The 60,948-nt window shown below is 53.6% G+C and overlaps 6 protein-coding genes across 18 annotated transcripts; 3 read left to right on the top strand and 3 right to left on the bottom strand.

Moving 5' to 3' along the window:
• Window positions 1-680: 680 nt before the first annotated feature.
• On the bottom strand, window positions 681-3,887 carry LOC311591002 (zinc finger protein 580). 3 transcript variants are annotated; one of them, XM_084770349.1, is made up of 3 exons: window positions 3,544-3,887; window positions 2,764-2,933; window positions 681-1,642 (listed from the first exon to the last, which is right to left on the bottom strand). In XM_084770349.1, exons 1-3 carry the CDS (start codon window positions 3,548-3,550, stop codon window positions 1,112-1,114), a joined length of 708 nt encoding a protein of 235 aa, XP_084626475.1. In that variant the 5' UTR covers window positions 3,551-3,887; the 3' UTR covers window positions 681-1,111. The 3 variants fall into 3 exon arrangements, with proteins under 3 accessions (XP_084626475.1, XP_084626476.1, XP_084626477.1); XM_084770350.1 differs by lacking the exons at window positions 2,764-2,933; window positions 3,544-3,887 and adding an exon at window positions 1,750-2,754; XM_084770351.1 differs by lacking the exons at window positions 2,764-2,933; window positions 3,544-3,887 and adding an exon at window positions 2,537-2,754.
• Window positions 3,888-13,570: 9,683 nt separating this feature from the next.
• Window positions 13,571-19,150, top strand: ZNF784 (zinc finger protein 784). Its single transcript, XM_084770341.1, has 2 exons — window positions 13,571-13,689; window positions 15,802-19,150. Exons 1-2 carry the CDS (start codon window positions 13,612-13,614, stop codon window positions 16,696-16,698), a joined length of 975 nt encoding a protein of 324 aa, XP_084626467.1. The 5' UTR covers window positions 13,571-13,611; the 3' UTR covers window positions 16,699-19,150.
• ZNF865 (zinc finger protein 865) lies at window positions 16,564-31,111 on the bottom strand. Of its 4 annotated transcripts, XR_014777006.1 has the most exons (4): window positions 30,571-31,111; window positions 20,979-23,282; window positions 19,167-19,485; window positions 16,564-16,642 (listed from the first exon to the last, which is right to left on the bottom strand). XR_014777006.1 is itself a non-coding variant. In XM_084770302.1 (3 exons), the coding sequence occupies exon 3, from the start codon at window positions 23,253-23,255 to the stop codon at window positions 20,064-20,066; it is 3,192 nt and encodes a 1,063-aa protein (XP_084626428.1). In that variant the 5' UTR covers window positions 23,256-23,282; window positions 28,431-28,544; window positions 30,571-31,107; the 3' UTR covers window positions 19,643-20,063. The 4 variants fall into 4 exon arrangements, 3 of the variants coding, with proteins under 3 accessions (XP_084626428.1, XP_084626429.1, XP_084626427.1); XM_084770302.1 differs by lacking the exons at window positions 16,564-16,642; window positions 19,167-19,485 and adding an exon at window positions 28,431-28,544 and having other exon boundaries at window positions 19,643-23,282; window positions 30,571-31,107; XM_084770303.1 differs by lacking the exons at window positions 16,564-16,642; window positions 19,167-19,485 and adding an exon at window positions 28,431-28,541 and having other exon boundaries at window positions 19,643-23,282; window positions 30,571-31,107.
• A 1,512-nt stretch (window positions 31,112-32,623) lies between these two features.
• ZNF524 (zinc finger protein 524) lies at window positions 32,624-36,311 on the bottom strand. The gene is made up of 2 exons (XM_084770342.1): window positions 36,135-36,311; window positions 32,624-33,676 (listed from the first exon to the last, which is right to left on the bottom strand). Exon 2 carries the CDS (start codon window positions 33,636-33,638, stop codon window positions 32,673-32,675), a length of 966 nt encoding a protein of 321 aa, XP_084626468.1. The 5' UTR covers window positions 33,639-33,676; window positions 36,135-36,311; the 3' UTR covers window positions 32,624-32,672.
• A 139-nt stretch (window positions 36,312-36,450) lies between these two features.
• FIZ1 (FLT3 interacting zinc finger 1) lies at window positions 36,451-42,780 on the top strand. Of its 8 annotated transcripts, none has more exons than XM_084770328.1 (3): window positions 36,451-36,543; window positions 38,397-38,741; window positions 40,623-42,780. In XM_084770328.1, the coding sequence occupies exons 2-3, from the start codon at window positions 38,430-38,432 to the stop codon at window positions 41,814-41,816; spliced, it is 1,506 nt and encodes a 501-aa protein (XP_084626454.1). In that variant the 5' UTR covers window positions 36,451-36,543; window positions 38,397-38,429; the 3' UTR covers window positions 41,817-42,780. The 8 variants fall into 8 exon arrangements, with proteins under 8 accessions (XP_084626454.1, XP_084626448.1, XP_084626455.1 ...); XM_084770322.1 differs by having other exon boundaries at window positions 36,519-36,643; XM_084770329.1 differs by lacking the exon at window positions 36,451-36,543 and adding an exon at window positions 36,759-36,835.
• A 10,714-nt stretch (window positions 42,781-53,494) lies between these two features.
• ZNF579 (zinc finger protein 579) lies at window positions 53,495-57,935 on the top strand. The gene is made up of 2 exons (XM_084770319.1): window positions 53,495-53,591; window positions 55,864-57,935. Exon 2 carries the CDS (start codon window positions 55,866-55,868, stop codon window positions 57,552-57,554), a length of 1,689 nt encoding a protein of 562 aa, XP_084626445.1. The 5' UTR covers window positions 53,495-53,591; window positions 55,864-55,865; the 3' UTR covers window positions 57,555-57,935.
• Window positions 57,936-60,948: the final 3,013 nt, after the last annotated feature.

Raw genomic sequence — 60,948 nt, 5'->3', positions numbered from 1 at the left:
ACTGAGAGGATGGAACTGGAGAGAGGATCACAGACTCTGTCCTTGGTGTGTGTTCTAGCCAAGGTCCTCTGTGTTCTTCCCATAATGCCCCTGGGGTCCCTACTGTCTTCCTGGCTCCAGTACCCACTGTATTCACGCAGAGTGAATTTCCCTCTGTACGCAATCAAGGCCTCAGTCCCTCCCCCTGTGCCCTTCCGGGTCCCCCAGCAGCTGTCCTTCAGGACACCTTGTGGCTCCCAGGACTCTCCCGCGCTCTGGCCACCACCAGAGTCTAGAAGTGGGGCCATCCGCTATGCTATGTCTTGCTTCTCCCGTTACACGCCCCCCTCCCCCGAAGTTCTTTCTAAGCCAACGGCCCCAGTCTCTGGAGACTTCACAGGCAAGTTCTCCAAAAGCTGCCCACTAGGACACCGCCCTCTCCCCAGCCTCTCGGGGCCAGGCAGCAGAGGGACCGTGGACCTTCAGCTACCTCCAGCACCTGCCAGTACCGCGTTTGGGAAATACAGAACCAGGGAGAGGCGAGGGGCCTTAAAGAGGACAGAGAGGGCCGGTTGCCTAAGCATCAGAAAACAGCTCCGGTAGGAACCGCGCTTCAAACACAAGGTTCCTATGTTGCAGCAGTCCGCACCCAGTCTCCCTTCTCCCAATACGCAACCCACAGGCAAGCAAGAGCAGGAGAATGAAGAACGGAATGTTTATTGGGCAAAGAATGAGGGGTCGTGGGCATTAGAGGGCAGTACAGAGATTATCCAGACCGTGCCAGTGCTTTTGTCATGTGTTGCACGAGGACCTCACCACTTGGAAAGAGTAGAAAACCAAGACTCGGGAGAGGTCGTAGGTAGCGCTTGCAAAGGGTTAGACAGCACAGCCGGACTGAAGCCCAGTTCCAACTGACACCCAGGCCCAGAGGGGCAACAACTTTGGTCTACATCACACAGCTAGACGGGGGGAGGAAAAAAAAAAAGACAAAATGATATTTCTCTTTGGGGATCGGTGGGGAAACTGAGGCCTAGGGTAAGGCAGTAACCTCAGCAACACTGGGGAATGTGTGGGAGTGAGGCTGTGTGGGTCAGACGTGGTGGCCCAGAGAGGGCAGGGCCGAGCTCAGAGCTCAGTGCAGGCGCACGTGCTGCGCCAGCTCCGCGGCGTCCTGGAAGCGGCGTGGACAGAGCGGGCAGGTGTGCGGTGGGCCAGCGCGCGCGCGGTGGGTGGCACGGTGCCGCGACAGGTGGCTGGAGCGCTTGAAGGCTTTGCCACAAGCACCACAAGTAAAGGGCTTGAGGTCCGAGTGCGACACACGGTGGCTCTGCAGCCGCAGAGGGCTAGCAAAGACACGAGCGCACTCTGGGCAGCTGTAGCCCTTGCGAGGACCTGGCTCTCCCGGAGTCGCCTCGCGCTGCGGCGGACCCCGAGGTTCCTCCTCCAGCTGCACCGTGTACGTGTAGGGGACCCCGTTGGCGTCGATGAGCAGGTGTCGGCCCAGCCGCGGTGGCCGCGGCCCCGCCACCGAGGAAGAGGTGGAGGAGGGGCCTTCCGCCTTGGGGAAAGGGGGAGTCTTGGGGGGCGGTGGGTCCATGACCTCCGGAGAGGAGGACCGAGGGTGGGGTGGCCGCGGCGGCAGCAGCAGCATCTGGAGCGGCAGCTGGGAGCGGCGGAGGGAAGAGAAGTTAAGATCCTCTCTTTCAGGAGGGGAAAAAAATCCTAAAAAGGAAGGTGTTCGGATTCTCTGCCCGACTCTGTGCTACTGACCTGCCTCCCTACGAAGTGAAAACTGACTTCAGTCCCCATCTCTGGGACTCTTTGGCAACGCCCCGCTCCACCCGACTCGGGTCAGAACCTTGGGCGCCCTCCGAATTCCCTCCACCCAACCCCCTCACCGACCACCGAAATCTATCTCCAAGTCCATTTCTCTTCTTTTCAGTTTAGGTCCTCTGTAACTTCACATTCCCAGGCCCTAGTGGCCTCCGAGATTTTTCTTCCATCTACCCTTTGCTCTTTCTCAAAGCTCTACTCAAGCCCTGGCTTAGAGCTCTCCCTCAGGTCCCTCAACACCCTGGCGGTAGGGGATCTCCACCCCCACTCGATGCCCGTCAGGGCCTCCCCAAGCTCCACAATTGGCGTAACCTCAAGTTTCCTCCCTAGATGCTTAGCCAGTCCCACTAACCCAATTCCCCACTTTCCACTCGGGGCTCTTTTATGTCACCCTCACACTCTTCACTTAAAGGTCTCGCCATTCTCTTCCCACTCGGGAAACAGCGCCCAGCCTCCTCCTATATGCGCCCCCATCTTGTTACATTCCATCCACCGGCATCCTCAACGCCCCCGCCCCCCCCCAAAGTATCCTGACATCTTCGTTTCTTTCTCCATCGCCGCTAACACCTCGGAGCCTCCTCCCACTCGCAGTCATAGACACGGGACCTTCTGGTTGCCCGTTCCCACACCAGCTCTCCCCGCCTTGGTCCCCTCCTCCCTAGACACTGCTGGCATCTCTTGTCTCTCTTCTCCTCCCCGGGTGAAATGATGCCTGGCCCCTCGCCTAGGGACCTCTAGCAGCCCTGGTCCTTTACACCACCTCGTCCCGTTATATCCCCTAGGACCTTCCCACTCTCCCGGCTTCCGTAAGGTGGCTTGGCCTCCCGACGCCCTCGTTCTTGAGCTCTGGGCGTCGCTTTCCTCGCCTCTCCGTTCCGACCCACACCCAGAGCCCTGCCGGCCTCGCGCCCTGCCCAAGCCAGGCTCCTCCCTCCATCCCGGCCCCCGTACCCGGTGCAGCAGCCTCTCGGGTCCGGGGGGAGAGCGGGGCCGAGGTCCCGGACGGACCCGGGCTTGCCCTGACAAGCGCCGCAGCAGGAGCGAGCTTCCGGGCAGCTCCGGGCCGTCGGCGCCCGGGACGCGGGTCGGGGGGCGCAGGGGCGAGAGGGGCGACGGCGTCCCTGGGAAAGAGCGCCGTTCAGAAACGCCCGCTCCACACACGAAGGTTCCGACGCTGGAGTCGGGCCCTTCTAGTGGGAGCGCCCGGTGGGGGGGAAGGGGGAGGTTGGTGCGTGGCCAACGAAGAAGGGACCTGCAAAAGAGCAGCTCCCAGCTGCGTGCCTCCATCCGTTCCGTTGCTTAGAGCGGCCGGTGAACTGAAGGCTTGCAAACCACCCCTAAAGAACTGCCATGTGCAGTTTGTCATCTTTCCCACCCACCCCGCCTCCCCTCTCGGCTCAAGCAAAGCCACTCAAGGCAGCTGTTTAGAGAAGGGTGTTTCTGTTGCGTGAGTGAGGTCCAGAGGCCAGACCTTTGCTCTGGTTTTGCACGCGCGCAATCCTCACATTCTCATAAAGGAGAAAACCAATGCCCAAAGGCGTTGCCAGATTAGGTAAGGTACAGGTGCTCCGCTGAACATACAGAGGGAAACAGAGGCTAGAGAAGACCACAGAGAGGAAAATGTGGTCGTCCCCCCCCCCCCCAGCATATGGGAAAACTGAAACCTGGAGCTGGCTAGGTACAGGAGTAGGGACAAGGCTGAAGGTATAGCTCAGTCGATAGAGTGCTTACCTAACATGCATCTGGGTTCAATCCTCAGCGCTACATAAAACCAGGTGCGGCAGCTTGAAACAGGAGAATTAGACGTTCAAGGTCATCCTCTGCAGCATAGTGAGTTGGAAGCCATCCTGTGCTCAAAAAACATCTGTGATTCTTGCCGGTGACCAGGTGGGGAACGTAAAGCCCCAGGGGAGGCCAGACATTCCTAGGTAGAGGCATGGGAAGGTTTCTACGTCCTATTGAATACATGGCGAAGCTGAGACTCAGAGAAAGCCAGACATAGCCACATATGCACGCGAGGAATGGAGGGCAGTGCTGTGGAGGGCACCAGCACCCGCTGTCCAGTGTAGCTGGTGCGCCGGGCTCTTCGAGAAGGGCCTGAGCATCCAGTGTTCATGGAGTGACGCTGCAGCTGAGGCCTGGGTCATAGAGGACAATGCATATTTGTAAGGTGCACTCTGGAACCGAGAAGCAATTAGGGGAGCTTGGGAAAAGTCCTAAATCCATGTACTGGAAGTTTGGAGGGGGCAACAACTGGAAATTGCCGAGGGAGAGGAGAGTTAATCTGGCGCCTGGCCCTTGGACCGCCCCCCCCCCAAAGAGTGGGTGAGCCCCGTTGCAGAGTTATCCAACACCTTTCCATCGGTGGCAATAATATACTTTCGGGGAGGTGTGACAAACCCTGGGTGCATGAAGCTTTTAAGCGCTAGTGCTTCTGATGCCCTGACATATAGAACTTATTCATGCCTTAATTTAGATTTACCCTATGGGACAGTTATGAACTTTCTTTTTTCTTTTTGAGACAAGATCTCAAGAAACCTAACCTGGCTTCAAATTTGCGAGGTAGCCTACGATAACCTTGAACTCTCTCTCTCTCTCTCTCTCTCTCTCTCTCTCTCTCTCTCTCTCTAATGTATACAAGTGTTTTGCTTGCATGTATGCATGTGCATCAGTGTGTGCTTGATGCCCTTGGAGGTCAAAAGAGAGCATCAGATTCCCTGGAACTGGAGTTAGGGTGGTTGTGAGCCATCATATGGGTGCTGTAACTTGAATTCAATTCCTCTACCAGAGCAAAAGAGTTCAATCCTGCATGACCCACATAGTGAAAGGAAAAACCCAACTCCAGAAGTAGCCTTCTGAACACCATGTGCATCCATAGGAGCACACATAAATGAATATTTCACATAACGCAGGAAAAGGGGTAGAGGCACAGTAGGAAATATCAGTGGATGAGTGGATTTGATCACTCAATCTAAAAGTCAAGTATTGTATTCTCCTTTTCCTTCAAAAAATACTTGTTTGTTTGATTTTTTTGTTTGTTTGTTTTGTTGTTGTTTGGTTTGTTTTTGTTGTTGGGGGGTTGGTTTTTTGGTTTTTTGTTGTTTTGGTTGGTTGGTTGGTTTTTTTAAGACAGGGTCTCTCTGTGTAGCCTTGGCTGTCCCAGACTCACTTTGTAGACCAGGCTGGCCTTGAACTCACAGCGATCCGCCTGCCTCTGCCTCCCGAGTGCTGGGATTAAAGGCGTGCGCCACCACCGCCCGGCCAAAAGATGAATGAAGCTGGAGCGATGCCTCAGCAGTAAAGAACATGGCTGCTCTCATGAAGGACTCAAGTTCCAATCCCAGCACCCATGTGGTGGCTTACAACTGTTTGTAACTCCAGTCCCAGGGGACCCAGCACCCTCTCTGGCTCCTGCACCAGGCACACACACTGTGCACAAACCTACATGGAGACAAAACACCAATCCACATAAAATAACGTTTTGAAAGATAAAGATAGTGCTGTGTGGTTTCCACTTGCCTAGCATGCCCAAAGCCCCTAGATTTGATTCCTAACCACCCACCCACACTACAAGGGGGGGGGAGTGATACCCTGCCACCTACCCGAGATGTGATCATTATAAAGTCCCACCAGACATCAGCATAAATTTAAATCCTCCGGCGGGGCATGGTGTCACACGCCTTTAATCCCAGCACTAGGGAGGCAGAGGCAGGCGGATCACTGTGAGTTCGAGGCCAGCCTGGTCTACAAAGTAAGTCCGGGACAGTCAAGGCTACACAGAGAAACTCCTTCTCGAAAAAAACAAAACAAAAAAAGAGTCAAAGCCGGGCGGTGGTGGCGCACGCCTTTAATCCCAGCACTTGGGAGGCAGAGGCAGGCGGATCGCTGTGAGTTCGAGGCCAGCCTGGTCTACAAAGTGAGTCTAGAACAGCCAAGGCTACACAGAGAGACCCTGTCTCCAAAAACAAAAACAAAAACAAAAACAAACAAACAAACAAAACAGGTCAAGATAAAAAACGCGGAAACAGCCGCGCAGTTGATGGCGCACACCTTTAATCCCAGCACTCAGGAGGCCCAGGCTGGCAGATCGCTGTGAGTTCGAGGCCAGCCTACAAAGCGAGTCCAGGACAGTCAGGAATACACAGAGAAATCCTGTCTCGAAAAACAGGGGGGCGGGGAGAAAAAAGAAATACACAGAAACTATTTTGCTGAAGTCTGTGCCTTAAGTTATCTGGGCCTGCAACCATCTCCACTGCCTTGACACTAGGTGGCGCTCTGAACCCAGGTTCACAACAATTTTCTTGTAGCCTTTGAGGCATACAATAAGTATGGGTGGGGCCGGGTGTGGTGGCGCACGCCTTTAGTCCTAGCGCTCGGGAGGCAGAGGCAGGCGGATCACTGTGAGTCCGAGGCCAGCCTGGTCTATAAAGCGAGTCCAGGACAGCCAAGGCTACACAGAGAGACCCTGTCTCAAAAAAACAAAACAAAACAAAACAAAAAAGTATGGGTGGGGAAGTGTGACAACTGCATTGGGTCTGTAGATTAGTTTCAGTAATCACAGCCACTTCCGCAGTATTAATTCTGTCAGCACACATAGAAAGTCTGCCCGTTGTCTGGTCCTGCCCACCCATGACATCAATGTCTTAAAAAGTTTTCACTATAGAGGTCTTTGACCTCCTGGATTAGGTTTACATGCAGGGAGAACACTGTATACATAATAAATAAATAAATCTTTTTTTTTTTTTTTGACGTCCCACAAACTTGCCTACTGGCCAATACACTAGAGGCATTACGCCCCGCCCCCGCCCCCGCCCCCGCCCCCATCTTGGTCCCCTTTCTCAGGGTACTCTCTCTAGGTTGTGTCAAGTTGACAAACCAAGAAGTGAAAAAAAGAAAAGCAAACAAAGAAATTGGGCAAGGTGGCACACACCTTTAATCCCTTGGGTGTGTGCACCACAACAGCCAATTGAGATGGCGACGATGGTGGTGGTGGCGGTGGCGGCGGTGGCAGCGGTGGCAGCGGTGAGGCGAATGCCTTTAATCCCAGCAGTTGGGGGCCATTTTTTGTTTTTGATTGATGACAATTGTGTGAGGGCTCAGCCCACTGTGAGTAGTATCACCCCTGGGCAAAAAAAGTCCTGAGGTGTATAACAAAGCAGATTGGGCCGGGCGGTGGTGGCACCATGCCTTTAATCCCAGCACTCGGGAGGCAGAGGCAAGTGGATCGCTGTGAGTTCGAGGCCAGCCTGGTCTACAAAGTGAGTCCAGGACAGCCAAGGCTACACAGAGAAACCTTGACTCGAAAAACCAAAAGGAAAGAAGATTGAAAAGGCAATGGGGATCAAGCCAGTAAGCGCCCTCCTCCGTGGCCTTTCCTTCAGCACCTGCCTTGAGCTCTGCCTTGACTTTCCTCCACGTCGGATGAAGCAAAGCCTTTATTCCCTAAGTTGCTTTCGGCCATGGTCTTCATCATTGCGATAGAAAACAAACCAGAATAGGTAAGGCTACACAGAGAAACCCTGTCTCTAAAAGAAAACAAACAAACAAACAAACAAACTAGAACAAACTGAAAGCCGATTGAACAGAACTTCTCCGTACAGTGTCACAGGGAACTCTCTCAGTGGCCTAAGGGGGGCGACAAAGTTCAAAATATCAAAATGTTCCCTCCATTTTAACAAACGGTGAGATTCAAATTCAAAGGCTCAAGGATCAGGGCTGGAGAGATGGCTCGGTGGGTAAACAGTCTTGCCGGCCAGTCTGACAACCTGCGTTTGACCCCGCGAGACCCACGTGATGAAAAAAAGAGAACCGACTCCTGCAAGTTATCACCTGACCTCTGTGAGCACACCTGGCGTGCCTGACCGCACAAATGCATACACAGGTACACAAATAAAACTACATGTATTTTTTAAAGATTTATTTATTATGTATACAGTGCACATTAGATCACATTATAGATGGTTGTGAACCACCATGTGGTTTCTGGGAATTGAACTCAGGACCTCTAGAAGAGCAGACAGTGCTCTTAACCACTGAGCCATCTCTCCTGCCCCAAAATTATATGTATTTTTAAAAGATGTTTTCAACTGGGCATGGTGGCCCACAACTTTAATCTCAGCACTTGGGAGGCAGAGGCAGGTGGATCTCTGTGAGTTTGAGGCCAGCCTAGTTTCCAAAGCAAGTCCAGGACAGCCAAGGTGACACAAAGAAACCCTGTCTTAAAAGAACAAAACAGAACAACTACAACAAAGTTTTAGTTTAGAAATGAGACAGTAGCCGGGTAGTGGTGGCCCACACCTTTAATCCCAGCACTTGGGAGGCAGAGGTAGGTGGATCACCGTGAGTTCGAGGCCAGCCTGCACTACAGAAGGAGTTCCGGGACAGCCAGAGCTGTTATACAGAGAAACCCTGTATCAAACACACACTCACACACAAACCACCAGTAGAGGTGATGTGCTCCATGGCTTACAATACAGAGGGGACAGAACGAAGTGTGACATAACCTTTACCCTTCTACTCTTAAGCCCAGGGAGACACTTCCGTCATTTCCTGATAAATCCAGGTCAGGTTACACAAAAGATTGTGTCGCACCAGCCAGACCACAAGAGACTTGAGGGGGTGTGGGGGACTCCATAGGCCCCACCCACTTCCCTACCAGGGTGTTGGATGCTCCCAGTCTGTGTAGATCTTGAAAGAGAATCTCAGCTGCTGTGAATTCAAGAGTGGTGTCAGCCATAATGCGCCCAGAAGCCACTGTTCCACACCACACCACCTACTCCTGTGATCTGACTCCTACCTCCTTTCTCCACCTTGTTTGTTTCCTTGGTTTGTCTTGTTTTGTTTTTTTGGTTTTTCGAGACAGGGTCTCTCTGTGTAGCCTTGGCTGTCCTGGACCTGCTTTGTAGACCAGGCTGGCCTCGAACTCACAGCGATCCGCCTGCCTCTGCCTCCCGAGTGCTGGGATTATAGGCGTGCGCCACCACACCGGGCTTGTCTTGTTTTGTTTTAAAGAGTTATTTATTTATTATGTATCCAGTGTCCTGCCTGCATATGTGCTTGCCCACCAGAAGAGGGCGCCAGATCTCATTATATATGGTTATAAGCCACCATGAGGTTTCTGGGAATTGAACTCAGGACCTTTGGAGGAACAGCCAGTGCTCTTAACCTCTGAGCCATCTCTCCAGGCCTCTTGTTTTGTTTTGTTTTGTTTTTTTGTTTTTTGTTTTTGTTTTTTTCCAGACAGGGTTTCTCCATGTAGTCCTGGCTATCCTAAAACTAACTCCCTCTCCCTCCCTCCCTCCCTCCCTCCCTCCCTCCCCCCCCCCCCCCTCTCTCTCTCTCTCTCTCTCGACCAGGCTGGAACTAACTCACAGAGATCCACCTGCCTCTGCCTCTCAGGTGCTAGGGTTAAATCATGCACATCTGTGAGTTTGAGGCCAGCTGGTCTAGGAAGTTTCAAGACGGCCAGCACACCACCAGTGCCTGGCTGGCTCTCACATTATATTTGTCCCCTCCTCTGCAATGTTCCCTGAACCTTGAAGGAGGAAGTGACGTAGATGTTGCAGTTATGGCTGAGCATTCAACCATCACCTTTCAGTATGACCGGTTCTAATCCTCTGCAGTTACCAATGCCCTCTGCACAAGCACCTCAAAGCTGACAGGAGCAACAACCATGCTTTCAGGCTTCGCTAGTTTGAGAGGTCTCACTGTGTAGACCAGGAAACTCACAGGTATCCACCAGCCTCTGCCTCCTGAGTGTTGTGATTAAGTAAACATGGTTTTTCAAAAGGCAACTTGATGGTCAAATAACGTCCACCTAACAAAACAATAGCAAGAGCTTCCACACTGAGGTCTATGACATTCCTAGCCAACCACGGGCTTTTGACAGAGTTTGCTGGTTAGTTTAGTGAGAAGGTTGGTTTCTTTTTTGTTTTATTTTATTTTATTTATTTATTTGGTTTTTCGAGACAGGGTCTCTCTGTGGTCTTTCTTTTAAAAAAAAAGATTTACTTATTATGTATATAGTGCTCTGCCTGCATGACAAGGCATTAAATCACATTATAGATGGTTGTGAGCCACCATGTGGTTGCTGGGATTGAACTCAGGACCTCTGGGAGAGCAGTCGGTGCTCTTAACCTCTGAGCCATCTCTCCAGGCCAGAATGTTGGTTTCTTTAAAAACCCAGTTACGATAAATAAATAAATAAAAATAAAAGCCCAGTGTCGTTATGTGAATATGCTTTTGTTTTAATCCCAGGTGTGGGATAAGCAGCTGCGTCACAGCAGGTGATTATGCTTTGCCTCGGGCACTAGCAGGGGTGTGACTTTGCCATCCGAGGATAGTTGGCATTTAGAATTCTGGGAACTTTTCACATGAGATAAATGCCAGAGCCCAGGGAGGAGCCAGAGGTGCTCCAAAGAAGAGGCTGCTGCTCCTGATTGCGGTTGTTGCAGTTGCGGTTGTTGCAGTTGCAGTTGTTGCAGTTGCTGTTGTTGAGTTACTGTTGTTGAGTTGCTGTTGTTACAGTTGCTGTTGTTGCAGTTGCGGTTGTTACAGTTGCTGTTGTTGCAGTTGCGGTTGTTGCAGTTGCTGTTGTTGAGTTACTGTTGTTGAGTTGCTGTTGTTGCAGTGGCGGTTGTTGCACTGGCGGTTGCTGCAGTGGCGGTTGTTGCAGTGGCGGTTGTTGCACTGGCGGTTGTTGCAGTTGCTGCTGTTGCAGTTTGATGAGAACGAGAAGCTGGAGAGGTAATGGTGACAAAGATTGGACTTGCCCCTAGGAACCCAACACCCCGAACCAGCAGGAAGCGGTCTAACTTGTAGAGGTCTCTGTCCCCTTTCCTCTCCAACATTTTTTCTCTCCTGCCTAGCCTAGAGGGGCTGGAAGGGAGGTAAAGGTATAAGAAACCGAATAAAATAGCTCCCCAACATAGTGCCTACAGTTTAGTTTTGTCTTGTCAACTTGACAGAGCTAGGGTCATCTGGAAGAGGGACCTGGAGGAGAAAATGCCTCCATCAACTGGCCTGTAGGCAAGCCTCTTGGGCACTTTCTTGATTACTGACTTGATATGGGAGGGCACAGTTCACCGAAGATGGCGTCACCTGTGGGCAGGTAAACCTGAGGTGTATAAAACAAAACAAACAAACAGGCTGGGCAAGCTGTGAGGAGCAAGTAAGTAGCAACTGCCCATGGTCTCTGCTTCAGTTCCTGCCTCCGGGTTCCCTCTCTGTGCTCCTGCCTTGGTGTCCCACAGCGGCGGACTATGGTAAGAACATGCAAGCTGCGGCTGGAGAGATGGTTCAGTGGTTAAGAGCACTGCCTGTTCTTCCAAAGGACCCAGGTTCAATTCTGAGCACCTACATGGCAGCTGGCGACTGTAACTCCAAGATCTGACACCCTCACACCAATGCACATAAATTAAAACTAAAAAAAAAAAAAAAAAAAAAAACTATGAAGAAGAAGAAGAAGAGGAGGAAGAAGAGGAAGAAGAAGAAGATGTGAGCGCAGTGAACTCTTTTCTCCCCAAGATGCTTTTGGTCAGAATGTTTTACCACAGGAATAGAAACCCAACTAGGACACCGGGTTTACCAGAGGCGAATGAACCTCTCGTGAAATGGGCCTCAACTCCGATCAGAAAGTGGTGTCTTATCCCTGTTACAGAGCTACCCCTGTTGCCCTACACATCCTGTCTCCTAGGTCAGTAGTGTTGTGCACAAGTCCTAAAAAATGATTTTTAAAGGCTGGAATAATGCAGTGTAAGAGCACATGCCTAGCAGTCTTCTAAAACGTTTTTTAATTACACTTTATATTCTGTGCGTCCACGGGGGAGTAGGAAGCATGCATGCCGCCGAGACAGGTCTGGGGAGGTCCGGGGACAACTTGGCGAGAGTCCGTTCTCTCCTTCAATTTTATGGGTCCCAGGTAATGAGCCTCCTCCAGTCATCAATCAGGCTTGACAGCAGGTACCAGCCCACAGCCTTAGCATTTTTGAGGCTCTGGTCCAAGGTAAGCTGAACTCCTGGAACCATCATAGTGTTCAGCGCCTTAATGCAACAAATGTTTATTTGAAAATGTTATGCATCCAAGGTCAACCAGCATCTTTATGATGACTGCAGTCCCTCTGGAACTCAGCCTGATGGGAGTTTTACTTCTACTACCGTTCCCTAGCAAAGAACAGGAGAGGTGGAAAGCTTATGGGCGTCTCTGAGGCCTGTACTGCGTGCCCAAAGGGGACACAAAACGCTATCATATATATGTCATTTAGCCAAAGAAAATCGCATGGCCACCACATGTAACTTCAAGCAGAGGTGCCATCGTAATCCCACCCCCAAGAGCAGCAACCTTAGCCTTGATGAAAATGTTTAGGGTCTCCTGATCTGCAGAAGCAGACGGCACATTAAGGCACTCCCATGTCTCTTTTCTGGCTCTTTCCACACACTTCTGTACAGAAAAGAGAGAGGAATGGAGCTGGGCATGGGGTGCATGCCTGTAACTACAGTACCAGAAAGATCAAGAGTTCAAGGCCAGGGGTGGAGAGTTATGGCATCTGTTGTTCTTTCAGAGGACCTGGGTTTGGTTCCCAGCACCCACATGACAGCTAACAACCTCTATAACGTTCAGGGGATATGACGCCATCTCTGACCTCCATGGGTACCGAAAACACGTGGTGTGCAAGACATACAAACAAGCAGAGCATCCATCCACACTAAGGGAAAAAAAAGTAAATCTTTAAAAATCAAAGTAGAGGGGCTAGAGAGATGGCTCAGTGGTTAAGAGCACCACCTGCTCTTCCAAAGGTCCTGAGTTCAATTCCTAGCAACCACATGGTGGCTCATAACCATCTGTAATGTGATATGGTGCCCTCTTCTGGCTTGCAGGAGTACATGCAGGCAGAACACTGTATACATAATAATAAACAAATCTTTTTTTTTTTTTTTAATCAAAATAGAGTTCCAGGCCGGCCTAGACTAAGTTTGAGACCAGATCTCACCATATGAGGCTTTGTCGGGAGGAGGGAAACAAGGAGGAGTGAGTAGAAAGAGCATCAGAAGAAAAAGGAGATGAAGAGGTGTTGGCCACAAAAAAATGTCGTGACTTATCCAAAGTCACAAAACCGGGCCCTCCACACAGTGGAATGCTCAGAAGAGCCCTGTCCTTGGTACTGCCCAAACCCTCTTTGAGCTCTTTTCTTCCAAACATCACTACGACTCGCAGGGCTCTGATGAGGCTTCCGTTTGGAGTCACCTGTGCCGCCGCTACTGAGCCCCTTTCTTGGCACGGACTTCTGCAAAAACCTTTCATTCATAAGCTGCACCATGAATTGAAAGGGGACTTCAGACACGTTTCCTGGGACATAAAACAAAGCTTCTTCCGTGCTTTGATGTTCAGATAAACTTCGGGCTCGGCCAGAGTTAGTTTTTAAAAGAGACTTGGAGGGAGGCTCATAGTGGCTCAGAGGCAAGCGGCTCTCTGTGAGTTCGAAGCCAGCTCCCTGGAGTTCTAGGCCAGCCAAGGACTACACAGTGAGAACCTGCTAAAAATAATTTTTAAAAAGCTGGGGGGACGTCAGCAGTCGTCGCTAAAGTGTCGCCAACCGCCCAGCTACCAAGTTCAGTCTGTCCTGGCGGAGGGACTGACAGGTAATGAAGACTTTCTGCAGCGCTCCGCCTAGACCCAAACCCGCACCGCGAAGGCCCCGCCCCTTACCGCCCTACCCCTTGCGCGCTTGCGCAGTGCAGCCAGCCCGGGCCCCGCCCCTCGCGGAGCACTCATTGGCCTTAGGGACCGGGCTTAGGTACAAGATGGCTGCCGCGCGCCGGGACCCCCCGATTCCGAGCTCATCGACCCGGGAGTCGCCATCTCCGGAGCTGCCGGACCTGGTGCGGGCGACTAAGGGGTCTGGGCAGGGGGTTGACAGCGAAGAAGATCGCAGGGCCAGGGGGCGGGGTCGGGGCGGGGCCTAGAAGGATTGGGCGGGGGTTACGGTACCGCTCTGGGGGCGGGGCTTAGGGCGGAGCCTATGGGGAATGAGGAACGAACCCGGTTGAGGCGGGTTGTATTCTGGGCTGTAGGGTCCAGGGAGAGGACTAGGGAATTTATTTGCATAAAGAGGGGTGGAGTCTTAAGAGGGGCGGTCGTCAGAGAAATTACAGGGCTAGCGGATGGTTGGGAAGGTGACCTTAAAGAGGGTAGCTATAATCCGGTCACCATGATAGGATGGCATGTGATGATACTGGGACTGCCTTACGAATGCCCAAGGGAGGATTTTGGAGGAGAAATGGGTGTTTCAGGCGACTTTGGAACCTCTAGCTAATAACCGGAGAGTAGCTACAGTATTGGTCCATTCAACAAATATTTACTTAGCCTCAGGACCAAAATGGACAAAGACTGCGTCCTTTGCAGCTTGCAGTCTTGTAAGGAGACATGACGATGAGCAGAATTTATTGTAAGATGTCCCGTAAGGGAAATTAAAAAGTAAACTCACAGAGTGGAGGTGAAGCGAGCTAAATTTAGATGGCAGAAGTCAGCTGAGTGCTGGCTTATATTTACACCGCTGTCAGTGAGATAAGCAGGATTCAGGGCCGGGCCGTGGTGGTGGTGGCGCACGCCTTTAATCCCAGCACTCGGGAGGCAGAGGCAGGCGGATCGTTGTGAGTTCGAGGCCAGCCTGGTCTACAAAGCGAGTCCAGGACAGCCAAGGCTAACACAGAGAAACCTTGTCTCGAAAAACAAAAACAAACAAAAAAAAAAAAAACAGGATTCAGATCGTGCTGGGCATTGTAGGGAGGACAGAGCAGGTCGGGCGGGGGGCAGGGGGGTTGTTAAGTGCAATTGGAAGGCTTGGAGAGACAAAGTGCCATGACCTCACATTTTCCAAAGTCCATTCAGGGTGCTTTAGGAGAGGTGGATAATGAGGGGCAGAAGCACAAATAGGGGTTCCCTTTAGTGGTGTTTTTTGGTTGTAAGGGGAAGAAATGATGAGGTTAGAGATTTATTTATTTATTTATTTATTACTATGTATACAGTGCTGTGTCTGCATGTACACCTGCAGGCCAGAAGAGGGCATCAGATCATATTACAGATGGTTGTGAGCCACCCTGAGGTAGCTGGGAATTGAACTCGGGACCTCCGGGGGAGCAGTCAGTGCTCTGAACCTCTGCACCATCTCTCCAACCCCAATGGTGAGGTTTTTAACTAGTACAGAGGAGAGGCACCTCTGTGCCTGCCGTGTATTTGGGGCAAAACAGAGAACTGCCAGCTGGATACGGCAAGAATTCAGGGTCAAGACACCAAGGGCTAGGGCTGGAGAGATGGCTCAGCAGTTAAGAGCACTGACTGCTCTTTTTAGAGGTTCGGTTCTCAGCATCCGTGTGGGGGCTCACGACCATCTGTAACTCCACTTCTAGAGGGTCTGGACTCTCATTTCTGGCCTCCACGGATACTGCACACACATGGTGAACATATATGCAGGCTCTTACACAAAACATAAAAAGAAATACTGGGGCCTGGTGACAGGTGCATGCTTTTAATCCCAGCACTTGGGAGGCAGAGGCAGGCAGATCTTTGTGAGTTCTAGGCCAGCCTGGTCTATACAGCAAAGACCAGGCCAGCTAGGACTGCATAGTGAAACCTTGTTTTTAAATAAGTAAATAATAAATCTTAAAAAAAAAAAAAAAAAGGATCCAGTGGACTTCAGAGGAGCAAATATTTTATTTAAAATTTTAATTTTCATTTATTTACTCATGTAAGGAGGTGTGTGTGTGTGTGCAATAGCACGGGCATATGAAGGTCAGAGGGCAACTTGGAAGAGTCCATTTGTCTTTCCGCCCTGTGGGTCCCACAGATCGTACTCAGGTCGTTAGATTTGGCAAGTGTCTTTGCCCACTGAGCCATCTCCACAGCCCCGGCAAGTGTTTTAATAAGTGGAGGCATATTGAAGAAAGCTCTCTGAGCAGGGTCCAAAGCCTCCTGTTTCTTCTTCCGCTCCCCAGGTCCTGGTGCCTGATGATGGCCACCCTGCCACACCCCCAAGTGACCTCATCGAGATCCAGGTGGTTAAAGTCACCGATACCACATCGGTCCCTGAGCCCCCAGAACCGGAATTTTTTCACTGTGCCCTGTGTCCCGCTGCCTTCCGCCTGGTCTCAGAGCTGCTGTTTCACGAACATGGCCACCTGACTGGCGTGGAGGGGCTTGGGCAGGGTGGCGACCCTAGCCGTTGTCACGTGTGTGGCCATAGCTGTCCAGGTCCTGCTAGCCTTCGTGCCCACTACAGCTTGCACACTGGAGAGCGGCCTTACCGCTGCCCACTCTGCCCACGGGCTTTTAAGGCCTTGGCACCTCTGCTCCGGCACCAGCACCGACACGGGGCGGAGCCAGGCACCTCTGGAAGGCTTCCACCCGCTGCATCAACCGGACAGCCGAACCCAAGGGTGGCCCAGGAGAGGTCAGAGGTGGTGATGGCCGCAGCGGCTGCGGGGGCCGTGGTAGGCAAACCTTTCGCCTGCAGGTTCTGTGCCAAGCCTTTCCGCCGCTCCTCAGACATGCGAGACCACGAGCGGGTACACACAGGGGAACGGCCCTACCACTGCGGCATCTGTGGCAAGGGCTTCACGCAGTCCTCTGTGCTGAGCGGTCACGCCCGCATCCACACTGGGGAGCGCCCCTTCCGCTGCACGCTCTGCGACCGCACTTTTAATAACTCCTCCAACTTTCGCAAGCACCAGCGCACCCACATCCATGGACCAGGGCCTGGGGTGGGAAGGTCTGGAGGCCTACTGACATCATCTTCGGTGGCCCGAGAATCAGGGAGTAAGTGTGGGACAGAGAACACTACGGAAGAAGAGTGTAGAGAGACTGTGAAGGCGAATGTGAGGGTTAACCAGTAGGCTGGGAAGTAAGCAACAAATTGTAGGGGAGGTGGGTGGGGAAATAGAGGCAGAGGCCAAGCAGGAATAATGAGCAGCTGCAATTGGAAAACTAAGAGAAGGAACCCGGTTCTAGTGTCCCCGGAACCCATGCTACACTTGAGACTCAGAGGCAGATAACGATGATGAGGCTACATAGACAGGTGGGCATGGCCCATGCCTGTAATCTCAGTACTCTGGAGGCTGAGGGAGGAGGTCCAGACCAGCCCAGGCTGCAAAGCAAGAATTTATCTACCACCACCTGTGGTCCAATCCTGGCCCGCCTCTGGACCTTGTAAGGGGCTGCCTTAAGGTGGACTTGGATGAAATCTTTTGCCTACCTCAACTGCATTGCACTGGTTTGGGATGCCCCACAAGGCCACTTCTAAAGGGATGCTGGGATGCCTTCCCTCTCAAATCCCGAGTATCTAAACCACAGTTGGGAGTCCGTGAATCTCTGCTCACAGAGGTTAATTCTAAGCTCTGCTCACCTCTCCATCCTACTCCATAGGAGGCAACTGAGAATACACGACAAGCCAGCAAGCAATCCCCTGGCATCCCCTTAAGCTTTAGGCTCGGAGCCTGTGGTCCTCCCGCCCCTCCCACCCCTGTGTGTCTACGAAGAAGTTTCAGATTTCTCTATTCTCCACTCTGAGGTAGACAGCTTCCTGTTGAATCCTGGGCAATTCTGAGGAAGGGTTGGCTGATAATAACCTTGGTGGGCCGGCCGAGGGTGGCACTGTGGTAAGGGGCTAAGAGGCCTTGAGAGCTGGTGCTTGGCGTGGGGGTGGGGACTTCTAGATTGTTCCCATTAAAAGGCTTCTCTCTGTCAGTCTTGTATTCTGGTTCTCTGGGTAATTGGGAGATCGGGGCCTTGCTATGCCTGTTTCCTCATATCTAGAAAGGGAAGTGACTAACTAGGCTTTGGCTGTGCTGTAAGAAGTTTTGTGCAACCAAGGGATGTTGGAGGAGGTTGGGGTAAGCAACCCCCTCAAAAAGAAGAGCCCCTAGTTTTCTCCTGGAGAAGATGTGCTGCTAGTTCAGTCCGTGTTCACCCAGCATCCCCAAGAGGTGACCCTCAGATGGTGCATAATAAAATGTATCATTTCCTCCAAAGAAAGGAGACTGCTGAAGCTAGGCACCAGACAGGTTCCCTAAGCCACCTTCCTTCGCCTTATTTCTAACCAGTGTCCCACACGGAGCAGGTAAGCACCTTTGGAGTCATGTAGAACCCACCAACAGTGGCCTCACGGCTGAATGACTGTGGCAGTGTCTCGGGTCCTGTCTTTATACTTTCTCACATGGATCCTTGGCACTAAACAGAAGTTCCCTGTTCCTTCCAGAGGAGACCACCAACACAGCAGCAGTGTGGATACGTGGCCAGACACAAAGGGAGGTAAAAATATAGCAACTGACAGTCTGGCTCAATGTTCAGAGCCAACAAAAAGTATGTGTGTCGGGGTGGGGGGGGCAATCCAGCTAAAGGGGTCTACATGTCACCAGAAGAGGGCAGTGGGGCTGGGGGTGCAGTTCAGCTGCCAGAGTGACTGTCTAGTACACAAGATGTCCTGGGCTCGGCCCCCAGCACCACAGACACCAGGCATAAGGGCACATGGGCACTTCTCCAGCACTTCGGAAGTGGAGGCAGGCTCAGAAAGCCCCGCACGTCCCTGAGGAGCTATAGCCAGTTAATGGTTGCCTGGGGGAAAGGGAGTCATAGTCCTCCGTGGTATCGGGCTGGTAGGCTGCCCTTGCTCAGGCAAGTATGCCTTCCAACCCCTGTTTATACAAGTAACCCTGACTAAAGGCAATGATGGGTCACCAAAAAAATAAAAGATGAAAGTAGAAGGGCTTGTTGGAAAGAAAGGGATCCGCAGGAGGGGACGAGAGATGAGTATAGTGGGGGGGGGGGTATGTAGGTAACACCAAAGTTGTGTGTGTGTGTGTGTGTGTGTGTGTGTACAAACACATACACAGATGTGTGACATTGAGAATAAAAAAAAGTAAAGGTTTAGGGCTGATGGGATGGCTCAGCAGTTAAGAGCACTAACTGGTCTTCCAGAAGGTCAGGGTTGGATTCCCAGCACCCACGGGATGGCTCACAACCACCTGTGACTTCCAGACGATCCACTGCCCTCTCCTGGCCTCCGTGTGCATCAGACACTGAGCAGTACACATACATAACGCAGGCAAAATGCTCATACACATACTTTCTTTAAGTAAACTTAAAATTCGAAAAAAAAAAAAAGTTCAAGATTAGCCAGCCATAGTGGTGCACACTTTTAATCTCAGTACCAGGGAGGCAGAGGCTGGTGGATTTCTGTGGGTTCAAGGCCCGTCTGGTCTACCTAGGGAGTTCCAGAACAGCCATGGGTTACACAGAGAGACCCTGTCTCAAAAAAAAAAAAAAAAAAAAAAAAAAAAGCAAAGAAAATCAAGCCTATCTTTACCTATAAAGCAAGTCCACAGCCAGCCTAGACTACATGAGGCCCTGTCTCAAGTGAGTCTGCAGACTGTGACACGTTCCAAAGGTATGCTCTCCCAGCCTACGGGGTGTGCATGTCATGTCCAATCAATTCATCAGTTTCCCTAGTGCCCGGGTCAGGACTTGGCAGACAGGAGGCTTCCGGTCATGGTGGCTGAGAGCAGCATGGAGGGGAGGCTCGGAATCTCAAATCAGTTTCTGAGAGTGCGACTTCCCTGTTTCACTCCTCTCCACTTGCCCAATTCATAGGCTAATGCCCGGGACATGGCAAAGCCTCACTCAACCTAGGTGAAAAGAGAGCGAGTGTGAGGTGATGTGTGTCCATCCAGTCACCAGAATCCCCTAGGAACAGCAAGGACAGACCCCAGCGGCCCTGTTGATACAATTTATTGTTCTCTGCTCTGTACAAGCCGCGTTGTACCCCCTCCCACCCACCCCCAATCCAAGAGCACCCAGACCCCCCACCTGTGCCCTCCTAACTCTGTTCATAGTCGGCTGTCCAGCCAGATCCCAGAGCAAGTGGAGGAGGTGAGGAGCTCAGACCCATCTCCACCACAGCGGTCACTGGAGCCACAAGGCTGCTGGGTAGCAGACAAGGTTTATAGAAGAGGATCAACTGGACGGAGGAGGATCAAGTTCAGTGTCTGAGGGATGGAGAAGGAAGGGCCAGAACGGCCTGGGATCGGAGCAATTTAATCTTCAGTTTGTGGGGCATGGGACCGGAAGGAAGCTAGACCATCGTCTGTACTTCTTTAGAATGGGTGACAGTAAGGAGGGGGTGGGGAGAGTCTGACCAGCAGCCCCAGAAGGGTAGAGTTCAGAAGGGAATATCTGATTGAAGTGGCACACTGACGCCCCCTGGTCAGGGATCCTTCCCGGCCAACGCGCTTCCCCCTGTTCCGGGCATCCCAAGACCCTCAGCCTTGTGCACCAGGCGGTGTTTCTTCAGCCCGTAGGTGTTGGCAAAGCCCTCCCCGCAGGAGGAGCAACGGAAGGGCCTGCCGCCCTGATGGGCAGCCAGGTGCTTCCGGAAGTAGCCAGGATCCTTGAAGGCCTTGAGACAGGCAGGACAGCGCAGCTCGGGCCGGGGGGGCTCGTGGGCACGCTGGTGGCGCAACACGGAGCTCAGGTAGAAGAAGCCCTTGCCGCAGTGCTCGCAGCGATAGGCGCGCTCGCCCAGGTGCAGCCGCTGATGCTCCAGCAGGTTGGAGCGATAGCGGAAGGTCTTGCCGCAGGCCCCGCAGCGCTGAGGCCGGGCCACGGCGTGCAGCCGCCGGTGCTCTGCCAGGCTGGAGGACTGCGCGAAGTGCTTGGCGCACACGCCGCACTTGAAGGCGCGCTCGCCCGTGTGCACTACGCGGTGCTGCCGCAGGTACCAGGAGCGTAGGAAACCTCTACCGCACACGCCGCATCGGTAGGGCCGCTGCTCTGTGTGACAGCGCTGGTGGCGCATCAGCAGGGCCGCCTCCCAGAAGCGCTTCCCACACACCGGGCAGCGGAAACCCCGTTTCTGCCGATGGCTTCGGCGGTGCAGGAGCAGGTCGTATGCGCCCGCAAAGCTCTGGCCACAGAGGCCGCAACCCAGGGTCCGGCGCACCAGGTGCACATACTTATGAGTCACCAGGCCCAGGAAATGCTTGAAGCTTTGGCCGCATGTGGCACAGCTGAAGCGCTCAGCGCCTGAACTGGCCCCGCCACCCGATCCGGCCACCGTCGTCCCACCCGCATCCTCGCTGCCCCCAGACACCCCGGTCAGCGCTGCCACAGCCGTGCCCACCTCTCCAGCCAGCCCGTTGTCCAGCACGCTGGATGCATCGGTGCCGCTGCTGCCGCCGCCGCCGCCGCCGCTGGAGCCATCAGAGGACTGGGGGCCACTGGGTGTTGGCGCGAGAAGGCGCTCCGGGGCAGCCTGGTGGACCAGCTTGTGCCACATGAGGTTCTCGATGAAGCCGAAGGTCTTGCCGCAGGCGTCACAGCCATATGGCTTCTCTGACATGTGGGCTTCCTTGTGGCTCATGACGTGGAAGAGATCCGGGAAGTGTTCCCCGCAGTCTGAGCAGGCGTAGCTCAGGCCGTCGGGCCCACCTGAAGCGCCTGCAGCCCCGGGTCCACAGGCCCCAGTGGTCCCCTGGCCGGTGGCGAGGCCCGTGGCGCCGGCCAGGGCGCAGGGCAGCTGGAGCCGGTGCACCTGGCGGTGGCGCGTGAGGCTCTGCGGATAACCAAAGACCTTGCCGCACAGCTCGCACTTGTAGGGCCGCTCCCGAGTGTGCACCACGTGGTGCTTGCTCAGGTGGAAGGACTCGCGGAAGCGCTTCCCGCACACCGGGCACTGATGGGGCTTCTCGCCGGTGTGGATGCGCTCGTGGCGCTTCAGGGTCTCTCGGCGCCCAAACGCGCGTCCACAGATGCCACAGCAGAACGTCTTGCCGGGGCCGCCCGCACCCGGACCGCCAGCGCCGCCGCTCCCCGCACCTCCGAGCAGCAGCGGATGCGCGCTGAGAAGTGGGACGGGCACCGCCCCATACACCACAGCCGCAGCGGCCGCCGTGGCTTTCTCATCGGTAGTGGTCGGGTCCGCGGGCAGGAGGTAGGGGCCAGGGGGGAAGGTGGGAGGTGGCTGGGGGACGGAGGCCGCCCCATCCTTGGCTGGCTCGGTGGCCACGGGGGGTGCGTGGGCAGCTTTGTGTCGCAGCAGGCTCTGCGGCGCTGAGTATGTCTTCCCGCACAAGTCACAGGGGTACACCGGCCGCGGGGTCCCGGCTCCTGCGTGGGCCGCCTGGTGCTTGAGGAGGTAGGAAGCATCGCGGAAGGCTTTTCCACAGATGCCACAAGGCAGGCGCAGCAGGTCGGCCGAGTGAGTTTTCACATGCCGCTTGAGGCTCTCCCTCCTGTTGAAGCTTTTGCTGCACACGGAGCAGGAGAAGGGTTTCTCCCCCGTGTGGATGATCTGGTGCTGGTGCAGGTGGCTGGGCTTCTTGAAGACCTTCCAGCAGAGGGAACAGGCAAACGGGCCCTCCCCGCCAGTAGTAGCGGGGGGAGGCATAGCCACACCGGGTGGCGCAGCAGGGGTGGTACTGTTCCCATCAGAGGAAGTGGCAGACGGTGCAGGTGTGGCAGAGGGGCCGGAGGACACTGTGGCAGGAGCAGAGGTGGCCGTGGCACTGGTTGTGGGTACCGGGAGGCCCAGTGAAGGAAGTGGCGGGCCAGGCTGCGGCGTACCACCCGCTGTTGGTGGCACGTCCTTGTGGCAGCGTCGGTGGCGAATGAGACTGGAGACATGGTTATAGGTGCGGCCACAGACGCCACATTCGTATGGCCGCTCACCGGAGTGCACTAGCATGTGCTGGACCAGATGTGAGGACTGTTTGAAGGACTTCTGGCAAACGCCACACGGGAAGCGCCGTTCCATCAGATACTTCAGCCTTCGGAAATAGCCTTTGTCATCCTTGGCTGGGTCGCAGGCCGCCCCTACCGTGGGCCCAGGCGGGGTCTGCGTGGGTGTGGGCAGTGGCCCCGGGGTCCCGGTGGGGGTGCCCAGTCCTGATGCTACCCCAGGCCCAGGCGTGGGCCCGCCTCGTTTCAGGTTCCCGAACAGGTGCTGGTGTCCAGAGAGGTCGACAATTCCCCATTGCGGAGCAGGGAAGGCAGCATCAAAGAGCGGAGGGGGCGGCGCCCCGAAGGTCGGTGGCAATGGTGGATCCAGCTTCTTGGCTTGGGAAGAGGATGAGGAAGACGAAGATGAGGAAGATGAGGAGGAAGATGATGATGAGGATGAGGAAGGAGCCTCCGCCTTGGGTTTGAAACTGGACTGGGGTGGGTAGTCATACTGGGGCGGAGGAGGCTGGGGTGGGGGCTGGGGCGGGGGCCCCGGGGTGCAGGGCAGGGCCGCCACTGCCTTGGCGTGCTCCCCATATAGCTCCATGGGCTCAAAGCGCTGGTGGTTGAGGAACTCCAGGAAGTCAAAGGGGTAACTCTGGAAGTGGACCCCGTCCTCGCCCCCGATGCCGCTGCTCCCGCCACCCCCGGCACCGCTGCCTGCCTGGTTTGCCTCCATCTCTTGTCGGTGGAGAGAAGGGAGACCCTGTGAAGAAGAGGATGGCGACTGAGCGAAGGGAGCCGGTGAGTAGCGAGCAAAGGGAACTACACCCATGCTCTTCCAGCAGCAGCACTCTTAGCTTCCCTGTCACTCCTCTTACCCGTGTGGACCCAGGGCCATTCCTAGCCTCTCCCCAACCTTGCCTACATTTTTTTTTTCCTGGATCTTCACACACACCTCCCTATCCATCCTCAGAGTGTTCTCCGCACACCTGTAGGACCCTGCCTTCTCTTGCGAGACTTATTCCCCCAGGACCTGGGGGGGGGGGGGCCCAAAGCCTTGCCTGCTCCCCATACCTTCCTCTGGGCTCAGTCCTCTCCTTGTCACTAGAAAATGAGGATACGAATAGCTCTCCACTGTTTAACCTAATCTCCAGAAAAACCAAAGGCATGACAACCAAAAAGACTGCCCGAGGACGCTAAGTGAGGGACTCAGCGGCCAAGGTGGAAGCGCTAGTGAAGGATGCGGGTAGTACAATTTAGAGTGCTACGGAAGGGGGCAGGGACAATGTGGTGAGCAAAGTTACCAGCTTCGCTTGCTCCCCTCAGAACCTCGGTGACAGCCGCCGCCGCAGCAGCTGCTGCTCGGGTGTTTTAGACTGGCCTGTCCTAAGCACGCCCACCTCTCCACTCATCAGATCCCCAGTCACAACTCTCAGATGGAGACACTTTTTCTCTCCACTGGACAGATGACAACACTGATGCACAGAGACAGCTAGTAAGTTCCTCAAGATCCCCAGACAAGTTCAAAGTAGAGCAATTGGCTCGATAATCAGAAAAGAATCCCAACCCCTGTGGGATCTGTACCCCCCAAATGGAGGATGGGACAGATGAGAATTATGACACAGGAATCTTCTTTAGGGGTACTCTATGCTATTTCTATGAAGGGCCTAACAGGAGGTGTGGGGTTACTATTCAATAGATCTTGCCAGGCATTTGGGAGCCTGAGGCAGGACTCAAGGCTAGCCTCGCCTACACAGTAAGTTTGAGGCCAGCCTGGGACACACGAGACTCTGCCTCGAATACAACAAGCCCGGTGGACTCCTTGTCTGCCTTGGGACAGCCTTCCCCGGAAGTCAATGACAGCACCTCTTGAGTCCCAATCAGGTTTCCTCCCTCCTCCTGTCACCTCTAGCCCCGTAATCCAGCTGTGTTCTTTTCACCACAGTTAGTGCCACCATCATATTGTGTACTCCTTTTGTTTGACTCTTCTGTTTTGTTTTTCAAGATAGGGTTCCTCTGTGTAACAGAGCCCTGGCTGCCTGGCTGCTCTGGACTCGCTCTGTAGACCAGGCTGGCCTCAAACTCACAGTGCTGGGATCAAAGGTGTGCGCCACCGTGCCTGGCTGACGAAAGTAGCCTGTTTTGTTTGTGATTATGCCCCCAGCTCCTACCACAGTGCAAATGTGGACAAGCTGTGTGTGACAAATATCTGTTGATATGTTAAGTTTAAGCAACACCTAGAGTGCTCCCTCCCACCTCTCTCTGTCTCTCCCTCTCCCTCCCTCCTCCAGGAGATCCGTGAAGAGGCCATGAGGGAAATTAGAGAATGTTTTGCAGTGAATAAAATAAAAACAGCTGGGTGTGGTTGCATATGTTTGTATTTCTAGCAATTAGGAGGTAAGAGGTAGGAAGACCAGGAGTTCAAGACTGGCCTCAGCTACACAAGCAAGTTCAAGACCAGCATGGGCTATAGAGGACTCTGTTTTGTCTCAAAAAATCAAAATTAAAAAAAAAAAACATAGAGAAACCCTGTCTTGAAAAAAAAAACAAAAAGAAGAAGAAGAAGAAGAAGAAGAAGAAGAAGAAGAAGAAGAAGAAAATGAAAACAAAACATACTAACACTGAAGAGACACGGCTAAAGTATTGCTCAAAGGGAAATTTATTGCTGTAGATGTCTACATTGATAAATATTTGCCAAATAGTGAGAAACTAAAAAGATGGTCCCATGGGTAAGCATTCGTTGAATAAGCCTGGCAGGCTGAGCTCAGTCCCCTGAATGTACATTTAAAGTGAGCAGGAGTGTAGTGGCGCACAGCTGGAGTCCCAGCACTGCCATGATGGCAGGCAGAGACAGGAGAACTGCCGAGAAGCTCACGGACCAGTTAGCACACTGTATGCCTCGGGAAGGAGGAGGAGGAGGAGGAGAGCTGACTACCAAAAGCTGTCCTCTGATTTCCACATGCACACATCCATGCTCACACACCAATTCAAGTAGATGCGACTAAACTGTCTGGGCCCTCCCTCGAGAGGGAGTCGTTTACAGAGATGGAGCTCACATGTCTCCCAGAAGAGGAACTCTACAGTCAGCACTATTCTGCAGGAAGTATGGGGAGCACAAGGAAGGGGTCCACTAACGGGGAGCAGAATGCATTAGGCTCATAATTCCCATTGGGCAACAAGGCATTTCCTCCTTTCAATGGACTGAAGACTTCTCTTTGAAAGATTTATTTATTTATTATGTATACAGTATTCTGCCCACATGTGTGGCTGCATGACAGAACCAGATCTCATTATGGATGGTTGTGAACCACCACCATGCTGGGAACTGAGCTCAGGACCTTTAGAAGCACAGACAGTGCTCTTAACTTCTGAGCCATCCAGCCCAGACTGAAGACTTTATTTTTTTAAAGATTTATTTATTTATTTATTTATTTATTTATTTATTGCATATGAGTGCTTTATCTGCAGGAGAGGGCATCAGATCTCATTATAGATGATTGTGAGCCACCATGTGGTTGCTGGGAATTGAACTCATGACCTATGGAAGCACAGACAGAGCTCTTAATCTCTGAGCCATCTCTCCAGCCCAGACTGAAGACTTTTATATATATATATATATTTACTATGTGTGGATGAGGGTGCATGTGAAGTCAGGGGACAACTCTGGAGATGGTTCTCTCCTTCGACCTTTAAGAGGGCTCCAGGGATGGAACTCAGGCCACCAGTCTTGCATGGCAAGCACTTTACCTACTGAGCCATCTTGCCAGCCCTGTGCCCAAGTCTTAAATTGCTCCCTCTTTTTAAAAATAGTTATTTTATGTGTGTGACTTCTATGCATGCCTGTCTATGTACTGCCTGCCTGCCCGGAGAGAAGCCAGAAGAGGGTGTCAGATCCCTGGAATTTGAGGTACAGGTGGTATGAGCCATCATGTAGGTGCTGGCTGGGTCCTCTGCAAGAGCAGCAAGTGCTCCTAATTGTAGACCAATTTCTCCATCCCCCAAATGCCTCTTTTCTGAGGTGGCATGTGTCAGGGAAGGGTTCATAAGATTATAACGGAAGAGGTTCCCCCCACCACACACACCGAACAACAGAGCTCCATATAAACACAGCAAGTGTTAGCAGGGCCGAGAAGACGGTCCAGTGGGTGGAGCACTTGGTGTGCAAGCCCAAAGACTGGAGTTTGGACCCCCAGAGCCCATGTAAGTTAGGTGGGCACAGCAGCTCTCTGCAATTGCAAGCCAGCGCTGAAGAAGGCAGACATGGGTGATCTCCAGGGCCAGCTGGCCAGCTACACTAGCCCAACCTGTATGCTTCAGATTCAGTGAGAGCGCTTGCTTCAATAAAGCAGAGAGGGAGCAGGGAAGACACCCATAGTCAACCTCCGGCCCTTACACAAGTACAGACACACAAGTATGCACATGTGCACATGCCACACACAGGGAAAAAAAAAGTTTTGACAGCTCATATATCTTGTTTGACTCTCCTAAATTCTCTTCTATCTTCGGAGGAAAGATGGTAGATTTGCTGACTCAGAAACATTAACTTCAGCTGGGCATGGTGGCACATGCCTTTAATCCCAGCCCTTGGGAGGCAGAGATTAGCGGATCTCTATGAGTTCAAGGCCATCATGGTCCACGGAGAGAGCTCTAGGACAGCCAGGGATACACAGAGAAACCCTGTCTAAAAAAAAAACAAAACAACAAAAAACCCAAAACCAACCAGCAAACACAAACTCTAAGGAAGGCACTGGGGGAGGGGGTCACTGAGCTAAGTGGAGCTGAAGGCAAAGAAAAGGTGGGGCTCCAGACCCCACACTCTTCTCCTCCCTGCGGTCGGCTGCCTTTCAGTAGCTCACTTTCCAAAAACAGAACTGGGCCCCCACTCCATTGTGCACGGAGACACGACCTGCTCATCTTTCTCCTCGCCTCCCTGCCTCCTATTCACATCTGAGGCTGGCCCATGTCCAGGCCCAGACTGGCACTCACCGAATCCTAAAGAGTGTGGAGCTTGGTGCTTTATATAATGCCCCATTCAAAACTCCCAACTCTCTCAGAAGTCCTGCTATCCCACTGAGCTGGGAGGATCCAGGCCAAACCACAACACTCCAGCTGAAAACCTAGGGATGCCGTCTCAGTACACCCCAAAGTCCTTCCAATGACCTACACAGGCCCCCACAAACTCACAGCTATTCCTCCAGTGTGCTGGCTCCATTTCTGCTCCAGGGCCTGTGTTCCGGGACTATGGCTCCTGCTGACAAATTTAACTCCCCCGTTCGTTCCTTCCTTCATCTCCTTCCTGTCTCTGTGCAACTGTCTTCTCTTCAGGACAATGAAACAATGCCACCTGTCACCAGAACTACACTCCCCCAGCTAGCTTCAGGTCCCTCTACATCACTAACCATCACTGAATGAGACACACATTCTACTTGATGACCATGTGTTTACTGGCCGTCCTTCCTGATACCAACATGCCACCCCACCCCAGGTTCACATGTGTATGCACACATGTATGTGTGCCTGTAGAGGGCCCGGAGGTCGAAGCTAGGAATGATCCTCTCTCTCTCTTCCGCCTTATCCACTGAGGCAGGGTCTCTCAATCAAACCCAGAGCTCACCGATATGGCTAGTCTCATTAGCCAGCTTGCTCTGGGGATCCTATTTCTGCCCTCGGAGACTGGAATCACAGGTGCCATTCCAATGGGTTCTGGGAATCCAAACTCTGATCCCCATGCTTTTCATGGCAGGTACTTTAACCACTAAGCGATCTTCATAGCCTCCCAAAACAAGATATTCACCCTCTGTTCTTAACGCTGTCCTCAGGACCTGGGACAGTACTAGCTTGCTAATGACTAACAACATACTGCATTTATTTATTGCGTGCACGCACACACAGAGGTAAGAGGACAACTTACAGAAGTCAGTTCTCTCCTGCCATATGGTTTCTGGGGACTGAACTCAGGTCCTCAGCCTTGGGAGCAGGTGCTTTTACCTGCTGTGCCATCTCGCTGGCCGCTTGATAACTCCTACTACGGAATAAGTGAAGGGATAAAGCCTGGGCAAACAGAAGGAGCAAAATCCACAGTGCAGGCTCTCAGTGTCGTCATCGCGCCCCCATCTTCAAGATGAGGAGGCTGCCGGAGAAGCCCCATGGTGGGCCACAGCAGTCTAGGACCAGACTTTCTGTTCTGTGGCTTGCCTAAGGAGCAAGATGGCACGAGGCAGCCCATACACGGTCTTTGTGACATCCAGTCCCTATAACTCTGTCCGCATAAGCATGATTCCGTGGGCGGTTTATGTTTGCGTGGGAGGGTGTGGGGGCCAGAGGCCGATGTGGTGTGGCCTCATCAACTGCCCTCATCTTCCTTTCCTTCCTTCTTTGAGATAGCCTTTCAGTGAATCTGGAGCTGGCCAGTGAGCTCCGGAAATCCTCCTGTCTCCACCTCCCCAGTGCTGCAATTACAGCCATGTGCTACCATGCCCAGCTTTCTTTCTTTCTTTCCTTTTTAACGTTAAGTGCTAGGAATCTGAATTCCAGGACACGCTTTACTGACTGAACTCTGTCCCCCCCAGCCCCATGTGGCTTGATCCCTTAATGTCTGCCTTCTCAGCAGAGCCACTCTATGTGGACAGGAATTTTTGTCCATTTTACTCTTCTGTATGAAGTAGATGTTCACTAAACAGCTGCTGAAAGTGTTCATGAGGGAACAAGGACCAAGCGGATGCAGGAAGAATCCTACAAGCTCTATAGAGCTGACAAAAAAAAAAGCCAGGCTCTTGCAAATGAGCTTTCTCTCTCGACGACTCTGGTGCACACTCGCTGCCGCTCTGCCACGCCACATCACTGTTAGTTACCTCCGGACCTTTGCACCAGCTGTTCCCCAGATCTCTGAATGGCACAATTAAACCTTTATGTTTCAGCATTCACCTCATAGCTCAACGGACTCTCAGAGAACCCACAGAGCAGCGCTTGTTTCCGATCTGCCTCTCAACTAGGCTGCAAACCTCTGTACGAGGACGGTTCGTTTTGTGTGTGTGTGTGTGTATGTGTCTCTCTCTATCTCTCTCTTTTGCGACTGCATGGCCTGGGCCTGGAATGGTGATGTTCGTTCAGGCAAAGAATGTAAGCGGGGCCAGGGTCTTACCTAGCAAGTTTGGGACGTCAAGAGACTTGGCTAAAGATGGATACAAGAGCTGCCGCTGCCTGGCTGCTCCAGAAAGGAACACTCTTGCTAACTAACTAGCATTGTTCTGGGACTGCAGAGGCCAAGATGAGGGGAGGGAGGGAGGGAGGGAGGGAAATGGGGAGGGGAGGGAGGGAAATGGGGCGGGGAGTGTTTCATGAGAACCTGATGCTAAGCAGGCAGATGTTTCTCCCTAACCAGGAAAGGACCTGGTATTAAAAAACTCTGGAGGGGAGCTGTTCCACTGGGGGGGGGGGATTTCGAGAGGTCTTTTTTTTGGGGGGGGGTTGAAGGAAGAGGATTTTAAAAAGCACTTTTTGGCATAGGTCAGAATAGAAAATATTTTTGTACCACACACACACACACACACACACACACACACACACACAAAGGCATTGGAGGTGGGTTGTGTGTGGTCAGACATAACTGGGGGCAAGTCTTGTCACAAAGTATTAAAGCAGCGCTCCCTGGAAGCAACCCCACAGGAGATAGGAACCGAGGGCTCATGAGCAGTTACCCTGTAAGCATAGCAATGCTGATGGCTCCGGCACGATCTTGAGGAGGAAGCTGATGAGGCGGTAGGGAAAAGGCTCGTGGGGGGCCCTGGCACTTGAGAGGTTCATTACGAATGAAAACGCTTTCGTAGCCATCCCACGGTGTCGGGGGTAGGGGGGGACATTCATGGGTAAGATATCTGGAGTGATCTTGTGGGGGGGGACTAGTTATTGGGGATCCCCTGCCTCGGGCCCGGCAGAGAAGCACTGACGTTCTGGGGGGAGGGGTGTTGCGTCCTGGGGACTGCGGCAGGCCAGGGAGAGGCCCCCCGCCCCCGAGGAACCCGGGTCCCCGGGCCGCGCACCCAGTCACTCACCGGCGCTGGGGGTCTCCGCCGGGAGGAGGCTGAGGAGGCGGAGGAGGTGCCGCCGCTCCGGGGAGACCCGAGGGCCCAACCGGAAGTGCCGCCCCTTACCCCCCCCAACTCCCCACCAGCCCCGCGCCTCCTGCCCGGAAGCGGAAGTAGCGCCGGTTTCCCCCGAAGCGTCGGCGTGGAGGATGGCGGCGGGGAAACGGGGAAGGGAAATTACGCCGGCAAAAGACAGAGGAGGGAGGACGCCCTAGGCCGCTTCCGGTGGGTGAACGGAGCCTGGTGCGCCTGCGTCCACTGTGCCCGCTTCTTCTTAAGCCACCACCCACAGACCCCAGACTTCCGGTTAGGACACACCCTGGGCTTGGGTCTCACGCTAGAGCCCCGCCCCCCAGACCCGGCCACGCCCATTTGAGCGTCTTGTGATAGGTCAGTCGCATTCCTTTTGCAGCACCTAGTCTTTCTTCGCCCTGAACCCCTACTTTTGGAATTCCACCCTCCCACCCAGGCCACACCCACAAACCACGCCCCTTTACAAATTCTCCCTCTCTCTCTCTCTCTCTCTCTCTCTCTCTCTCTCTCTCTCACGCACGCACACAAACTGCTTTTTTTTTTTTTTTTTAATTTTCTCCTTTTGGGACATGGTCTCACACTATGGCCCAGGATGGCCTTGAACTCCTGTGTAGTCCATAATGGCTTCAAATTTGCAACAATTTCCTGTCAGGGCCTTTGGGAATTCTGGGATTATAGGGATGGCTCTCTTTTGTTGTTGTTGTTCTTTTTTTTTTTTTTTTCCGAGACAGGGTTAGCCTTGGCTGTCCTGGACTAGCTTTGTAGACCAGGCTGCCCTCGCACTCACAGCGATCTTCCTGCCTCTGCCTCCCGAGTGCTGGGATTAAAGGCGTGCGCCACCACGCCTGGCTCGGGATGGCTCTCTTTAGGGATGCTTAAAGTTCTGCCTTGCACTTTGAAAATATTCCTTTAAGTCAGTTATTACCAACCGCTGGCATCAATCAGCGTGACGCTCCTTAAGTCAGACTTACTAAATAGGCAGCTTTGGGGTGGATCTTAGGGATCTGAGTTGAAAACACATGACAGATGTTTAAATGAGGACCACAGCTTTGTCACACTTTACACCCAGCCTCTCAGAGCTCTGTAAACTCTTTCTTAACTCAGCCCCCACCACACCATAGACGGCTAAGCCCCATTCTAGTCAGCCAAGCTCTCCCTTTCTAGTAACTTTTTCTCTCCCTTTGGTGGCCTGGACTGCAATCACGTCCGTCCCTAAGAGCCCTCCAGCAGTTAAGCCCTCATTCTTTGCCTTGGAAAGTTCTAGGAAACTGGTTTTTGAGACGTCCCTATGAATGTTCACAGGTGTGCCTTACTTTCTTTATATGAAAAAGATTTTTTTTTTACAATATTGAACTCGGCTTCATTTTTGTAAGTACTTTAAGCCCCATCCGTCCGTCAAATGCCACGCATTCTCTCTGAACTGCTTTCTGCCTAAACTTCTTTGATCCTGGGCCCCGTTTTTAGCTTCCATCCCTAAGCTCCGACCTAGTTTTTAAGGCCCCAGTTTTGCACCTCATCTCAGCTCCTCCCCATTGCTAGAGCTCACACCCTTCTCTCTAAATCCTATCAAAACGGTCAGTTCTGTTCACCTTCCTCACCCCCACACCCTTGGGCTTGGCCACTAAATCCAGGCCGTTGTATATTCAAGGCACATTACCACAGAGCGATACTTCAACTTAGTTTTTCTCTCCATATGTAGCAAGTCCTCTGGGAAAGAAATTGGAGCAAAAAGTGTCTTAGGTAGAATTTGTAGTTGTTTAGCTAGGATGCGGGGTGGGGTGGGGGGCTAGAGCCACGTTTGCATAGCAGGTTAAATGTTTTACAGTGCTTGTCTGATTGGGCAAAGGCTTATTCCAAGCCGTTGGTTCATTGGCACCATGCTAAGGAGATGAAACGGGGTTCTCTCCAGTCACACACACACCGCGGCCAGGCTAGGTACTAAGGAACACTGAAAGGGACAGGCACCATGACTGAACACACACTGGAAGTCAGTAGGCAGGGGGTTTATTTCCACAGCCCATGCCTCCCAGAGCCTGTCAGTCCACAGGAGGGTGATAGATGGCATCAGGACCCAGAGATTTAGGTCCCTGCTTTCGACTCCCTTCCACGACGGGAATACCACCGGAAATAAGAGTGTCTTGGGCTCCTTGGCCATGTCCAGCGCCAGCTGAACCCTCTGCTGTAAACCCAGACACAGGAGAAGTGGTGGACGCCATGGGCCAAGCAGGCTCCTTTCCTTCAGGACCCTCCTCCCGTACCCCTTCTGGAACAGGGGTGCCCTCGTCATCGTCATCCCACAGAGGTTGGGGCCTTGGGTTTGGGGGGCACAGGCGCACGGGCATTCCCACAAGCTCTGGGTGTTTGCGTTTGTAATGGCGCCGGAGGGTATTGGCCTCGGTGAAGCGCACCCTGCACGAGGGGCACTGGTATGGTCGCTCCCCAGAGTGGATGCGGTGGTGATGTGCAAGCTCCCCTGCCTCCCGGAAGCGGCGAGGGCAGAGCACGCAACGGAAGGGCCTAAGGCCAGCATGGATGTTGCAATGACGCCGCAAGTGGCTGGAACGCTTGAAGGTCTTGCCGCAATCTTTGCACACGTGTGGCTTCAATTCTGAGTGTGAGATGCTGTGGCGCTCCAGGTCGGAGAGGTAGGGGAAGGCTCTCAGGCACACAGGGCAGAAGTGTGGGGCCCTCTTGGGGCCAGAGCCCTGGGGCCCATCTGCTGACCCTTCGGGAACCGTGTAAGGAACGCCCTGATCGTCGATCAACAGAAGATCGCTGCTGCCACCGCTGTCCACTGGTGCTGGCAACGGGGCTTCCTGCACTGATTTGGGGGGGCGGCCCCGCTTTCGAGGGAGGGAGGACTTGAGAGTCCGATTGGACGTGGTGGCTCCCCCTGGAGGTCGGCCTCGGCGGCCCCGGGGAACAGGAGGAAGTAAGACCAGAGGTTTTTCTTCCTCCCCAGACAATGTTGAAGGCAACGGGTCTGAGCTGGGGTTGTCCATTGAGCAGTGGGGAGCTTGAGTCTGGGTACTGGAGCCGGCTGAGAGAAGAGAGGGGGCGGCGTCAGTGTGGTGATGGTCTAAGCCTCCATGTACCCCAATATCTCACCTATCTAAATCTTTTGATACCCATATAACACGATTCTGTAGCGTTGATAAAACATACTGACTGCCCTCCACCAAAGGGCATCCATGACTGCCTAACCTTTTTGGATCTAGGCTTTCTTTTATGGTGGTCTGAATCTCTCTCTCTCTCTCTCACACACACACACAGCCCTTGGTTCCTGTGTTTCAATGTCTGGTTTCTAGTGCAACTGTTTGGGAAACATTAGGAGGAGGCGTGGCCTTGTTGGAGGAAGTGTTTCACTACGAGTGAGCTTTGAGGTTTTAAAATCGCACGCCAGGCCAGTCTCCCTGTACCTCAAACTTAGGGATCAGATGTGAGCTCTTAGCTACTGCTCCAGCACCGTGTCAGCCTATTGGCCACCTTGCTCCCAGCCAAGATGACCATAGACAAAACCCTCTGAAAAATGTAAGCAAGCCCTCAATTAAACGCTTTCTGTAGAAGTTGCCGTGGTCACTGTTTTTCCTCACAGCAACAGAATAATGACTACAAAAAAAAAAACAACCCTTTAAGATCAAAACAAGCCAATCACCACCACCATCGCCGCTGTGGTCATCATCATCCGCATGAGAATGTGGATGCCTTGAAACAGTTCATCCAATTCTGGGCCATCAAAGCCTCAGAAGTCCCCCCTCCCACAGAGATGGGGAGGGCTAGAAGGGGTTAGACAGGTCCTAGGCAAACTCTGTTGATTTCTGACGGACATGTATCCAAGGTGCTGAGGGTCTGGGCTTGGAAGTCAGATACCCAAAAATCAAACGCTGAATGTGTGGCCTTAGCCAAGATCCTTTCTTTTTTTTTTTTTTTTTTTTTTTTTTTTTTTTTTTTTCCAAGATCCTTTCTTCTCCGAGCTCATTTGTATCTTTTGTAAGATGGAACTGGGGGGAGGGGGTGGGCGGAGGTTCACCCTTGTTGGTTTTGTTTGTTTTGATTAGTTTTATCTACTAACCCAGACATGCTGTGAACATACTACACAAAAAAGGCAGCACAGCAGCATGGATAGTTAGTTCTCACACCAACCCTTTGAGGGAATATTTTTCATTTTGCAAAAAGCTAAGTTTGCAAAAAAACTAAGGCACAGAAAAGCCAAGTGAGTTCCTTAAATTCTTTCTGCCAGTAAGTGACAAGACACCAAACCAGGCTTATGAACCTCAGTGGCCAAGGGGCGTGTGTGTGTGTGTGTGTGTGTGTGTGTGTGTGTGTGTGTTTATCTTGAGGTCTTTGTGGGTGTATAGGATATCTTGAGGAGTGTGTGTGTGTGTGTGTGTGTGTGTGTGTGTGTTTATCTTGAGGTCTTTGTGGGTGTATAGGATATCTTGAGGAGTGTGTGTGTGTCTGTGTGTGTAGGAAGATGTCTTGAGGGCTTTGTGTGTACAGGACATAGCGTGTGTGTGCGTGCGTGCGTGTGTGTGTGTGTGTAGAAGGATATTCCGTGATCTTCCAGTCCTGGGTTTGGATCCAGGGCAGCCAATAATTAGCATGTGACTCTGCAAGTGGCTCTGTCTCTGAATCAGTTTCTTTCTCTGTAAAAATCGATATACCTGAGGCTGCGGGGCGAATCGACAGGAATACGGAAGCTAAGAAAATGTCCCTGGTCCACTGCCTGGAATACAGAAAGCACTCAAAAATCCACGACCCTCACTTCCCAGTGTCCACAAGATCTCGAAGTTGTAGGAACGGAGTGTACTTGGGGGACAAGGGCGCTACAGGTGCAGCTAGCAGGAGATGCTGTGGAGGTACCCTGCACCCCTCTTTACATTGTTTTGTTGTTTGGTTGGCTTTTAAGTTTCTTTTGTGTGTGACGCTCCTTATCCGACTCAAGGCCTCACGCACACTAAACCTGAGCCACACTCCGGAAACTTGCACCCCCTTTTAGTATGCACACTGCTTGAGGTCCACGCGGGAGCAACTTTTTCCAGGGACATATGGCTCGCACCATGAGGTAGCCTGGACAAGAAGCTGAATTTCTGGAACATACCTACGAAGAAAGTGATTCCTCGACCCTCCCCCACCCACACAGTCCGGTCGGACGCGTGCCTGCCTGTCAGCCCCGAGTGGCCCAGCCCGCAAGCTGGGCGGGCCCTCAGGGTGCGGTGGCCAATGAGCGGCGGCGGGGACATCGGCGGCAGGGGCTGCCAGGAGGAGTGGGGGGGGGGGGTCTGCGCGCGCGCGCTCGCTCCCGAGCCCGGACAGACCGCCGCCGCTCGGCGGGGCGCGCGCAGGGAAGAGAGCCAACGCAGCGTGGTGGTGGTGGTGGTGGTGGTGGGAACAGGTGGCGGGGGCGCGCACGGGCATGCGCACCCGGGACCACCCCCTCTCCCCCTCCCTCATCCTCCCCCCCCCCACACACACCCGGGCCCCCCGGCTCTGGGTACCTCATTTGCATGCTGCCTGGGCTCGCGTGTGTGTGTACACGCGCACGCGTGCGCGCGCGCTGGGGGCGACGGGCCGAAGCGTGGGAAGGGGCGGGGGGCAGTGGGGGCCCTGCCCCTAGGCGGCGGCGGGGTGGGGGCGGCGGAGCGCGAGCCGGGCCCCGCCCCTCGGCGCGGACGCCCGCAGCCCCTCCCTCCCTTCCTCCCTCTCCCGCCGCCTGGGCCCCCACGGGAAACAAAGGGGACGCTCTGGGTCTCAAAGCCCGGACACTCCTGTTAACAAACGCGCCTGCGCGCCGGTCGCCTCCTCCTGGTCCCCCCCCCCCCGTGAGAACGCACAAAAATCCCCAACCGCCTCCAAATGGCTTTTCTCCCACAAAGCACTCCAACCCGGTGACCCAATCAAATACAGGTACCGGATAGACGAGAAGCGGGAAATGGCTGCTAAGTGCCCCTAATTAACATGGCGCCCAACAGCCTCAAAGCGCCGTGGGGTTTTAAGTAGTCAAATGGTGCGTGGTGTTTCCTAACTCTGTACCGGTTTGACCACTTGGATTTTTTTTTTCCTCTTTCTGGATACACCTCTCGATATTCTACACAGCAGGAGTCAAGAGCTAGGGGGAAAAAAAGGAATCGTAACGGCGCCGTGGACGACGAAACCCCGCGTGCAAAGCGCGTCGCCCTTAGCCTGTACCTCCCCGCTGGTAACTTAGGCTCCGCCCCTCCCTCTGCCCTCAACAAAGATGGCGCCGGCCCGGCTTCTTTAACCTCTGAGGCTGGGAAAAGGAAGGGCAAGCAGAAGGGCGGGATCCTAGCGGGAAAGGGGAGTCGAGAGAGAGAGAGGGGAAGGGGGGGCTCGTCGAGGCGGGGGGGTGGGGGGGAAGAAGGAGGAGAGAGCCGAGGCGGAAGTCGAGGGGCCCCTCAGGTGGAAGTGACGCTGACCCCGCTGCCCAAAATGTCGGCGCCCAGAGGGAGGTGTAAGTAATTAAAGAGGAAAGCCGACAGACTTTCCGGGACTCCCGGGGCTCTGCCTGGTTTCCAGGACTTCCGCCACGCAAAAGCAAGGTGGTCTTGCCTAGTCCCCGGGCCGCCCGACCTGCCCCCGACCCGAGCGCCCGCGGCCGCGCCTCCTAGGGACAGGGAAAGGGGTACAAAGGGCCAGTTTTCAGGGCCTGGCTCGAAAGATCGAGCATGGGGGGGGGCCCTCCGCAGCACCACACAGTGGGGTGCAGGAGGAGGCGGGGCTTGTGGCTGTTGGGGCGGGGCAGGGGAGGAGGAGGAGGAGCTTGTAGGGGCGGGGCCTACAGGAGGAAGGGAAGGATTTAAGGAATGGGTAGGGACTGGTTAGGAAATGGGAGAGGTTTATGCAAAGGGTGGGGCCTGGTGAAGAGGCGTGGATGACGTGCAATGAGGGAAAAGTCCTAGGTTGGAAAAAAAAAATTGAAGAAAACTTCTTAAGGTTAGTGGGAAGATGGGGGGGGCGGTCTGAGAAGACGAGGGAGGACCAGACTATGATGCGTGCATGCAGTTTGCCCAAGGTGTGGCCCAGAGAGAAGGTCGCCATGGCGAGGGGGTGCCGATGTAGGTAGGTGTGCAGTTTGGAGAGTTTTAGTGTATCAGATCTTTATCGTGAAGGTGGAAATGTTTGAAGGGGGCTTAGCATCAGGCTAAGAAAAGTCAGATTAGCTCGGAAGCGCGTATACGAAGAATGTGCGAAGGGGAACTTAGGTATTCAAACTGCTCAGTTAAGTCTTCGCTGTGCATCGGCTTTCCTAAGTGCGTTGAACACGTGGCTGCAAGTTTTACTTAGCTCAAACCATCCCTGTATAAGGTACGCGCTGATATGCCCATTTCAGAGGTGGGAAGAGTTTCTGAAGCGACAGAACCGGTCTGAATGCCCTAGAAGCATGAGGCAAATGTGCTCAGCCCCAAATCCTGGCTTCGCTAAGTTGTCTTCAGAGAAGAGGTCTGTAGTGGGCAGGGCTTAGAGAGAACAGAGGCGGGGGGGGGGGGGGAGGGAGAGAGAGAGCGCCTTCAGAACACCTTGTGAAGAAGCAATATGCACGTGGCTGGAGTCATTTAAAAAATGAAGAGGGTTTGTAGGGACCGGGAGAAATTTAAAGGGAAATGGGTGTGGCTTGTTGGTGGGCGTGGCTCAGCATTGGACGGTCTCCCAGGGGACATGTGTGTCTGAGCTCAGGAAAGGAATGACCAGTGAGGGGGAAGGTGAGGCTTACCTGCTTTCTGTGTCTCTTCTTACACCAGAGAAAGCCCCAAGCTACCACCGGACCTCCCACCATGGATGACTCCTCGATGCCTGTGGTCCCTGCCCCTCTTGCTGCTCCAGGGCCAGCACCGTCTGCCACTGCTCCTCGGGTCCCCTTTCACTGCAGCGAATGTGGCAAGAGCTTCCGCTACCGGTCGGACCTGAGGCGCCACTTCGCCCGCCACACGGCGCTCAAGCCCCACGCCTGTCCTCGCTGCGGCAAGGGTTTCAAGCATAGCTTCAACCTGGCCAACCACCTGCGCTCACACACCGGCGAGCGGCCCTACCGATGCTCAGCCTGCCCTAAGGGATTCCGAGACTCCACTGGCCTGCTGCACCACCAGGTGAGTCCTGGGAGCCGCGCATGGCTGAGACGCGGGGCTCCAATTCCATTCAGCAAAAGGCAGCTACAGATGGGCCCGCCGAGTAAGTTTGCCCCACATAAATGTTTCCCCACCTCCCGTGCTGAAGCCTCCGAGGCCCACCAGAAGCATCAGGCTCGAGTTTACAGTTCTCCGCCTTACCATCCCAGAAGTAGGTTTATCCGTGTTACACCCGACTCTTTTATTCTGCAATGACCGATTTTCCCTACACGGAACACAGGGATGTTCCTTCAAAGGGAACTCAACAAAGCCTTCAGAAAATGTATAATCCCTTAGAAAGATCAGGAGCCAGGTAGAGGGTAAAGAAAACAGTTTCTGAGAAAAGGGTTCTCTAAGTCTCTTAGTGTGAAGTTGGGAAGAAATTTAAAAAAAAAAATCAAGGCGGCGTGATGCATTGTTACAGTCTCTTGGGAGGTGGAGGCCGGAGAATCCTGAGTTCAAGGTCATCCTCAGTTACACAGAGAGTTGGAGGCCAGCGTGGGCCCCTGTAGACAAGAGGGCACAGAGATACATGTCTGATTGAGATTTGAAATGTGAGAAACCCACTTGGGGAAAGCCTTGGAGGTCAGACCGACAGCAAGGGCAAATAGCCTGGGGTGGGAGGGAGCACTGCGCATGCTCACAACTTCCTTCACTTCCTGGGGAGAGACAAACTAACACATTCACCCCGGGTAGGGCAGCAACAGAAAAGCAAAATGGAGTCGCACCACAGTTAAGCTTACCAAGCCAAAGACTTTAATTGGGTCTACTTAAGAGAGCCCAGGTGAGAGAATCTCAGCGGCATGTAACTTGTAGCTGCGGTGCCGGTGCTGGGAATCGAATCCAGGTCCTCTGCAGGATCAGCAAGGGAGCTTAACTGTTAAACCGCCTCTCTAGCTCCTCTCGCCTTTTTTGGGGGGGCGGGGGGGGGGTTGAGACAGGGTCCCTCTGTGTTAGCCTTGGCTGTCCTGGACTCCCTTTGTACACCAGGCTGGCCTCGAACTCACAGCGATCCGCCTGCCTCTGCCTCCTGGGATTAAAAGCGTGCACCACCACGGCCAGCCATCACCTTTCTTTAAAAAACGTTATTGTTTGTTTGTTGTTGTTTGGTCCATTGATTGTTTGGTGACAGGGTTTCACGTTGTAGCCCTAGCTGGCCTCCAACTCGCAGGATTGGCCTGCCCCCTGCCTCCTGAGTGCTGGGATTAAAGGCTTGCACTAACATGCCCAGCTCCGTTATTTATATTCACGCTAAGATGTGCCACGGCTCATCTTACAGGAGTTGGTTCGCTCCTTCCACCATCTGGGGCCCAGGGATCAAACCCGGGTCACCAGGCTTAGCCGCAGGTCCCTTTACCCCGCCGAGCCACGTTGGTAACCCAGATTCGCTTCTTTTGGCCAGGAGGAGTAGCTTTTTTTTTTTAATTATTTAATTTTAATTTACGTGCATTGGTGTGAGGGTGTCAGATATTGGAGTTACAGACCGTTGTGAGCTGCCATGTGGGTGCTGGGAATTGAACCCAGGTCCTCTGGAAGAGCAGGCGGTGCTCTTAACCACTGAGCCATCTTTCCAGCCCCCAGGAGGAGTAGCTTTGCTTTAATGGGCCTCGATGAAGTCCTACTGCTTGTTTATAGTACGACTTTAACTTTTCCCGAGAGGCATTTGTGAAACTTACCTTCACAAGGAGGTGTCGGTCCCTTCTCAATGGCCTCCACGCCCACGCCCGCCGCTCCCTGTCTAGTAGGACCCGGGGAGGCTAGATCAGACCCAGGGAGCTGAGGCCGAGAGAGCTTGGTTCCATTCTCCTGCGAATCGATTGCAAGGCCCAGATCTCAGCCCTGCCTCTGTGCTCTTGCTCCCAGGTCGTCCACACTGGTGAGAAGCCCTACTGCTGTTTGGTCTGTGAGCTCCGCTTCTCCTCTCGCTCCAGCCTGGGCCGCCATCTCAAGCGGCAGCACCGGGGCGTGCTCCCCTCGCCCCTGCAGCCCAGTCCGGGCCTGCCTCCCCTGAGCTCCCCCTGCTCAGTGTGTTGCAACGTGGGTCCCTGCTCGGTTTGTGGAGGTGGAGGGGCCGGCGGCGGGGGAGAGGGCCTGGAGGGAGCAGGAGCGACCAGCTGGGGACTGGCAGAGGCTGCAGCCGCCGCCGCGGCCTCCCTACCCCCGTTTGCATGTGGCGCATGTGCCCGGCGCTTTGACCACGGCCGGGAGCTGGCTGCCCACTGGGCCGCACACACCGATGTGAAGCCATTCAAGTGCCCTCGCTGTGAGCGCGACTTCAATGCGCCTGCGCTGTTGGAACGCCACAAGCTCACCCACGACCTGCAGGGGAGCAGTGCACCCCCAACGCAGGTTTGGGCCTCCGGTGGAGGTCCTGAGGTGGCTGGAGAGGGCGACAAGGAGGAGGTGGTGGCTGCCCCGCCGACCTGGGACGCCGGGCTGCTCCTGAGCCCTACTGGGGCAGGCGTGCCCAAGCTGGAGGCACTGCTCCCCGGGGACGAGGGCACCGGGAATGCCCGGGCTCCGGCTGCGGCAGCCGAGGCGTCCTCGGAAGACACACTGTACCAGTGCGACTGCGGGACCTTCTTCGCGTCCGCCCCGGCCTTGGCCAGCCATCTAGAAGCGCACTCGGGCCCAGCCACCTACGGCTGCGGCCACTGCGGGGCGCTGTACGCAGCGCTTGCCGCCCTGGAGGAGCATCGGCGAGCCAGCCACGGTGAGGGCAGCGGGGAAGCGGCCCCCGCCGGTGAGGGCGAGCAGGCTGCTGGCGGGCCCGGACCCGGCTCCTCCAGCCGAGGCAAGAAAATCTTTGGCTGTTCGGAATGCGAGAAGCTATTCCGTTCTCCTCGAGACCTGGAACGGCATGTGCTGGTCCATACCGGGGAGAAGCCGTTCCCGTGCCTGGAGTGCGGCAAGTTCTTCCGCCACGAGTGCTACCTCAAGCGCCACCGGCTGCTGCATGGCACAGAGCGGCCCTTCCCTTGCCACATCTGCGGCAAGGGCTTCATCACGCTCAGCAACCTCTCTAGGCATCTGAAGCTGCACAGGGGCATGGACTGAAAACCCAGGCCACCCCTGCCTGGAAAAGTGGTGCCACCCAGAACCCACACGGGGACCACAATGAAGCATCCTTCAGCAAAGGGGTCCAAGAACATAACCGTTGGGGAATTTCTCTCTGAATTCTACAGATTCTTGACTTTGAGACCCCTCAAATGTGGTATGTTCAAATCAACTGGCCTCTGAGACTGGGGACCTGGGGATTAAAAAAAAAAAACGGGTCTCCACTAACATCTCTCAGCAGATAACATGTGGGGCACCCCCACACCGCCACGGTCCTACCACCCACTTCCGAGAGCCATCATCGATGACCTTCATCTGGGGCATGGGGGTGGGGCACCATCTTGGAATCTTCCAGGATCCCCTCCGGATGACCCCCATCGGCCACTGGTGGCCTCAGAAAATGAGTGCAGCCAGAATCTGCCTCCCCCCCCCCCCCATTTTACTTCCTATACTGAGAGGACCAGGGTAGATGCCCCCACCTTCAATTAACCCACTCTGAGATTAGGTCTCCCCTTACTGCCGATTGGTCTGGCCCTACTACTGATCCTTCCCCATCCCGAACACTAGGTTAGGCTGGCCCGAAGGCTTCCCCGCCCTGTAGGTTGAGCTGCCCGACACGCACATACTCCCATCCACGTGGAGTGGACCGGTGCAGGCTGTGTGGCCTGGCCGCACTCTCCGTAGAGTTAATAGGGCAGACACTCCCTTCCCTTAGGCTGTAGAGCGCAGTCCTCTGACCACGATTGTCTCAGTCCTGTGACCTGGTGGAGGTGGTAGACATGGAGGTTCCCTCGACTGCAGTGCCTGTCCCTCGGTCTTTCCATCACTACCAGCTTGCCTCTTTGTTCCTACCCCAAGGGGATAGGGGAACCTGGCTAGGGGTTTCTCCCCTGTGAGCCTCAACCTCACCCCCTGACCCCACTCCCCCAATGTCTCTGGGACTCCAATAAACCTCATTCAGCCACTGCCGTCTTGTTTTCTGATCCTGGGTTTCAGGGAGGTGGGGCTCTCTGTCTCTTGGACTTATGTCCCCCAGGGCCTAGAGAGATGGCTCAGCTGTTAAAAACAATGGACACTGTCCGCTCAGAGGACCAGAGTTGAGTTCCGAGCACCACATCAGGCTGCTCATAGCCACCTGTAACTCAAGCTCCAGTATTTGCTAGTGGCCTCTGTAAGCACTGCATCTTCAAAAGAAAAGGAATAGACTGACAAAGTAAGCACAGGTCCTTGAGGCTTAAGAGGCCCTGCCCCTCCTTGTGGATGTAGAAGCCATTAACAACGGTCCGTAGGGTGTGGGGGACACACACACCCCGAGTATAGGCAGTCCTTAACTGCCTGTATGATTCCTTGGTGGCATAGTTACCGGTGAGCTGCCTGCATTCAGGTAAGCACCCAGATCCTCAAACCCCTCTCAAGAAGATTAAGTCCTGCAGAGCAGAGTCATTTTTCCATCTCACTTAGAAATCAAGAAACACCACACAGGGCGTGTGCCTTGGGAACCAAGTGGGCTCCTCCCGAAGAGGTTCCACGCCTTAGACTTGGTCTTCCGCAGATGAAGGTGTACTTTAGGCTCCCTACAGGAAACCCTCGGGGACATGACAGCCCATGAGACGATAGAAGAGGACCACTCCCGCTCGTCCCGTGGCTGTCCCCTCGCTGTGCCTACTTTGTTCCACACCCAGCGTTTCAAACTCTCTACAGCCCCCAGCGAGCCCCGCAGAAAACACTGGCCCTCCTAGGGCCGATTATATCCTAGCGTGTAGGCAATGAGTTCTTGAGAGGGAGGAATCACATGAAGAGGGTAATCTCACGAGGCAATGAACAACAAACAGCCTTGCTGCAAAAAGGAAGAGTGTGGAGAAAGTGGTGGCAGCTGCCTTAGGCGCAGGCCTGTTAACCCAGCTACTCAGGAAGCTGAGGCAGGAGACTCAGAAGTCCAAGGCCAGCCTGGGTAACAGATGCTGGAACAGTAACGGAAGGTTGGGAGGTAGCTCAGTTGGGGGCAGGCTTGCCTCAAAAACGTTGAGGACCCGAGTTTCAGGTTCAGGACTCACACACAGAAATCCCAGGGGTGACGACACCACAGAAGCAGGAATAGGATCCCTGGGGGCTAGTTAGCCCAGGCTAGTCTAATCAGGGTCTAGCCTCATTCAAGTGATTCCTACCTCAAAGGGCATGGACACCGTTGTCAAGGATGGCGCCTGAGGTTGTCCTCTGGCTTCCTTCCACACAGACATGGAGTACTCCCAAATGTAGTTGTGCGAACACACACAGGAACATTTGGGGTGGGGGGGGGAGGGGCAGGATTGAAAAGAGAGCTGGGAATCGATCGGCCAGTGAGGGGTGGGCGGGGTGAGTGCTAGAGGCTGGCCTACAATGCCTCAAGGAGCTGCTGTGGGCGTGGCTCAGTGGTAAAGCAGCCTAGAACTTGCAAGTGAGGGGCGTGACTCAGTGGCAAAACACTTTCCTAACACGAAGAGGAACTGGTTGGAGATGCCTACATAGATACAGGGGGGGAGTGAGTCTAAGGATGGAGGGAGGGAAGAGGGGGGTTGGCTCCCACATTTTCTCTTGAATCCCTGCCTAAGGGATCCCTCTATGCCAGACGTTACGAAACCTGTGAGTTTTTTTGTTAATTCTACAGGGAAGAAAATTGACAACCCCAGTCATCCTAGACTCTTCGTTTGTATTTTGGTTTTGTTTTTTGTTGGGTTTTTTTTTGGGGGGGGGAGGACAAGTAGCCCTGCCTGTCCTGGAACTCACTCTGTAGACCAGACTGGCCTCGAACTCAGAGATCCGCCTGCCTCTGTCTCCCAAATGCTGGGATTAAAGGTGTGGGTCACCACTGCCTGGCTACTAGACTTTATTTATTTTTGACACTGGGTCTCACTATGTAGCTTTGGTTGGCCTGGAACTCACCATGTAGACCATGCTGGGTTTGGCACTCAGGGATACACCTGCCTATGCCACCAGAACGCTGGAATTAAATGTATCTCCCGGACATGGATAAGCCACAAATACACAGAGCTAGTCCTCTGCATTCTACCCTCGGTATCCATCTTTTTTTTTTTTAATAATTTATTTAATTTTGTCCTATGTGCGTTGGTCTGAAAGTGTCAGAATCCCTGGAACTGAAGTTACAGACCATCGTGAGCTGCCACGCGGGTGCTGGGGATTGAACCAGGGTCCTTTGGGAAAGCAGACTGTGCTCTTAACCACTGAGCCATCTCGCCAGCCCCCTCGGTATCCATCTCAAATGCATCCGTCCTCTCTCCTGAGAGACTGGAACAGCCGGCATGGGCTCCCCCACTCACCTTGCCCCCGTCCTTCACCATCCAACAGGCAGGGGGCGGGAAAACAGTGCGCTGTCTCACCCTCCACACTTAAAGCCTTGCTTTGCAGCTTTGCCCAGTCCACCATCACAGGCAAGGGGCCATCTTGAACCACCTAGGCTTCTCACTGACTCCTTCCTACTTCCTGACTCCCTTCCGTGGCTAACACATTAGGATCAGAGCCTGCAATGGCTGGGCATGATGGAACACGCCATCCCGCGGGTTCCAAAGCATTAAAAGATGCCTCAGAGGTTTAAAGTACATACCGCTCTTTCAGAGGACCCAAGTTCAGTTCCCAGAACCCACTTTGGGCAGCTCACCATGCCCTGTAACTCCAGTTCCAGGGATGCTCCAGGGATGCCTCTGACCTCTGAGGGCACCTGTATTCTTTTTTTTTTTTAATTAATTTATTCAGATTACAACTCAATTGTTATCCCATCCCTTGTAATCCTCCCGTTCCTCCATCCCTCCCTCCCTCCCTCCCTCCCACTTTCACCCTATTTCCCTCCCCTATGTCTGTGACTGAGGGGGACCTCCTCCCCCATTACATGGCCATAGACTGTCAAGTCTGTGTGGTATGTGTACTTGTTTGTGTGTGCACGTGTTCGTGCAGATGTGCAAACGTGTGTGTGTGTGTGTGTGTGTGTGTGTGTGTGTGTGTGTGTGTCTGCCCGTGGAGGACGAGGTTGACTTGAGGTGTCTTCCTCAACCATTCTTCACCTTATTTCTTTTTTTTAAAAAATTACAGTGTGTGTGCTTGTGTGTGCATTTGTGCATGTGCCATGGCATGTGGAGGGCAGAGAACATTTTTCAGAAGTTCCTTCTCTCCTACCATGTGGGTCCCAGGGGCCAAACTCAGGTTATCAGGCTTGCAGATAACTTACTTACCCATTGAGCCATCTCACCAGGCCTCCCCTCCCCCACCCCCACCCCGACACACACCCCTTATTTTTGAGACAGTCTTTCTCTGAATCTGAATCTTCTATCTGGCTAGTGAGCTTCAGGTATGCACCTGCCTGTCTTCGCTGCACCATCCTGCTTTCACATGGCCGCTGGGCATGTGACCTGCAAAGCAGGCACTTTACCTAAAGAACCATTTCCCAAGCACTAGCTGTCCTGGAACTCACTCTGTAGACCAGGCTGGCCTCGAACTCCCAGAGATCCACCTGACTTTGCCTCCAAAGTGCTGGGATTAAAGTTGTGCACCACCACACCTGGCTCATATGCACTTTTTAAACTGTGAGTCTTAGGCATCACAAGGAAGGAAGTTAAGAGAGATACTCAGGGGGAAAATAAGGGGGGGGGGTTGGTGGGGTTTTTTGTTGGTTTTTTTTGTTTGTTTGTTTGTTTTGGTTTTTTTGTTTGTTTGTTTTGGTGTGTGGTTTTTTTTTTTTTTTTGCATACACAATAGACCCACAATTGCTAGTTTAAGAACGTTCCATCCTTTGGGAACAAAGTCATTCCCCAGAGATGCTAGGCCTTAGAGGTCTTCTCAGTTTTGGGGTGGGAGGGTTTAATCCCTGCGATGCGCGTGGTAAAAAGAAAGAAAGGATTCTTGCAGGTTGTCCTTTGATCTCCACAGCTGCACCATGGTGTATATTCATGCTAACCCAAACAAACAAACAAACAAACAAGAATGTAAAAATCAAGAGTTATTTTCTAGGGGCTAGAGAGATGGCGTTAGAGGTTAAAAGCACTTGCTGCTTTTGCAGAGGGCAGGAGTTTGAATCGCAGCACACCATGTGCTACTTCAGTTCCGGGGGGGACCAGACGCCCTCTTCTGGCCTCCATGGGAAACAGGTACACATGTAGTGTAGTACACAGACATACATGCAGTCAAAACACCTGTATGCATAAATAAATAGGTTTTAATTTTATTTAATATATATAACACATTATACATACATATATACATACATACATACATCATCTTACACTAAGCAATAGAGGTCCAGAAACAAAACTTACTTTTTCTGAGCAAAGTAAATCTTTGGGTCATGCCATCCCAAGTCTATACTTACCAGCACTTGGGAGGCAGAGGCAGGGATATCCGGACTTCAAAGATGGCTGGGCTAAATGAGAACGTGTATCAAAATAAACAAATATAGAACCAGGGTGGTGGTGGTACATGCCTTTAGTCCCAGCTCTGGGGAGTCAGAGACAGGTGGGTCTCTATAAGTTCCAGGCCAGCCTGGTCTACAGAGTGAGTTCCAGGACAGCCATGGATACACAGAGAAACCCTGCCTCGAAAACCAATAAACAACCAAACAAACAAACAAAATGAAATAGAACCAAAAAGTCTAAGTTGAGAAAACAAGGCCTGTCCTCCCGCCTGGACACAGACATTGCCCCGGAAGACAAGGCAGGTCTTGAGAGAAAGGAGGCTGAGAACAGTGAGCACATGGAAAGATGCCAGGGTCGCCATAGAGACACAAACCACCTGTGCCTGGGAGCCTAAGGAGGCCCTGGTTTCCATCCGCCTCACCTCACCTCCACCACAGTCTTTACTGTTCAAGGAAGGCAGTGATGAAAGATAGTGATCCATTTTCTGAGTAGCATCACAGGCTTGGTTTTGTTTTTGTTTTGTGTGTGTGTGCTTCCCCCCCACCCCCCTTTGGTTTTGTTTTTCCGACAGGGTTTCTCTGTGTAGCCTTGGCTGCCCCGGACTCACTTTGTAGACCAGGCTAGCCTCGAACTCACAGAGACCCGCCCCTACCTCTGCCTCCCGAGGGCTGAGATTAAAAGTGTGTGCCCCCTGCCCCCCCCCCCCCCAGCTATAGCACAGGCTTGTAATGCTAGCCAACTCTGGAGAAGCTGAGACAGGAGGATCATTGTGAGTTCCAAGCAAGCCTGAGTAGCAAAACTGTTTAAAAACAAAATCTAACCAACGACAACGAAGCTCACACAAAGGGGGGAAAAATCATGCTATTCCCAAGCACAACCATACCCAGAGCTGGTCGCTAAACCTGCCTCGGTGTGGCCAAGTTTTACAGTTGTTGTGATGGAGGAGAGAATGGAGCCTCTATGTCTCCAAAGCACTAATTACTGTAGGGATGCTGGCAGCTCCCAAGTCTCTCTTTGAGGCAGCGCTCCTGTTGGCTAACCTCTAAGCTCGCCCGACTTCTGCCTCTCTTCCCCCATCTGATTCCCCTCCACGCCGCCCGCCCGACTCCTCAGCTTTCTAGGTCCCAAAGCCATAGTCCTCATTCTCCTGATAGGGCTCATTCTCCTGATAGGGTCTCCTTCTCATCCACCTGCCTCCACCTCCCAAGCGCTGGGTTTGGGCCACTGAGCCTGGTTCATGCTAAGATCACCCTGCAAGCTACACAGGCACCCTTCAACTGAAGCTCCTTCACCAACCCCTTTCATCCCCTTTTATTTGCCCCCAAATGCATGGTGCTAAGAGCAGTGCAGTGAAACTTGCCTTCGTGGAGTTTCTATAGTGACCAGAGGGAGATGGCCACTCCAGGTAATTCACAAATAGTCAGAGGTTTGTTTGAGGTAAGTACAGTGTTGAAAAACAAGGGTGTGGGTGGGGGTCTGGAGAGATGGCTCAGCGGGTAGGAGCACTGTCTCTTCTTCCAGAGGCCCTGAGTTCAATTCCCAGCAACCACATGGTGGCTCACAACCATCTATACTGGGATCTGATGCCTTCTTCTGGCCTGTGGGTGTACATACAGACGGAGCATTCATAGGAAGCAGGGAAGGAGGGAGAGAAGGAGGGAGAGAGGGAGAGAGAGAGAGAAAAAAACAAGGTTCAGGTTGACCAGATGGCTCAGCAGGTAAAAGTGCTTGCTGCCAAGCCTAATGGCTTGAGTTCAGTCGTTGGGACCAACATGGTGGAAAGAGAGAACTGAATCCTGCAAACAGTCCTCAAACATCCACATGCACCACCCCCACCCCCCCCACACACATAATAGGTATATAATATGTAACAAAAAGGTTTTTTAAAGATTTATTTATTTATTTATTTATTTATTATGTATACTTTGCCTGCATGTATGCCTGCAGGCCAGAAGAGGGCATCAGATCACATTATAGATGGTTGTGAGCCACCATGTGGTTGCTGGAAATTGAACTCAAGACCTCTGGAAGAGCAGACAGTGCTCTTAACTTCTGAGCCATCTCTCCAGCCCACAAAAATATTTTTAAAGAAGAAAATTGGGCTGGAGAGATGCCTCAGCAGTTAAGGGCTCTTACTGCACCAACATCTCCAGGAGATTTGACACCCTCTTCTGGCCTCTGGTGCATTGCACAAACATGCACACACACTCTAACTCACACATAAATAAATATAAAATATTTAAATAGTAATAATAATAATAATAATAATAATAATAATAATAATAATATTTTTAAAGAAAGAAAACTGGAGCTGGGCATGATGGCACACACCTGTAATCCCAGCACTCAGGGAGGCAGAGGCAGACAGATCATTGTGAGTTCGAGGCCAGACGAGGATAGCCCAGGACAGCCAAGGCTACACAGCAAAACCCTGTCTCAAAGAGAAAGGGAGCAGGGAGAAAACCGAGGATCGTTGTAGCTAGCTTGCCCCAGGCATACATCTCTGGGGATGTCTGAGGCAAGGAAACCCTTATAGAAATACGCCCAAAGGAAGAATATTTCAGGCAAAAGAAGCAGGCTTTTCGGAAATTAAGCGAGGGAATATTGGGCCTGGTTGTACTTGTCTTTGTAACCCTAGCATTCAAGGCACTGAGACAGGAGGATCACAAGTTTGAGGCCAACCTGGGCTATATAGTCACACTTTGCTTTCCATCACCAGAAATTAGGTGAGGGTCAAAAAAGAACTATATAGGGTTTGAGGGCCAAAGGGGAATTGGGGGGAGGGGCGAGGGGGAGGGCTGCTTTTTATTCTGAGCATGCAGAGGACGCTTGGGAGGTGTTCAGTTCAGATGAGGCGTGGCTGGGCCAGCGACACCTCTTATCAAGTAAAGGCACTTGACGCCAAGCAGGACAACTGAGTTCCATCTCTGGCACCCACAGGGTGGGAGAAGAGCCCTGGCTCCCACAGCTTGTTCTCTGACCTCTGTGACTGGATTCGAGGCTGGAAGCAGAGGAGCCAGTGAGAAAGCTTATTGCAGTGGTAATGGAGTGTGCCCCTCAATCAGAGCCTCCCACAGAGTGGGTCCCTTCCCAGCCACTCTGACCCAGCCACTTCTTACCTGGACCACTGCAGCCTCACCTCCCTCCCCCACTGTATCTCCCCCATATCCAATTCCGCCTCCCCTAGGGTTCCTTAGGAATGTCTCTAAAACCCTAATCCGATCATATGACTCTCCCGCTTAAAACCTTCTCAATGGCTCCTCAGTGCCTTCTGAATAACTCCAAGCTCAGGTGGCCACAGCCTTGCGCGGGACTCTGACAGCTCTGGTCACTTGTGGATGCCCCAATCCAAAACTCCAGATCCCACCCCCAAGTAGCAGCCTTCTTGTTCTCTTCTGTTTAAAATTCTTCCAGTTTACTCTTTTCTAAATTTCTTCCTTTTCTTTCTTTCCTTTTCTCGCCCGCCACCCCCCACCCCCCCCCACCCCCCACCCCACCCCCCGCTGCCTTTTGTTGTTCGCTCATTTGTTTATTTGAGACTAGGGCTCCAGTAGCCCAGTCTGGCCTCGAACTCCTTATATCTTTATGGTATGAAATTTTCATTGCCTAGTCTCCACCTCCTAAGTGCTAGGATCTCAGGTATACACCACCACACCCCCCCTTTCACTCTTTCTCCGTCTTCTCCTCCTCCTTCTCTTCTTCTTCTTCTTCTTCTTCTTCTTCTTCTTCTTCTTCTTCTTCTTCTCTCTCTCTCTCTCTCTCTCTCTCACAGGATTTATTTTTTTTTATGTGTTTTGCCTGCCTGTATGCATGTGCAACCCCATGTATGTCTGGTGTTCTGCAAGCCAGAAGAGGGTACCAGGTCCCTTGGGGCTGGAGTGTTCTAGAGGGATTGAAAGCTGCTCTGTGGGTGCCGGGAGCCCAGTCCAGGTCCTCAGCAAGAGCAGCAGGTGCTTCTAACTACAGAAGCCATCCCACCAGGCCCCAGGCCATTGACACAAGCACACACAGAGACCTAGTACAAGTGGTGTTTGTGTTGCTCTCTTTCCTGTGACCACTTGGAGAACCTTCACGTTTCCACACACGCAGTGAGCGTCTCCGTCCTTCTTTTCCCCTGGACATACAAGATTCCACTGGGTCGTTATTTTTATTCCTCAGATATCTTACTGAGATTCTCAGCCATCCATAGTGATTTACTTTTTTTTTTTTTTGAGACAGGGTCTCTCTGTGTAGCCTTGGCTGTCCTGGACTCACTTTGTAGACCAGGCTGGCCTCGAACTCACAGCGATCTGCCTGCCTCTGCCTCCCGAGTGCTGGGATTAAAGGCATGCGCCACCACCACCACCGCCTGACCATAGTGCTTTTCAAGACTGCGGTGGTGGACTAGCCAGATAGCTCAGTCAGTACAGGTACTTGTCCCCAGTCCCTAATGACCTGAGTCCAGTGCCAGTGCAGGATTCACATCATCAAAGGAGAGAATTGACCCCTGAAAGTTGTCCTCTGACCCCTCCACATGTACACCACGGTGTGTGTGCCTCACATATGTAAATAACACAATAAAAAATTAACTACATTTGATTTAGTTTTATCTATTTGTGTGTCTTCCTGCGAGTATGTGTTTAGAAGACGGAAGATGGTGAGGGAGCTGAAGGGTCAGGAGGTTGTAAGGCCCTTGGTTTGAGTGCCAGGAGGGAAACTCTGGTGGGAGCAGCAGCAAACACTCTTAACCACTGGCCATCTCTTCAGCTCCATACACTGTATTTACTTGTTGTGTGTGTGTGTGTGTGAGAGAGAGAATGTGTTTTACATGTGACTGTGTATATGTGTGTCTATCTCTGTGTGAGGGTGTGTATGTGTGTGTATGTGAGAATGTGTGTTTTTACATGTGTGTGACTGTGTATATGTGTGAGTGTGTATATCTCTGTGTGTGTTTATATGTGTATATGTGTGTGACTGTGTATATGTGTGTGTGAGTGTGAGTTTCTGTGTGTGTGTGTTCAGATGCATAAGTGTGGAAGTCAGAAGACAACTCACAGGAGTCCATTTCCTCTTTCCACTCTGTGGGTCCTGGATATCTAACTCGGGCCATCAGCCGTGAGTCAGGGGCCTTTGCACCGAGCCATCTTGCCAGGCAAAAATACCTACATTTTTTTTTTTTACGAAGAAAAAAAATATAGCAATGAACCTGGCACAAATATAATATTGCATGTTTCTGGTTTCTGGAGGGTAGATTCCTGGAATTGCTAGCTTGTTAAAGCTTCCCAAACCTCTACTCATCCCATACGCGTACAAAAGGAACTGTTTACCGACTCTTTTGCCAACAACCTTTGGCATGAACTTAACCCTAAAGAAAAACAACAGCGGGACACAGGCAGATTCCTACAATGAGCCTGTTTCTCCAGCACATAAACTTTGAGACATGGCCGCGTTGGTCCCATCTAGCAGGCTGAAACATTAAAGCTCCGAGTTCAATGAAACAGGCTTGCCAAAGAAGACTCAGAGAATGTCATTCATTCCCATGGAAAGGCCCTCGAGGTCTCTTCCATCCCCTGCGTTCCCACGGCACTTTCCCGAATCAGAGCGCTTCCTTCATCGCGCCATCGGTGGACTGGTTCTTGTCCGTCCCGTCCACCCCCACCCCCGCCCCACCCCCCGCCTTGAGCCAAACGATGAATTTTGCCTCTATCGATCCAGCACCAAGGACAGAGCCAGCCCACAGTAGGTGCTCTGATAAACCTGGTCGGGTTGCCGTAAAGGGGGAAACTGAGGCTCAGAAAAGAGAGAATTGCTTGCCCAGGCAACCAAGGGAAGGCGGGAATTCGGGTCCCGTTATAGAGGGGGGTGGGGGGGAGGGATACACACTCAAGCCTGTATCACTTACTGCTTCCTTCATCAACAGCTCCGCCTCCTCCAACCCTCTTTCAGACCCACCAGCCCAGCACAGTGCCTGGCACCGGCAGGGCTTGGTAAATGCTTGTTTGTTGAAAGAATGAATGAATATGTGTTATCTGTTGGGAAATGGAGGAGGGGTGGTAAGCTGGGTCCAGAGTCCCAGGCTTGCAGCCCCCTCCTCCCTCTGAGGGTCCAAAAGACAGGCCTTCAGCCCCTACCCCTCCCGGGACCCAGGAGCTGCACCACCCTCCTTCTCTGCCCACCAAGGTCCCTGGCCCTCCGCTTCCGGCTTTTCGGCCAGTCTTTCCTTTTCCAGCCTCCGACCAAACACCGGGTTTCCGGGGGGAAGGCTTAGGCTGTAACACCGAGCCCAGCCTCCTCCTCCACCCCCCACCCCCCCACCACGCTCAACACCCCTCCCTCCCTGCCACCACTGTCCGCGATCGCCCGGCAGCAGGGAAGGAAGAAAGGAGCGCAGGAGGCGGAGGTAAGACCGGCGCCCAGAGACAGGGGCGAGCCCCAGGCTCTGCGCGGAGCAATCCGCAAGGCCTCGACCCTCCGCCCCACTTCTGCAGATCATACCTACCCGGAACAGATAGCCCCTTCTTGGACCTAGGGCCCCCGACAACGGGCAGGCTCCACGCCCTCCCCCCGACACCACGCCCGGCCAGGGGTCTGGCCGCAGCCTTCTCCTCCCTGGGGATTTTCTGCAGCCGAGCTCTCCGCCCCCTGCCCCCTCTTGTCTTGTGAGGCAGGGCCCCCTCCCCAGCTCCTTCCTTCATCCGGATCACGGGGGCTATGTCTACCTGCAAGAGTCTAGTTCGCCTATCCTGTTCTGTCTGAGACCCGAGAGTTGTAGCCTTCAGTCTTCCTGCCTGAGCCCCAGGGACCCAGGACAAAGTGCTCCTTCAAACCTAGGAGTCCAGACCCCAGCCTCCTCCCTCAGACACAAGAGTCCAGACCCCAGCCTCCTCCCTCAGACACAGGAGTCCAGACCCCAGCCTCCTCCCTCAGACACAGGAGTCCAGACCCCAGCCTCCTCCCTCAGACACAGGAGTCCAGACCCCAGCCTCCTCCCTCAGACACAGGAGTCCAGACCCCAGCCTCCTCCCTCAGACACAGGAGTCCAGACCCCAGCCTCCTCCCTCAGACCCAAGAGTCCAGATCCCAGCCTCCTCCCTCAGACACAGTAGTCCAGACCCCAGCCTCCTCCCTCAGACACAAGAGTCCAGACCCCAGCCTCCTCCCTCAGACACAAGAGTCCAGACCCCAGCCTCCTCCCTCAGACACAGGAGTCCAGACCCCAGCCTCCTCCCTCAGACACAAGAGTCCAGACCCCAGCCTCCTCCCTCAGACACAGGAGTCCAGACCCCAGCCTCCTCCCTCAGACACAAGAGTCCAGACCCCAGCCTCCTCCCTCAGACACAGGAGTCCAGACCCCAGCCTCCTCCCTCAGACACAGGAGTCCAGACCCCAGCCTCCTCCCTCAGACACAAGAGTCCAGACCCCAGCCTCCTCCCTCAGACACAGGAGTCCAGATCCCAGCCTCCTCCCTCAGACACAGGAGTCCAGACCCCAGCCTCCTCCCTCAGACACAGGAGTCCAGACCCCAGCCTCCTCCCTCAGACACAAGAGTCCAGACCCCAGCCTCCTCCCTCAGACACAAGAGTCCAGACCCCAGCCTCCTCCCTCAGACACAGGAGTCCAGACCCCAGCCTCCTCCCTCAGACACAAGAGTCCAGACCCCAGCCTCCTCCCTCAGACACAAGAGTCCAGACCCCAGCCTCCTCCCTCAGACACAAGAGTCCAGACCCCAGCCTCCTCCCTCAGACACAGGAGTCCAGACCCCAGCCTCCTCCCTCAGACACAGGAGTCCAGACCCCAGCCTCCTCCCTCAGACACAAGAGTCCAGACCCCAGCCTCCTCCCTCAGACACAAGAGTCCAGACCCCAGCCTCCTCCCTCAGACACAAGAGTCCAGACCCCAGCCTCCTCCCTCAGACACAGGAGTCCAGACCCCAGCCTCCTCCCTCAGACACAGGAGTCCAGATCCCAGCCTCCTCCCTCAGACACAGGAGTCCAGACCCCAGCCTCCTCCCTCAGACACAGGAGTCCAGACCCCAGCCTCCTCCCTCAGACACAAGAGTCCAGACCCCAGCCTCCTCCCTCAGACACAAGAGTCCAGACCCCAGCCTCCTCCCTCAGACACAAGAGTCCAGACCCCAGCCTCCTCCCTCACACCCAGGAGCTTAAGCCCTGCTACTCCCTGCTTCTTCCCAGGCCCTGACTTCTGACCACGCACACTGCATTTCCAGGGCCTCTTGAACTTTGAATCCCATCCTCCTTGGGCCCCAAGGGTGGACTGGTTCCCAAGCCCTCCAAGAACGTCCAAGCCCCTGGGCCCTCTAGAGCAAAAAAATCCGTTGGCTGACTTTGTCTCCCTGTGTCTCCTGTATTTGTCTGGTTCTGTCTTCCTAACTGTTCCGGTTGCTGCTGATCTGTGTTCTCTCTCTCTCTGTCTCTCTCCCCCTCTTGGACCTTGTCGCCTTTTCCTACTTCCTCTCAACTCCCTCTTCTCCCTCACTGTCTCTGTCCCCTTCTGACTCTGATCTCTCTCTGTCTCTTCACCACCTGCCTCTCTCACCTCTCATCTGTCCCCTCTTCTGGCCTGAGGAGTCCACCTCCCTCTGTCTCACCCTACACCATTCACCTCTTCTCCCCACCTCTGCCTCCTCCCCCCCCCCCCCGTTTTCCCCACAGGCATGGATCCACAGCCCCCTCCACCTGCCCAGGGCAGCCCACCTCACCGTGGCCGAGGCCGAGGCCGTGGCCGTGGCCGTGGTCGAGGCCGTGGTCGTGGCAGAGGGGGTACTGGAGCCCCTAGGGCACCTCTGCCCTGCCCCACCTGTGGTCGCCTCTTCCGCTTCCCTTACTACCTGTCTCGACACCGGCTGAGCCACTCGGGTCTCCGGCCCCACGCCTGCCCCCTGTGCCCCAAAGCTTTCCGTAGGCCCGCCCACCTTTCCCGCCACCTTCGCGGCCACGGGCCCCAGCCTCCGCTGCGCTGTGCTGCGTGCCCACGTACCTTCCCGGAGCCGGCCCAGCTCAGGCGCCACCTGGCCCAGGAGCACGCAGGTGGCGAGGTGGATCTGTCCACGAAGAGGACAGTGAAGGAGGAGCCCGAGTCCAGTTGGGGTCCGCAGGACCAGGCCGTGGAGCAGCCCACCACGGCGGTGGCCGGGGTTGCGGAGGAGGCAGCAGCAGTGTGGCCCGAAACGTGGCCCGCGGGGGACCCGGCCCCTGTGGCTGCCCCCACGAGTACCGATCCTCGAGAATCAGAGGCTGAGGAGGCCGAGGCCGGCGCAGCGGAGCTAAGGGCAGAGTTGGCACTGGCCGCGGGGCGACAGGAGGAGAAACAGGTCCTCCTCCAGGCCGACTGGACGCTGCTGTGTCTCCGCTGCCGCGAAGCCTTTGCCACAAAGGGGGAGCTCAAAGCACACCCGTGTCTGCGCCCCGAGGGCGAACAGGAGGGCGAAGGGGGACCCCCACCCCGCCCCAAACGACACCAGTGTTCCATCTGCCTCAAGGCGTTCGCCAGGCCGTGGTCCCTGTCGCGTCACCGGCTAGTCCACTCCACCGATCGGCCTTTTGTGTGTCCAGACTGCGGCCTGGCCTTCCGCCTGGCCTCCTACCTCCGCCAGCATCGCCGCGTCCATGGCCCTCTCAGCCTGCTGGCCCCGCTACCTGGGGCCGGCAAGAAGGACGACAAAGCCTCGGGTGGACGGAACTCAGGGAAAGGGCCTGAGGGGGGCGAAGGGGCAGAATGTGGGGGTGCATCAGAAGGGGGTGAAGGCGGGCAGAATGGAGGAGATGCCACCCCAGCCCGGCCTCCAGCGGGGGAGCCACGTTTCTGGTGTCCCGAGTGTGGCAAAGGTTTTCGACGCCGGGCACACCTGCGCCAGCACGGGGTCACCCACTCCGGGGCCCGCCCTTTCCAGTGCGTGCGCTGCCAGCGGGAATTCAAGCGACTAGCCGACCTGGCCCGCCACGCTCAAGTCCACGCCGGGGGTCCCGCCCCGCATCCGTGCCCGCGATGCCCACGCCGCTTCTCCCGAGCCTACAGCCTTCTGCGTCACCAGCGTTGCCACCGCGCGGAGCTCGAACGGGCAGAGCTGGAGAGGGCCGCGGCGCTGCAGGCGCTCCAGTCTCAGGCTGCACAGTCACCCCAGCCTCCGCCGCTTAAGCAGGAGGCGGAAGGGCTCCCTCTGTCCGTCGCCCACATCAAGGAAGAGCCTCCCTCACCTGGCACCCCACCCCAGTCCCCGCCGGTTCCTCCTGTCTTTCTCAGCGCCTCATGTTTTGACAGCCAAGACCATTCAGCCTTTGAGATGGAGGATGAGGAGGTGGACAGCAAGGCCCACCTACACGGATTGGGGAGCCTGGCCTCCTGACCCTCACATCCACCCTCTGCCCTTCCAGTTGAGCTCCCGGTTTGCAGTAAGAAAGAAGAAAGCTGAAGGAGAGGTTCCTCCTCTGCCTACCCATGAGCCCTGGGTCCTTCATCTTCCCCTTTGCCCACCCCTAGACCCTGATGCTGGTTAGGAACCTCTAACCCCAACATGTGTCTTAAGTAAGGCAGGACAAGGGCACTGAACACTTGGCCAGAGGGATAGACTGCTGGGTTTGCCCCCAGCCTGCCCGTCCTCCCCCCCCCTTACAAACACTGGACACCACCACCTTTTTGGAACTGCCAGACCCTGGGAGTTCCCAGTGACAAAGGTCTGCCCCCCACCCCCGTTCCTCTGTCTCTGTGAATAAATGTGAGTTTGTGCACCCCAGGAGTGAGGCTGTCTGTGGAGGTGAGGGTTGGGTGAGTCAAGATTTAGCCACGCCTGGGTTCAGAACAAGGTTGCTCATACACCACATCCCAGGCGGGCGGATGTCCGATATTAAGGAAGCAAGAAGTCTGTAAACCCTTGAGTTGATGGAGAGGGAATTTGAGTGTGCCAAGACAGAATGCCATGGTGACTGTCCTCAGGAGTCCCCGTGTGTGGTTTAGCACGTCAACATGGTGTGCACTGGTTTCATTTCTAGAGCAGGTTTCCAGGCACAGAATAATGTGGGAAGTCTACAACTCCCTTTTCTGAGAAGGCACTAGATGTTCCCCCACCCCCACCCCCAAGTACCTGTTGCCTTCATGAAGGTGCCAACAGACTCCATTTTCCTAAGGAAACCCAAGTACCAGATAGGATCCGAGTCCAGTGTGATGGGATGGCACCTAGCTGTAATCCCAGCATTGCAGGGAGTGGAGGCAGTTAAAACAAGGATGTGAAACTGTCATCTAGCCAAGGACACACAGCAACAAGTGGCACACCCAGGTATGTGGTTCCAGAGCCAACCTTCATAGCCCTCACTCAGTGATTTTATACTTACCTGGTCATCCATGTTGGGGTGCCTCGTGGAGCCCCCTCGTTACGTAGGGCACTGTCCTGGTGCCCTCCGTTCTTCTGTTGGTGAGACACACTCTCTTCTCCGTCTGTGGCTTCCATTCTAGCGAGGGCGTGGATAAGAAGATGAAGTGATTGAGTCATCATAAGGCTTCTTAGGCGTAGTGAGAGTTTTTCGGTTTCTTTGAGAACCCAGTTATGTTATGTGAATATGTATTTTTTGCTTTGATTCCCAAGGCCTGGGGTTATGGGCTGCTTCAGATTGTCCACAGCCTATTAACTATGATTCTTTCGTGCTCTGGGAGGGGTGTGATTTTTGTCAGCCGCAGATGGTTTAATTCTGGGGGACTCTGGGTATAAACAGGAGAGCCCTGAGAGGGCCTGTGGTGGCTTGCTTCTACCCCTACTGCCGCATTTGCTGTTGTGGTTACTGTATTTCTGGTTTGCTGGATATTCTGATGATGAATGTTGAACTTTCCCTTAGGAACCCAATGTCCCTGGTCAGCAGCAAGCACACCTAAAGAGGTCTACATCTCCTTCCCCTCTAACCTTCTTTCTTACCTACCTAGTATTGAGGGGTTGGAAGAGACTGGGGTAGAGAAGGGTGGTAGATACAAAACCACAATAAGGTGGCCTAAAATGTACTTCCACACTTAGGGGCCAGTGAAGTGGCCCAGTGGGTAAAGGCACTTGCAGCAGAGCTTGAGGACCCGGGTTTAAACCCCGGAGACCGAAATGGTGGGAGAAGGAAACCAACTCCTACGAGCTGTCCTCTGACCTCCACGTGCTAACTGTGATGTGTGCCTGTGCATGCACATACACACTCACACATGCATAAATGCACACAAAACAAATGTAAGAAAGCATCTTATTAGGGGATAGATGGAGAAAGATGATACAGGAGGGCAAGGAGCATAGGAAGCACAGCACCATAGAAACGGGACCAAAGGAGAGTCCCAGCGATCGATGGGGATGCGCCTCAGAAGAAAAGCATTGCTGTGCAAAGGCTCAGAGGCAGAGACGTGGCTGGCATGCTCAAAGAGCAAAGAGACCAGCATGACTACACAGGGACAAGTGTGTAAGGAAAAAGGTGGGGGCCAAAGAGATGAACTGCTGCTAAAAAGCACTTGTTGGCTTTTACAAAGAACTCTAGTTCCGTTCCCTCAGTTGCCAGGGCATGGCAGCTCACAACCATCCATAACTTCAGTTCCAGGTGATTCAGGACCTTCTGACCTCCAGCACCAGACACGCATGTGATGGCTATTCTTGCATTCGTCATCCATCCACCTCCCCACCGTCCTTCATACCTCTGTCATCTATTAGCATGTACCTGTGGTCCATCCATCCACTTATTCATCCTAAACCCATCTATCATCTATTATTCACCTATTATCCATTTACTCATCCATTCCTTTACCATCCATTGACACACATGCACACACACACACACACACACACACACACACACACACACACACACACCTTGTTTTAGAACAACTTGAAATGGCGGTGGTTTGAATCAGAATGGTCCCCATAGTCTCATATACTTGAACGCTTGGTCCCCAGCTGGTGGAACTGTTTGGGAAGGGTCAGGAGGTGTGGCCTTGTGGGAAAAGGTGTGTCACTGAGGGTAGGAAGCCTTTGAAGTCTCAAAAGGCCACACCGTTCCCAGGTAACTCTCTCTCTCTCTGCTTCTGGCCTGGGGATGAAGATGGTGAGCTCTCAGCTCCTTACCTGCCTACTGCCATGCTTCTCTCTGCAATAGTCGTGGACTCTAACTCCCTGAAGATGCAGGCCCCAAGTAAATGCTCTCTTTCGTAAGTTATCTTGGTCATGATGTCTTCACAACGAAGTTATGTTGAAAGTCTAACATGCTCGCTCATCTATTTCCGTAAAAGATAACTTTATTTTAAAGCAATTTAACAAATATTATTTCACTGCAGACATTTCAGCATGTACATCACAGCAAGTCCCTAAGCACCTTGTCCTTAGCAAAATGTGAATCCCTGACACAGAGCCTCTCTGAGAATACTTGGTGAGGTGTGAAACAAAAGTGTGTGTGAATCCACCTGGTAGCCCAGGCTACTTTCCAACTCTTGATGCTCCTGCCTCGCTCTCCTCAGTCTCCCAAGTGCTAGGATTACAGGTGTATACTATGGTTAACTCATTTCCTTTTGCTTCCTTCCTTTTCCTTCATTCTTTTTCAATCTTTTATATTTATTTATGTATAGTATGTGAAGGTAGGCAGGTGTGCCCAAGTATGTGGGCATGCATGCCCTAGCATGGTGTGATATGCTCTTTCACCACCCGTGGAGGTCTCTGACGTTGGAGTAAGATCATCAGGCTTGGCTGCAGGTGCCTTTGCTGCCTCAGCCACCTCACTGACCTCAAACTCCAT

The sequence above is a fragment of the Acomys minous genome (genome assembly GCF_964271855.1).
Source record: "Acomys minous genome assembly, chromosome: 20".
Taxonomy (NCBI): Eukaryota; Metazoa; Chordata; class Mammalia; order Rodentia; family Muridae; genus Acomys; species Acomys minous.
This window is presented reverse-complemented; position numbering and strand designations above follow the sequence as displayed.

What these genes read in the sequence shown, in the direction of transcription:
- LOC311591002 (XM_084770349.1), bottom strand. An exon ending in CCGAGAGGCTGCTGCACCGG is followed by an intron (nt 1,643 to 2,763) that starts GTACGGGGGCCG and finishes CGCCGCTCCCAG; the next exon opens with CTGCCGCTCCAGATGCTGCT.
- ZNF784 (XM_084770341.1), top strand. Translation starts at nt 13,612, where the DNA reads ATGGCTGCCGCGCGCCGGGACCCCCCGATTCCGAGCTCATCGACCCGG. An exon ending in CTCCGGAGCTGCCGGACCTG is followed by an intron (nt 13,690 to 15,801) that starts GTGCGGGCGACT and finishes TCCGCTCCCCAG; the next exon opens with GTCCTGGTGCCTGATGATGG.
- ZNF865 (XM_084770302.1), bottom strand. Translation starts at nt 23,255, where the DNA reads ATGGAGGCAAACCAGGCAGGCAGCGGTGCCGGGGGTGGCGGGAGCAGC.
- ZNF524 (XM_084770342.1), bottom strand. Translation starts at nt 33,638, where the DNA reads ATGGACAACCCCAGCTCAGACCCGTTGCCTTCAACATTGTCTGGGGAG.
- FIZ1 (XM_084770322.1), top strand. An exon ending in CTGGCCTGCTGCACCACCAG is followed by an intron (nt 38,742 to 40,622) that starts GTGAGTCCTGGG and finishes TCTTGCTCCCAG; the next exon opens with GTCGTCCACACTGGTGAGAA.
- ZNF579 (XM_084770319.1), top strand. Translation starts at nt 55,866, where the DNA reads ATGGATCCACAGCCCCCTCCACCTGCCCAGGGCAGCCCACCTCACCGT.